The 72,089-nt window shown below is 41.1% G+C and overlaps 1 protein-coding gene and 1 long non-coding RNA gene across 2 annotated transcripts; both read right to left on the bottom strand.

Annotated features, from left to right (window-relative positions):
• Nucleotides 1-26,097: 26,097 nt before the first annotated feature.
• On the bottom strand, nucleotides 26,098-61,670 carry LOC118454516 (uncharacterized). The gene is made up of 3 exons (XR_004843771.2): nucleotides 61,558-61,670; nucleotides 33,427-33,723; nucleotides 26,098-26,565 (listed from the first exon to the last, which is right to left on the bottom strand). It is a non-coding gene; the product is annotated as an uncharacterized LOC118454516 (long non-coding RNA).
• Nucleotides 61,671-62,447: 777 nt separating this feature from the next.
• Nucleotides 62,448-65,309, bottom strand: myca (MYC proto-oncogene, bHLH transcription factor a). Its single transcript, XM_087846222.1, has 3 exons — nucleotides 65,019-65,309; nucleotides 63,945-64,672; nucleotides 62,448-63,475 (listed from the first exon to the last, which is right to left on the bottom strand). Exons 2-3 carry the CDS (start codon nucleotides 64,636-64,638, stop codon nucleotides 62,853-62,855), a joined length of 1,317 nt encoding a protein of 438 aa, XP_087702348.1. The 5' UTR covers nucleotides 64,639-64,672; nucleotides 65,019-65,309; the 3' UTR covers nucleotides 62,448-62,852.
• Nucleotides 65,310-72,089: the final 6,780 nt, after the last annotated feature.

The following is a 72,089-nucleotide window of genomic DNA, read 5'->3' as shown; positions in this document are numbered from 1 at the left end:
TAACCCCAAATGGGTGCCTCACATATCTAGGAACTGTGTCAGCAGCCTGCAAATGAGTGTGCCTAAAGATAAATGAACCAGATTAGCAACCATAAATACGTGATCTTTGCACTGAGATGCCTCTGGTCCCTGCAGTGCACCATCTCTGCTGATCTCACTTGGATCCACAACACAAAAGCCCTGAGAAAGAATAACCTGGACCAGAAGCTGCTGCTGGCCTTCTATTGCTCCTCAGTGGAGAGCGTGCTCTCCTACTGCCTGGGTGTTTGCGCAGAGTGTAACTAACACTGTCCAAAAAATCATTGGCTGACCTCTGCCACCCCTGGAGGCCATCACCAGATCCTCCTGTCTTCAAAAAACCAGGACCATCACAGATGACCCCTTGCACCCACCCCACCGCCTGTTTGACGCCTCAGGTCAGTTAGGTCCCACACCTCCAGGCTCACAAACAGCTTCTTCCCCTGGGTCATTCAGACTGTTAAAAAACACTGCCCACCCCACACCCCACTCACTGCACCAATCTGAGCCATGGTCTGAGTAAACCCTCACCACTCAGGCCACTCACTCCATACTCAAACCAAGTCCTGCACGCTCCTTCCAACCACTTTGTTCTCCATTGTGTGCCTTCCTCTTTCCTAGCAGACTTTCAGACCTTTTTACTTTATGAGCCAATTGAAAATCTAATTCAGGCCTGTTAAATTCACATTTTATTTCAAGCCACATAAGGAGGGAAAAAAAGCCACACACACTTACAGTACGCATGCACTCATAATACAGCTGAGAAGGGATTAGTGTCATATGCTACAACTGTCATACATAGAGTATCTTTTTGCGGATCCTTGGCAGTCCTCCCGAGTAGTAAGCAGCTACTACTGAACAGGACTTTGGGTGGGTGCCATGTTTTGACAGTGAAGGATTGCAACGTTCGTGCAACAGCTGTGGGTCTCTGTCACAGGGCAGGAATCAGAGGTAACAGAGTTCATTGGGTGATGCTCCGGTGGAAGCAACTCAACCAGCTCCCCGCTGGGCGCCTGGACAGATTTATGACCCAGCAAATGAACCTTAGATGCTCTGAAGAGCCGGAAGCTTGGGTGTGGACGAATCTCAATGTCAGCTATGGTTGAACTTATTAAAACCGTTGGCCTAAAAATACTCTGCTTTAAAGATCTGCGTACATGTAATTTAAATGTTATAAACTTTATTTTCCAGCATGTTTGCCTTTGATAGGGCAAAGATGATTGGTGAATGTATGCATGCATGTCTAATGAGTTTCTTTACAAGACTACCCAGACTTGTGGTTCTTGGAGTATTTAAAAGTAGAATGGGAGGAAGAGCCTTCAGCTTTCAGGCCTCTCTTCAGTGGAACCAGCTCCCAGTTTGGATTCAGGAGACAGACACCCTCTTTACTTTTAAGAGTAGCCTTTAAACTTTCCTCTTTGATAAAGAATATATTTATTTCTGGATCAGGTGACCCAGAATTCTCCCTTTGTTACGCTGCAATAGATCAAGGCTGCTGGGGACTTCCCATGATGCACTGAGTGTTTCTTCTTCACTCATCTTTTTTCCCCCTACGCACCATGTATTTATTCACCACTCTGCATTTAATCATTACTTATTATTAATCTCTGACTCTCTTCTGCAGCGTATCTTTTGTCATATTTCCCTCCCCTACCCGAGCCTGGTTCTTCCTGTTAAAAGGGAGTTTTTCTTTCCCACTGTCACCAAGTGCTTGCTCGTATGGGCTTGTCTGATTGTTGTGGTTTCTATTATTGTAGGGTTTTTACACTATAAAGCACCTTGAAGTGACTGCTGTTGCGATTTCGTGCTATATAGATAGAACTGAATTAGAATTAGAACTGAAGATTGTGTTTCTATCGTCATTTTCACAAATGCACTGAAGGTCTTTCTCTTCAAGACGTTACCAGAAAAACATCTGATGCAAATGACTAGCTAAGGCAAGATAAATGATCTTTAACCGCTTAGGTCTGTGTGATGTTGAATTCAGCAATGTGTGAAAAGAGCTCAATAATACACCATATTGAGGGGGCGTCCATAGCAGTGCTCCTTCCTGCACGCTCTAAATCACGTGGAGTATTTCCAGTGGTCTGAACCTCTGTGAAGTGGACTGCTGTGAGGTACATGTGAGAAAGGATAACTGTAAAAAAAAAAAAAAACAACGAACATCTGATTTTCCCCCAAATACCATGGGACATCAAAGGCCTGGCAATTTTCTGGACTCACGTTAATTATTAAGTTTTGATTTCTCTTGATGATACCAGAATTATCATCATCATTATCACGACTGTCTGTCTATGTGCATGTTTTGTTTTTATAGCCATTCCATGTAGTTAATACTTCCTCTAAATTTCAGACACAGCTAACTGGGCACAGCCAACATCTTTTGCCATTTTTTTCTGAATGAGCTGCATACCCACTTCTGCTGTTATTACAACAAGAGCTGGATTTCCCTTTTTCTCAGTTTTTATTTGTATTTCATTTTGACTTTTTATTTCAGTTTAGTTTCAGTTAATTTCCAGAGCGGTTTTATTGTTTCAGTTTAGTTTTTTTTTATTAGTTTCAGTGGCAGTTTTAGTCTTTTTACTTATTATTGTATGGACGGCATGTGCAAGAGGGAGGATTTGGGAAAATCCTTAAACTCATTTTAATGACGACTAAATCACTGTGATTTTTCAGCTTTTCGTGTATTTTGAAACTGGGTTTGTTGGAGATCTGTCTTGAAAGCACTTTGAATCATTTTTTCATTTCTCAAAAAAAAGTTCAGTGGGCTAGATCATGAGTGGACAAAAACCAAGTATCAACCCTGTGGAGCGAGTATCGATCTGACACCAATATCAGCGTTGGTATCGATACTATCGATATTTGGATCTGCCCACCTCTAAATTTATTTCATTTACCAAGTTCATAAAATTGTTTCATTTAGTTGATATTTTTTTCCAAAAGTCTCATTTTTAATTTAGTTAACTAAAGTGCTTTTAGCTAGTTTTAGTTAACTATAATCTTACTTTCAACTGACTCTTGTTGGGGCTTCCTTTCGATCAGCCAGGTACAAGAGTTTGTAAAGGTCTGCAAACATGTATTTACAACACAGTCATGTGCAACTGCTTTCAGTTCTAAGGATTTATTTATGGGGACATTATAAAATATTATCTTGCCCTTGCATGCTAAAATTATCCAAACACAACCGCAGAAGAACAACAACACGTAACATATGTGTTGTTTATTTATTAAGAAAAAAAAACAAAAGCCAAAATGCAGAAGCAGGGTGACAAAAAAAAAGATTTAATATCTTGAAGAACTACATTTAGCAGTAATAACTTGAAGCAATCGTTTTTTGTGAGACTTTTATCTACATTTGTTTAATGATGCACGATTCTGCCACAGCATTTCAGTGGGGTTGAGGTCTGGACCTTGACAGCACCATTGCAGCACCTTGAGACGTTTCTTATTCAGCCGTTCTGTTGTAGCTTTGCTGTTGTGCTTCAGATAATTGTCCAATTGCATGACCCAGTTTCAGCCAAGCTTCAGCTATCAGATAGGTGCCTCACATTTGACTCGCAAGTACTTTTATATACAGAGGAGCTCGTGGTCGGCTCTCTGACTGCAAGGTGGCCAGGTCCTGTGGCTGCAAAACAAGATCATATCATCACCCCTCCACCACTGTGCTTACCATTTGGTATGAGTGTTTTGTGCTGATATGCTGTTTTCTCCAAAGGTGCTGCAGTGCATTATGGCGAAACATTTCCACTTTGGTTTCGTCTGTTATCATTGTTCCATTAGTCCTGTAGTTTGTTCAGATGCAAACATAAGCGATGCTGCCACATTCTTCTGCAAACCCTTCCACGCAAACCGTACTTGTTCAGTCGTTTTCTAGTTGTACTGTCATGAACTTTAACATGCTAACTGAGAGTCTGAGATGTGGCTTGTGGGGTTTCTTTTTCAGTTTCTCTGAGCATCTTTCTTTCAGCGAATTTGAAGTCTACACATGGGAAGATCATGTTAACACTCACCTGAACCTTCCAGACCAGCAAACTCCCAAAACGTCTGCTTTTATAAAGGTGCTCATGCTTGCTGACGATCAGTTAATCAGGTGCATTTGATTAGAAGCACCTGGCTGCTACTTACCCTCTTAATTCATATAGAAGTAGTAAGTTTTTCCCAAGACTGATTCTCCATTTTGTCTTAATTGTTGTTAAATAAATAAAGACACACTGTAAAAAAGTGTAAAAAATCACATTGTGCTGTTTACCTGAGGTTGTATTTCACTACAGTTTTTTATGTCCTCATATGTAAAACCTTAGAAGTCCGGGCCCACTGTGTTTTCCACTTGATCTGTGATTTATTTGCTACAAAGTGAATAAAAGGAAAAAAACTGAATGAACAAACTCAAAGTGTGGTGATCCACTTTTTTTTTTAATCAATGAATATATTTTTTTGTCAGGTGTTGTTACAGCTTTAGCGATCGGAGTACCCAGAAATTTAGATCTTATAATTGTTGACTTTACACACACAATATTAACAATCTATTCTCATCTTTTCACCCGAAAGACAAAACTCCAAAACACAGACTTAACAATGTGGTGTACGCTGTACAGTGCAGCGAGGAATGCCCAGACCTCTACATTGGAGAGACCAAACAGCCACTTCACAAGCACATGGCACAATATAGAAGAGCCACCTCCACAGGACAAGACTCAGCTGTCCATCTGCATCTTAAAGACAAAGGTCACTCTTTCGAGGATGCCAATGTTCACATTTTGGACAGAGAGGACAGATGGTTTGAAAGAGGAGTGAAAGAAGCCATGTATGTCCACTGTGAGCGACCATCTTTGAACAGAGGCGGTGGTTTACGACACCAACTGTCTGCCATCTATAATCCAGTTTTGAGTTCCCTCCCCAGACGCCTTAACTCCCACTCACATCCTGGGCCATCTGACCTCAGGAATTCGCATGACAAGGTGGGGCCAGGTTTTACAATGAGCTCACCCGAAACCCTGGCTGATTGGGACCCACACCCAGTTTCACACCTTGGCTCAGGCGATTAGAGGATCATCAGGGGGTCCTTTTGTCCCTCTGTGGGGGGATACTCCCACTAGGTTTAAATCTGGGACTCTCCACCATTTGACCTTAGAATTGAAGAAGCTTCTTGGATGAGAGGTGAAACGTCTTCAAGCAACTTAAAGAAGTCCAGACGCTTTTCTTTGCAAGCTCCTTTGACTACGATGACCTGGATGACTGAGAACCTTCACAGACAATCTATTCTTACCAAATCTAGCTTTATTGGTAAAATTGCTATTTTCTTTAGAATTTTGTGTGAATGTTGTGCAATATGTCAGCATATGTCGCCACATGTGGCGGTTTGATGTCTCTGTCGTGGTTTTGCAACTTATTGCACTTGTTTTCTTTATGTCTGTGTAGTTATTTCTCTTTATTTTGTATATTTCTTTAATAGCTGTGCATCTTTTGGTAGATAATTGTTATGTTCTTTTGTTTGTTCATCTTATACTGCAGATCATTTTGGGTCTCCAGTCACCTAACAAATATTTACGGTCACTTCATAAAAGGCTCTAGAGGAGAGGCTTGTACTCACTGGAAAAGCTCCACGAATGACGTGGTGGGTCACGTTTGTTGCGAGCACGGGTCAGGGCTCAGCTGAGGTGGCCTTAAGCCCAAAACCCTGCACGATGGAGCTATTTCGGTCTAAAGTTAGTAATGACATGCATACTTGTGTGCACGGCAGAGATACAGAGGGCCCTTCATGTACACACCATCCACGAGTCTCCTCCTCTGTGAGCTAACACAGCAACCCATTCACTGTCCGTCACACTGCAGCACATGATCCTCACGCCCATGGCTGTCCTAATCAGACCATTTATGAACGTGGTGGCGTATAAAAGGGACATTTCGTCTTGCGGCCGTGACTGTGCACAAAGACAATAATTGATTTATTCAGTTTCAATAATAAAAGCTTCTTCATGAGGTCAATGGCGTTATTCCCCCAGAGTCATCACTGTCTGTTGAATCATCAAATGTTCTCCCTCGGTGACCTTTTCTTTTTCCCTTTGCGTCTGATCACTTGATAGTAAACAGAGAAACGGTGGATTAATTCCAGCCGCCGTGGAGATGCACTCAGTGATCTCAGCTTTTTCTGGAGCTGGACTGTCATTTGTGGACACACGTGATTCTATGCTGCCTCTCCAGAGCTATACTCACGCACAAAAACAGCAGGCGCTATATTAGAAGGGAGATGCCAAAAATTACAAGCTTTGATCCACTTGTGGTTTCTGCGTGTGTCAGAGAGAGCAGGAACTGTTTTCTCGCTCTAACATCACAAGGTCTCAAAGGCTCTTCAGATCTCTGTGCGGAGATATCTGCTGCTATCTCTTTGTCTCCATGAGTCAAGTGAACGTGCCCAATTTAATGAAAGTGCACGGGTTGGTGTGGGTGCGCATGTTATTGAATCAGGAAGCCCTGTGATGTCATTGTCGAATATGCTAAAATCTGTGAATCTCTCGTTTCTTATCAGCGGCATCTGTCAATACTACTTCCTGTCTGATTTAAAGCACTCTGCTCTGCTCACTGTTAAAGTGAAATAAACCTTTAATTAGATTTAATGTGCTGCTGATAAACGCTCCATTGGGAATTGGTGACACAAATAAAAAGCCCATTAGAGTAGTAACTCTAGCACGTGCTGTTTATAGTACTACACTGACTCACCTGTCCAGTAGCTGTTTGCACTTATACCTTGTTCATACTTCCCATGGTTGCCCTCACAAAAAGAGGGGAGTACAAAAAGTGCAAACATGCACCACGCTTTGCTGCTTCTCGACCTCCCAATTTTTGTAACTCTGCACAAGAGGTGTAGCAAGGCTGAAGCAAAAAGTGTACAATCGATGCCAGGTAAGCGTAGGAGCTCAGATATCCCCAGGTCATACAGACAGGAAGACGCTGTCACAGCCTGAAAAGTTACACTTTGGAAGGAATTTGGAAAAATCTGCTACGCTGCTTCTTGTCTCGACAGTAATGAGGCTGTGGTTACGTCACAACTGATGCGTGCAACATCCAGTGAGGTGGATCCATCAGCGGGTACATTCAAAGAGAAGAAAGAGGCAAAAACATATTGTTGTATGTGTCATTAATAGCAGTATACTGGGGTTTAAAGTGGGCCGGAATAATCTGGAACAGTGTTTTTGGTGCAGATGTTCCGGTCACGGTACTTCAGTATCTAGCTAGCGCTACAGAAGAGGAGTGAGTGGAAAGAGAGTAACAATTTTGAGTGTCAGGTAATTTCAAGTGCAATGTTTCTATCAGCTCAACAACTATCAGCGAACACGTAAACCTTTCGGCTGCAGTTTGCTGCACAGTGTGTTGCTAGCTAAAGGTACAGCTCCTGGATTTCCCAGGGAGAGAAAAGATGTAAGAAAGACAGGACAGGAGATGATGAAGAAGAGAGGTTATATTTAAAGGTAAGGACTGCTCATGGGCATTTAATGAACTAGAAAATTAAAGCTCACATCTTATATTTGGACAAGATATTGAATATGTAATATATAGTATGATATTAAGTTTTATGTTCTTTTCATATTCTGAAACATCCTGCAAGACAAACTGAGATTTACTAAGTTTGTCTTATTAAAAGTTTCTATGAAAGTACTTAAAGGGTTTAGTGCGACACAAAGCTGATCACACTGTAGTGAATTTACAGTCAACAACTGTGTTACACTGGTGCAGAGCAGCACGGTCAGAGTTTGGTTATATCAACTGTAGCAGAGATCAATTTGAACAAAGTTAATGATAAATTTATTCATTGAATTCCACATTTCTACTAACTTTATACTGACTGGTAGAAAGACGGTAAAAGAAAAAAAGTATACTGTCAGTTTAGGGTGATGGAAATCAGCCAGTATAACTCATGAAATATTGCGTAACATCTTGTTGAATTTTGTTGCGTAACTCCACAAAGAGCAGTAAACCTCGGAGCAGCAGAGGCACAGGTCAGCTGATTACAGATGATTCTTTTCCCCGCCTGAGCGACTAAAACCAATCTTAGGGTTCCTCCACCTGCCAATTCCACTTTAATGCCTGAGATTTCATTTTTCTGTTTAGGTGTGGAGGCAATGTTTAAAAGAAAAAAATTGTTTTCTTATGTACTAACATAATTTTATTGTTATACTAATATAGCATGAGTTTCGGTTAACTTCGCACAAAAATTGCTGGTACAAATATCCTCCAAAGACCAAGTATGTGTACTTTAAACACATCTGCCTATTTCATTAGCATAATGAGAAATACTGTTAACAGCTGCTATGTTGCTGCGGAGCCTGACTCCATCTGTTCCACAGAGATCAAACACAGAGCCATGCTAGCCAGAACCAGCCCGCTGGAGGATCTAATCCATTCGAACTGAATAGTTTTGCAAAGAAGTCAAAATTGCAGTGAACGTGGGTGTCGTTTTTCTTCCCACTGTATTTTGCACCAATAGATCACATCATGAGAGCAATTTGAGCCAGACATCTGAATCGCTGTCACTTTTACAGCCTTGTTACTGACTAAGGTTATAACTGTAACACTGAACTGTGACAGTGAAACCTGCCTACACATTTCTTTAATTTATGATGGTAGAGTTTCTTTTTAATGAGGCAGACTGAATCTGAAAAAACTGAGACATATTGTTTAAATGGCACTTAGCTTTTTTAAGACGCGTCAAGTTGATCAGCAACTGTTTTTCTTTCAAGATTTCAGCACCAACTCTATGCTAAAAGGATGGGAAACCTCCTGGAGAGACTGAAATCCATGTGACAGATCCCTAAACATATATTTACCAATGGAAACAAGAAGGGATTTCTGAAAATACTACCTAGAATAAATTGCACAGGCAAAAGTCAGACGTATAAAGTCATAGTCATGTTTTACTGAAAGTCACACATAAGTCTAGGGAGGCCGTACTTATGGGGAATGGTGTTTGTGAGTCACCGCTTATTAGAGCAATATCATCTGCGAACGGAAGTAATTGCAGTCGGCAAGCAGTGACATGATGGATGGAATCGCAACACGTATGATGATTTATGCTTTTCTATTTTTTAATTTTATGCATTTATTTATTAGATTAAAAAGACTGAGGTAGGCAGAATATTTGGGTGTCAGCATCACTTCCAAAAGTAACTGTATTTTAGGGCCTTAAAGGGCTGCAGTGGTGTGGACGTCAGGTGAAAGCGAGGTTAGAAAAACTTCACCTACATCTGAGAGCTTTCATCGGCAGACTGACTACGAGGTATATGAATATAAAATGTATATATATATATACATATTTATATAATGAATTATGAACAAAACAACATAAGCAAACACTTGTGAAGCAACTTAAAAATGTTGCTTGGTTTGTGCATGCGTGCAGACACAAACGCACTCAAGGTATATTACTAATAAAGACTGAGCCAATAACAGCAACAAAGAAGAAGTTTCAGCACTTAACCATATTTAATCTGACTCGCAAATGGGAAATGTGCATCTTAGATTATCAGTAACTTTAGGGCGCAGTCACTGCACCCCTTATCGGTGACATAAAACGCAAAAGATTAAATCTGCTATAAAGAAAGGTAGTGAATGAATGAATGAATGACTCTGGTTATCACACACTGAATACACAAACATTACTCATGTATTTACACTCTCGATGTTCCTGCAATTACAGATGTGGATGGCGCATAACTGGCATCGACTCCTCAGTGTTTTATTGGTGCATAATTTGCTTTTAAATTACAGTTGTACCAAGTCAGAAACATGCGGTCTTAACCTGCCCACAAAGCTAAATACTGTGGTGCTCGTCTGTGAAGTGAAGCCTCCCTGGGTAAACTTCAAACAGCTTGGTCATTAATAATTCTGATTAAGGATGTAGTCTGCCCAATATTTGCAATTCTGATAACTGATACTTGGCGAAGACGGGAGATGGGCGCATTAAGGCGCCCTGGGGTAATTTAACTTGGAAAGGTGAGTGGTGTCTAGTACTGCAAGCTTTCCTCAATTATACCTCAGAAAAAGCTGACAACACCCACAGAGCGCTTTGGTCTTGAGGGAGCTTAAAAAATATCTCCACAACTGCCTCTTAAATTATTCTTGTCCAAATTAGTCTGTGTGTTTTGCTGATGAATATTTCATGCACCTTTTTTCCATTTATTACGGTTAATGCTGCATGTTAACTTCTCACCCCGTCATATCGAGGCTGGACCGAAGTATGCTGATTTAAACGCACAAAGGGGAAACTGCAGTTTTATTTTAGGTCCGCGCTACGAAGAATATGGTCTGCATTCTGTGAATGCGCGACACCATCATTCCTAGAAGTGTCAGAGCTGATGAACGTGCGAGGGCTTCATTCAAGTTGTGATATTTAAAGCGACAAGTTTTTTTTTTTTAAAAGACACGCTGACTTCCTTCTGAAAATGCAGTGATGCAATTTCCTTATAGTCTTGTGCAATTTAAATGTTAAACCTCAAGCCTTTAAGATTAACAGCAGCTTGTCTGCTAAATGCGTCCCCCTCCCAAAACAAGGCTTAAAGTGAAAGGGGGGTGTTTGTTTTTATTCTGCTTTCACATTCTGTCACCTGTAAAGCAGTTCTGAGAAAGCAGCTCTGACTTATGTTAGTTTGCCTAACCAGTGTTCACACACCCGTGCCAACTGACCCTTTCTCAGGAGGGTGGGCGAAGAGCGGCAGGGAAACCCACTAACGTAAACCCAGCAGGTAAACACGCACGTGAGAAGTCCTGTCCTCGCCTGAGCCGACAAACCAGCCCTCAACAACACGGCTCTCTTGGATTTCACAGAGATTGCTCGCTGCCTGCAACCTGATCGCCGCTTTTCTCCTTTCTCATGCCCTGTCTAAATGTCAGCATCTGTGTAAACGCTAAGGTAATTCGCATGTGGCCTCCCTGCTGCGAGCGTGGAAAGAGCAGAGGATGATTTAAAGAGGATGAGTCAGTGCGCACATCCTCTTAAAGATCAGCTGCCTTCTGTGTTAATTATTATTACCAGATAACAGGGCTTCTCATAGTTGTCGTTTTTAAGGAGAGACCAGGTGATATATGAATGTACATTACTGGTATGCGTAATTCAAAAGAAGAGTCTTGAGTCAGGTGTGATTGGGTGGAACACATAATGTGTTTCAGGTTAGGGGTGCAAAATATTCAGTGGATGCTTGAAGAATTGAAAGGTTACCAGGGGAAGCCCCAGGCAAACACCAATGTCATTTACAAATCATTTAGAGTGAGAGCAGCACTAGTTTTCATAGCCGGTACATATGCATAAAGAGAGCAGCAACTTCCCCTAACCATGACTCAGAGTGAAGATGCTGAACAAAACAGATTAAGCTAAGTTGAATTTTTCAATACCTATATGGCTGTGCACTTTCCACAGCCATCAACGGCATCTTTCTGAGGAATAAAAAAAAAAAAACCTTGTCGTGTTTTATTGTGTGACAATGTTTGAGGTTTTTTTCTTTTAAGCTGAGGTGTGAGATGAGTGTAATGCAGACAGTTGTAGACTTGTCAAAAGTCTGCGTGACAGTTTCATTTAGCCCGTTCGAGACAGAAAAAAAAAAGAAGCATAAATGCAAATGCATGTCAAGAGTCACTGCAAGCGTTTGTCATCATAAACTGTTTTCGCGCATGGACTCCAGACGATGTCGAATCAGGTCAGGGCATCATCTGAAGTTGTCGTGTCGTGCACAGATTCTCCCGAGCAGGAGGCAGGTTCACTGCGAGAAACACTGATTGGTTCGGGCGAGGGCGCTTCCTGGATTGAGAGACACGTGACGTCCACTCGTTCCGCCAGGAGTTCTGTTACTTGTGCTTTTCTCATACGGATGCAATCAGACCGCACACACACTGTTTAATTTTTGTGATCCCAAATGCACCACCGTCAGGTCATCTCTAAAATATTTTAAATTAAAACAAAACTCAGGGCTGAAGTTGTTTTCTTCTGCATGAGTTGAAACAGCCATAAAATTAGTGATTTTATGTTGTTACAAGTAACAGGTATTCTTTACTTTGTTATATAGAAACAAAATTAATAGAACACATGTAAAAGATTATATACTCACTGTCCACTTTGTTAGTTTCAGCTCCTCATTAACTAATCAGCCAATCACATTATAGAAACTCAATGGACAAAGGCATGTAGACGTGATCAAGCTGATAAGATGATGGCTGAAGTTCAACCTGAACAATAGAGAAGAAAGGTGCCTTTGAATGTCTGTTTGCTGGTACCAGATAAGCCAGTCTGAGCATTTCAGAAATTGCTGATCTACTTGGATGATCAGAAAAAGAGAAAATATCCAGTGAGCAACAGTTCACTGTGTTAAAATGTCTAGTTGATGTCAGAGGATAATGGTTAGACTGCTTTGAGCAGATGGGAAGTCAACAGTTACTCAAATAACCACTCATTACCACCAAAGTATGCAGAAGAATGCACAATGCTTCACACCCAAAAGCAGATAGTCTACAACTACAGAAAACCACACTGGATGCCATAACTATCAGCGAAAAACAGGAAATTGAGGTGATTGGAACTTTTCCTGGTCTGATGACTCTCAGTTTTTGCTCCGACATCCAGATGCTAGGGTCAGAATTTAGCGCAAAAAACACGAACAAGGTGTAAGGGTGTGGGGGATATTTTCTGGACAAACTTTGGGCACCTCAGTACAAACTGAGCATCATTTAAACGCCACAGCCTACCTGAGTGTTGTTGCTGACCATGTCCATCCCTTTACGACCACAGTGTACTGCTTTCAACTGTTAGACAAATCAGACTGTTCACTGTTTCCAGCACCTTTTTGAATCTGTACCACAAAGAATTAAAGCAGCTCTGCAGGAAAAACAGATCCCAAGGTTTACCTAATGATGCCTAAAAACGAAATTAGCAACATATCTAACGTATTGCTTCCCGTACGCTGTGTCTGCTCTGAGCTTTACATACACTGGTACATCTTTGTACTCGGGGTAGAGCCGCTCTGACTGTTTCCTTCTGTTTTCAGTGTTTATGCTAGCTAAGCGAATTACTTCTTGGATCCAACTCCATACTTTGCATACACCGTACACACTAAGTCAGACTGATCTTATCACCTTACTCTGGCAAGAAATCAAACTGTGTTTCCCAAAGTCAGCTGTTTACCTTTAACCCACTTACAGTGTTATGTGAACCTAGCAATAAGGCTACCTATCAGTGTTTACATATATGATTGCTCCCAATGCTTTCCACCCTGGAAGAAGTAAATCAGAAGAAAAGATAAAAACGACTGAAAAAGCACTAACCTTAACTTTCATAAACATTATTACACTTTTTATTTGAACTCTTTTTGCGTGTACTTTTTTAACTTAAAGGTCAGGAAATCCCTGATGGAGTACAATGTTTTTCATAAAAGCTAGACAGTATGACTTTCAGCTTGGTTCCATTGTTACCAAGCTGCTAGATCCCACAAAATGGACAGAAAAGTCCAGGCGACCTGTCCGGGGTGTGCCCCACTTCACCCCTAATGACAGCTCAGATAATCCCCAACCCTGTTGTGACCCAGACTTTGATAAGTTGTTAAGAAAATAAATTCAATCACACAGGCCTAGATCAGATCTGTGACCTCCTCTGGTTGTTTGTGAATATGTGTATTTTTCTACACAAGGTTGCTGGCTCTTGCTGGGTGAAATCAAGCACAAAGAAGGTACTTGAAATCAGAATTACTGATTAACCCTATCCAAGTGCAAGTGATCGGACCGTGGGAGGAAGCTGGAGTACCTGGAGAGAACCCACGCAGAGAACATGCAAACTCCACACATACAGGCCCCGAGCTGGATTCTGTTACTCTCTTCATATCTGGTGACTTCTTCAATGAGCATGACGCAAGCTTAAGATTAGATTTTCAAGTAACCCCAGAGCTCATAAAGCACATCAATCGCATAATTTCATTCTCTAGAGAACCTTGGTCTGTTTCTCTGCTGCTTAAATGATGAAAGAACACAGAGGCCTGCATTACCTATGATGTATCGCTTTTGGGGATAAATTTCCATCACTACTCTAAACTTCCACATTGGAATACAAACCTAAGTGAAAGGCCCAGCAGTCATGGCAGTGACAGAATCTATATTTCAATTCGCAGGACCGAGCGGGGCTCACTAACTGGGTCGTTTGATATCTTGTTCTTTAAGTCTATACAAAAAGACAGCTCTGTATACCGTGACTTGTTCAGCAGTGTAAGTGTGCGCTCCCAGCATTACAACCACTTTCAGTTGTATCATCATTATTTGTGACTCTGAGCCAGACCTTTGATTAAAGGCGGCTGTTTAAATTGAAGTTGGAACTTTTTAGCCTTTTACTGCGCCTTACAGGGCGCAGTGTTATTTTAAGAAATCTTTTTAACCCAAACAAAGTGATGGCTTTAAATGAAATAAAAGTGCCTGACTGGGCACGGAGACCGATGGAGCGTGATTCCTGGATAGTGCTTTCCCATGTGTGGGCGGGCAGATCAGTTGGACAGGAGCAAGTATCAGCCTGTGCTGGTGTTTGACTCTTGAGTGGGCAGACTTTTTTAAACACTCCTGCCAAGTTGCAGACCTCCCACAGCTGCCTTACTATATTTTATTTACACCCAGCCTGGGAACGCAGGGTTAACCACTCACCTGCAGCAAGTCTGGACACTTCTTAATCTACAGATACGCAACTTTGGGGCTTTGCAGGAAGTATCGCACCTCTATGACCTGTGCAAACTGAGGGGGGAAAAATAGACGATATAATCTGTACTGTAGTGGCTGTATAATATTACTTGATGATGGGGAGATACCCGATGCAGTCGCATACAAACGTAAAGGCTCACGTGGACATGTGCACACACACACACACACACACACACATGCACGGGTGTAGAGGACCAGATCCTATAGATAAAGGGATTAAATGACTGCCAGTCTGCGCAGTTACTTTAATTGAAGATTTGCTGATGAGGGCATACTAATGCTTAAATGCCCTCTCTATTTTTATCTTTCCACACCCTGGCTGACCTTTAATAGTAAAAAATACAGAGCAGTAAAGTCACAGTATGCTATGTTACTGATATTAAAACCATTAAGTAAGTCTTTCTATCCTCTGAAATCTGATCCACAGAACAAGATGAAACAGAACATAGTGGTGCATGCTGGTTTATTACACTATATGCAACTAACAGACTGCACTGGAGCAGCTTTTTATGCATGAAATATGTTTAAAAAAATGTTTTAAGTCTAAAAAACACATTTGTTAATGCAATACCCATATTTGCACTTTTTGCAACAATCCTGCAAAGAGAAGGGTATATTGCGTGTAGCCTTTTTTTTTTTTTTTGCTGTGGTTTGTTGGTGTATTTTGCTGTCTGGGTGCTGCCTCGGGTTCATCGAGTGCAAATCTGTGAATGAAACTCCTTCCATTTTTAATGGTGGTGGAGCTGTTGGTGCTAGATAGTTTCCGCTTTAGTTTCAGCCACTGTTTTCTTGTCAATGAACTGTAAAGCTGCTGAGTTCCCTACAGCCCACTCTGCTGCTGTTTCTCATATTCAGTAAATACTGTAATAAGCAGTGCACTGTAGGCCCTTCCGTTAAGTTGCTGCCCTGCAGTCTGAAAGGCATATTGACGAGTAACCAAACTGTTACATGTAAGCTGGCCATATCATTTCTGTCTGTGATGAGTCAAAAGATTTTAAAAGCACCTCTGGAAAGTTACTGTTAACAACAACATACTTTTACTTTTAGTTCAACAAATACTGGGAAGATGGTGGTAAAAATAAGCCACCATCAGAACTGTGGTCACGACCGTTTGTCAGCCATTTCCTGAGCAATTTGAAAACTGGTAGGATGTGAGTGAATCATGGTTTCTGTTACTTACTGCTTCCCTTACAGTTGCAGTTTCACAAAGTACCGGTCCTCCTTACTTCTAACCAAATTTATTTGATTTGATCTTTGGAGAAATTTCCAGATCTTCCAAAACGTGTCGGTTAAAAAGTGCATGCTCACTGCAGCAAAATAGATTTTCACCCACTTCTCCAGCTCATTTAACCGTACCATACAAAAATGGCAGGGATGCAGCTGTCTTATCTTGTCTTTTATTACTTGGAGTTAAATGTACTGCAAGTGTAATGCACTGCTCAGCAGCTTTTGACAAATTGTGCAGTCATATGCAGGAAAACTCTGCAGCCCCGTGAAAAAAATAAGTATCCCGTGATTTTATCGTTATAGAATCACATTTAACAGTAATAACATGAAGCAAACATTTTCTATATACACTGTGGAGAACTTTGGCCCACTCCTTTGTGCAGCGTTGCTTCAGTTCATTGAATTTGCAGGCATTTGTTCATGCACAGCTCTCTTAAGGCCCCACCATAGCATTTCAGTTGAGTTGAGGTTTGCAAACCTTGATTCTTTTCTTTTTGAGCCATTCTGTTGTAGATTTGCTGCTGTGCTCATGATCAGTCAAACAGATGGCCTTAAATTTGATTCTTGAATACTCCGGTATGCATACAAGTTCATGGACGACTCGACGACTGCAAAATGCCCAAGTCCTTGGCCCAAATCATCACCCCTCCACCACCGTGCTTGAAAGCTGGACTAAAAAAATTTAGCCTGGATGGCTGTAGCTCAGGTGGCAGAGCAGGTCAGCCACTAATCAGAAGGTCGGTGGTTCAATCCCAGGCTGCCTCCTGGCTGCATGCCAAATATCCTTGGGCAAGATACTAACCCCATATTTGCCTACTGGTGGTGGTCAGAGGGCCCGGTGGCGCCTGTGTCCGGCAGCCTCGCCTCTGTCAGTGCGCCCCAGCTGTGGCAACAATGTAGCTTGCCAGTGTGTGAATGGGTGAAATACTGAATGTAGTGTAAAGTGCTTTGGGGTCCTTAAGGACTAGAAAAGCGCTATACAAATGCAGGCCATTTACCATTTAAAAAAATTTGTGCTGATATGCTGTGGTTAGTTTTCTCCAAACATGGCACTGTGGATCATGACGAAACATCTCCACTTGGATTTTTTTGCAGTTTGTCTGCACGCTCTAACCTCAGGTGGGTTTTCTGGGACGTCCAGTCCTGGGAAGATTATACACACACCTGAATACTCCAGACCAGCAAACTGCCATGTCTACAGAGATGCTCACACTTTCTGATAACCAGTAAGTCATTATCAGCACCTGGCAGCTACTTATCCTGTTAATTCCAATGGAAGCAGTAAAAGTGCGCTTAGTTTTACACATGGATGGATGAACTCCTCTTTTTCACATGACTGTGTATAGTTTGAATGTTTAAATCTACGAGGTTCAAATGTTATAAACCATTAAATTATTTTTTTGGTCACAGTGCTCGTTTCTTAACTTTTATGATGTCAAGTGGACTGACTTTATGGCAGCTTAGCTTCACATGGTTATGATGACCTTTTGGGGAAAAGCCTATTACAATGACATTACTATTACCAGAATGGGCAAGCTGGTCATCACATCAACTAAAGGTCAAAGTAAAACTTGCAAGTGCAACTTTTTTTTTTGACATGCTGTATATGTGTATAGCGGTCACACACTTAGGATCGTTTTAATAGTTTGACTAAATATAGTTTCAAACTAAACATTTGATGAGTATTAAAATATGACAACATGCCACAGAGGGACTCCTGGCAAGAAGATGAGCCTGGCAGATGACCCAGTCGATCATGACAATGAATGGATTTCCTTCAGGATTAATAGAGTTTTATTAAATGAAAATGAAATCAAAATATAAACAGGAGACCTTTCTTTTGCTGTAACTTGTTCTGATCAGACGCTTTAACCTTTACTTAAAATGCACTTGTGAAATTAGATAAAAAACACCCATGGCACCAGTGCTTTTTTCTGTTAAATACATCACAGAGATATGCCATGGTACTGGTGGTCAGGTATGCACTAACCTCCGGCTCACAATCTGTCACACCTCACAGGTTAGTGCACATGAAAAACAGCACACTTTGGCTGTAGACCAACTTGGTGATCAGTGTGTTTAAGTTTGATTAAAGTCTGACGACGCTTCAGGAGGAGGAGTGATTCTCACCGTGGCATAAGCTCGTCGGTCCTTCAGGTGGATGAGCTAAAAGAACAAAAGATTTCGTCTTTCAGAGGTGACACTTGAAAAAAGTCTAAAACTGATTTGTTTACAGTTTTAAATTGAGCTTTAATGTGTTTTTTAGCCTTAAAATTATATTTTAAATATCAGTATTTATGAACTTATGATGGCTTAAAAATGCAAATGAAAAAGCGCCAAATTTCACCCCACCCCTGTGGACTTCCCTGTAAGTCAAACAATTTTCATATGAAGGTAAATAAAGTATCAGCTGATTGTCAGAAGATCAAGCTGGAGTGCCTTGTTGTTTGGATAAAATTTAGAAGAATAGATGAAAAAATGCCATCCGATAATCGCTCTCGCTGTTTATTAAATGCTGGCCAGATTTTCTCAACACACTTGAATAAAAAGCTCAAGCTTTCAGGTTTTAGCTCCCAGTAGCATTAATGACAAACCTGCCACTTTCTTCAAAGTATGTGTTGAACTTGTGAGAAGTCACACAGCGGTGCAGCTGATCGCTCTGCAGCTGGTGACTGCAGCTCACGAGGTGTGAATGAGACGCAGCTCCTGGTGTGGAACTGAAACAATGGCCGCTGCCCGGTCAGAGTGAGGGAATTAGCAGGAGGCAGTTTGCTGAATGGGAGAGAGCAGACTGCTGGCGCTGGTGAACAAACAGAGCAGCCACATCAAAAGACGCAGGGCGTGAACATACAGATAAGGTCAGACTGTCAGATATTTCCTGACCTGAAACACTCTGGATGTGGACAATAAGAAAACTTGTTATCGTGTAGAATAATATTTGTGCAGATTTAAACAAAAATATCTCTGAGAAGATAAGAAGGTCCTGATAAAGACAAAGGTGATTCTGTATCTTTCATTCATTCACTGGTTTGCTTGTTCTAGATCTAAAGCAGTGGTTAATGTGTGGTTCCTGATGGGTTACAGCATGAAAGTGAGTGGCTGCAAGATGTTAACTAGGAATACTTGGGAATTCGCTCTATTTTATAATCAATTTTAAATAAATGTAATTTCCTCAAGACTCTCAAAAATGTTCAGTTCAAAGAAGAAAAACATACTCTACAACATTGTAGACATATTTGTCCTTTAGCCAAGAGCCACAAGGACTATCTTTAGAGCCCTTGAAAAATGGAAAGAATGCATGCTTTTGTTGAAGGTATAGAAAGCAAGAAGTCATTGATTTAACTATGTACGTCTCTTTTCTGTATGATTTAAGTCATGCCTTGGGAAGATAAATCATGGATTTACAAAGATTTTGTGTTGTATGAAGTAGATGGCACGATACCACTTTTTTATGTCCGATACCGATATCATAAATTTGGATATCTGCCGATACCGATATGAATCCCATATAGTGTGTTTTTTAATCAATAAAAATGTTTTTTTTAATATCTTGCTGCTTTTTGTATAAGTTCATACTCAAGTTACAAAAAAAAGCAAACACTAAAGCTATTCTGTTACACCTGTATGCAAAAAATATACTGCACCCAAAATATTTCATAGTTCAGCAATACTGATCAATCTAATAAACTTAAACCTGCTCCATCCTCCCTATTCTGGTATTTTAAAGAGTAAGCAACCTAACCAATAGGGTTTTAAAACTCCCAGCAAAAAAAAGAAAAAAGAAAAAAAAGAAATAGGGAACCACCCTCTACCTCATGATGCTTAATCGACGTAATCAACTTTATTTTGATGCAGTGTGGGGAAAAATGCACAGAAATAAATTATTTTTCAAGAATAATTAAATAGATTCAGCATCTTTCTTCAAAAGTACTATAGCTTACTAGGGTATATCAGACTTAATAGTTACTATATACAGTAATGGACTTCTATACATTTTACATCAGATTAAAACTTTGGGTGTAAGATTCAGATAATTAATTATAAAAAAGCTAGACATTTTAAATGAGAATAAGAAAGAAAAGTATTTCATTGTGCCCCCTTTTCCCTGTTAATGCCCTATCTGCCCCCCTGGCTAAACTTTGCTAGTTCCGCCCCTGCACAGTTACCATCCGTCAGCTACGTAGAAAAAGATCCTGGTGTAGAAAGTAATATTAAATAAATTCTAACAACAGCTTATCAAGCTTAAACGTGCTGCTGTTGTTTAACCGCTGGTTTCCTCTTTCTGGTGCAAAGTGGGCTAAAAACAAACAAGAGAGACGGACTCGCGACAGAAAAGCCGATCAGCTGATCATTGATCAGTTTTATGATTGAAGTAGCAGCAGGAGAGGGAGAGAGAGAGAGGCAGTCGCTCCATATATCGGTTGTTAAGCTTAATGCGGGAATGCTTTACAAACATTCAGAGATGGACTTACACACTTGCTTTACTTCTCTTTGGGATAACTTTGTCGGAGATGAAATGTGGGGTTGGTAGCGAGGCTCCAAATGCTCAACCAGAAGTGCTTTTTTGATATTTAACGGATCGGATTACATTTTTACTTCTCTCCGATATCCGATCCAGTAATTTAGGTCAGTATCGGACCGATACCGATACGTAATATCGGATCGGTCCATCTCTAGTATGAAGGTATCGTCTTGTCAGTTCGGCGATAAAATGGACAAATTCCTGAAAGCTTAATTGTGGTTGAATGAACTGCCAACAGGCTAAAGAACAAGGACTGGGTTTTTTATAAGGTTTTAAAAAAGAGGAAACTTGCAGTGTATTGTCAGAGAGCAGAAAAGCTGCGAGGTCCAGATACTCAGAATGAAAAATACTTAAATAGCAAAGATCAAAGATACTGGTGCACACCAGCTGATTTCTTAGGCAAACCTGTTCAACCGCTTGTTAAGACGAATATATAATCAACCAATCGCACTGCACCAACTCAGTGCATTTAGGCGTGTGGACATGTTCAAGACAGCCTGCTGAAGTTCAAACTGAGCATCAGAGTGGAGAAGAGAATTGATTTTACCAACTTTGATCGCAACATGGTTGTTCGTGACAGACGTGCTGGTCTGAGTATTTCAGAAACTGCTGATCTGCTGGGATTTTCCCATACAACCATCTCTAGATTAATTCAAATAACCACATGCAGACGAGCTACAACAGTAGGAGACAACACCTCGTGTCAGCTATGAACAAGATACTGAGGCAACACTTAAAACAAGCTCACCGAAACAACAGAAGACTGATAAACGTTATCTGGTCTGATGACTCTTGATTTCTGTCTGGCTGCTGGTTTAATGCTGTAGGGGATATTAGTGTGCATCACTATGACAAAAGGAGGATAACGCACTATGTGACAAAACTCAAATAATCTAAAAATGGATGCCTGAGCATGACAGTGAGGTTTGCTTTACTCAAATGACCTCCACAGTCACCAGATCTCAGTCCAATAGAGCACCGTTGAGATGCGGTGGAACAGGAGAGAGTTCATCCCAAATAAAGTGTCCAGCAAGTGTACAAAGGAGTTTTTACACAGGATGCTGGGATTGCTGTGGGAGTTGAGAAAAGTGGGCACACAGGATTTGTTTTCTGTACCTTCATCATTACCTCAAGAACTGTAATAAATCTGATGAGCTTTTCGTAGGTACTTATAACAAATCTGAGATGATTACACATGTTGCTGACCTTTAGTGTTCAAACACACGCCTTACATATATACTTACACAGAAACGTGTTTCCAAGGAACAGCTTTGCTCCACCCGTCTCAATATACACTCATGTTGAATAAATCATTCAGTTCAGGCGTGTGATGTTGACTTTTCTCTCATTTTGCCACCCGTCTCTACAGGGTGTCTGTTCCTACTGGCTGCCGGGTGGCAAGACTTCCTCCAAGAAGGACTTTTGGTTTTAAAGAGACACGTTAAAACATGTAGATGAGCTTTTAGAGGGAACGGTAGGGCTGTCAAATTATGTCCAACTATTCACATTTCTATGACACCGTCGCTCTGTCCTTCACCTTGCTCCCTTATTGCGACCTAGTTAAAAAATAATAATCACATGTTAAGCAGGTTTCCATTAAAGTTTAGTGGACTGTAAAACAAGTGCATAAAATGCCACTGCAGCTACTACCCATCATTTAGATTTCATATTAAATGATCCCGAATACTTCACATCACACCATAACCATTTTTAACCAATCGTTATTAGACAATCTGTACTCACAAATTTATTTTAGATACTTTTTCAGTTAGAAAAAATGTTTATTTTAAAATTTAAGGGATAAATTTCACTATTTAATGATTAAATCAATCAGTATAGATCTCCACACTGAAGATGAATAACGGGCAGTAAACATGCTGACAAATGACACGGTGAGGTTACACGGTGGTGGGAAACTCAGTCATCCTTTACCAGTCTGGGAGTGAGTGTGCCCACTTTTCTTTGTTTGGTGGTTGCTGGGTGGGCATCCCCTGTTCATTCATTACCTGAAGGCCTGCAGCAATTCTGCGTGGGATGTGAAGCGCAACAACAGCGCATTCCTATACTCAGAAACAGGGAGTGGGAGTTGACAGAGGTTTATTTCAATGAGCTTTGAGTTTGTTTAACCTCCTCGCTTTTCTTCTAGATCCAACACCTTGACAAGAAGAAAAAAAAAAAATCAGACAACTTGACCCAGCACAGTTTATGGCGGCAATCGCGCATAACAGTCGTCTTAGAACGACCAAAGCTGCTTCGGAGCGGTTCAAGTGAAAGCTGAAGTAGGGAGGTCTACATGCAAAACAGGGGTTCGGTTACAAGATAAAAGTAAAAAGTGATGGTGACAGAAGGATATACAGTCTACTGAGCATGACTCATTACTCATTACTTAGCTGACCACATCCAAAGATTTCTGAGGGGCAGAGAGAAGAGAAAAGGATGTTTTGCTAAGATGATCTGAGCCAGACATACCTGCTCTCCAGTCAAACCTGGAGAAGAAACTGGAAGTGCTGGCCATTCAAACGAACATGGCACTTCACCTCCAGCTGTGCGGTTTAAAGGAATAGCTCAACACGGAAATAAAAGCCAGTGTGTACTTTGATTCTGACGGTAAAATGAGAAGATCAAAGCCAGCGCTCAAGTCTGTACAGTAATAATGACGCGACAGCCATTAAACTGTTAGCTTAGCTTAGCGCTGAGAACAAAAGCAAAAGGAAATTAGTGGTAATCATTTCCTTTTCAAAATGAAAGGTTTAAATAAACATAACACATAGTGATTAATTTTATGTTAAGCTTCAGTTGTTCAGTTTGTTATGAACTACTAAAAGGGGAATTCCCCCTCGGTTTTTCCCATTTTAATCCTACTAAAAGATTTATTTTTGTTTTTTGGGGAGGAAGTTCCTTTATTCAAGCGAGTTAATATACTACAGACATTGTAATGTGCTAATTTTGGGCAATAAATATAAAACTGTGCAACAGTCTGAATTCTTTATTTTGTAAAATATTTTTACTCCAAGGATTTAAATCACAAAAAAGTACTCTTTCTTAAGGTCTTTTAAAGGTTTTTTTTTTTGTTTGTTTTTTTAACATTTGCTGCCTTTTCACCCATTTTCAGTCCAGTCCTTGTACCTGACCATTTTCAGAGAAATGCTTTTTTTGTTGTTGTTGTGAAGCCACTTATATCTGACCTATGACTCATTGAAGCATTAAAAAGCCATAAAACTCAAGTAATGAATCATTGTTCTTTCTGTGCATAACTTAGCAAAGAGACAGTTTTTTTCCCCCCTATCTTTAGGAACTTTGTTACTAGCCGCCTGTCAGAAAACACACTGCTTCTTTACTTGAATCTAATACCAAAAAAAGTTGAGGAAATTAGACAAGTGGAGAACAAAGGAATAGGTAGCACAACTAAAAAACATATCTACAGCAGATTAACAGCATCATCAATCCCACCTGATGGTGGGATTGAACTCGGGACCTTCTTGCTGTGAGGCTAACCACCATGCCACTGTACTGATCCATCTACTGTTTGCTAAAAACTCATCATAAATGGTCTCAGTGGTAGGGTGGCTGTCAAGATGCCATTCCTAAGTGTAAGAAATGTGGTAGAAGACTGAGGTATGCCAAATTCTAAGGTCTTACTGAGTAACTAACTCAAATCTGAAAATGTATCTATAACCATCTGTAAAGCATGGTGGAGGGGAAGTCATGGATTGGGGCTGTGGTGTTGGAGATCTCGTAATCGATTGGCTTATGAACACAGAAGCATCATCAGATTTTGATCCACCATTTCACCATCCACCACCAGTTGGCAGTGGTTTCACTGTTCAGCATGACAGTGATCCCAAACACACTGGCAGTTACAAGCATAAAACACACACAGGAGCTCTATCAATCATCTGGGCCTCCCCAGATCCCAGACCTCAACATTATTGAAGCAATGTGGGATCAACTTGAGAACAAAAGGCAGAAAAATCCAAAGAAGAGCTTTGAATGTCCTTCAAGAATGAGAAGAAAAGCCTAAGAGAGTTCAGGCTGTGCTGAAGAATAAAGGTGAAAAAACAATGTGCATGTTTGCACGTTTCAATAAGCTGCTGTACCAATTTGTCATTTTCCTAGTAGCATATTTTAAAGATTGAGGTATCTCGAGACTTTTGCACAGTACAGGACTCTTTTCTTACCAACATCTAGGTGCTTCCCATTCAGATGTTTAAAGTCTGTCCTACTTCTCTTAAGCATGTTATTGATGACAGTACTTTTCCCTTGAGGTTTTTTTGTAGCGTTCAAAATGATTGTCTTGTAGCGCAAGACAATCACACAGACTGAAAACACATTTAGCCAGATAATTATCGCTCCACTTAAGAGCCTGAAACTGAAAGTGAGAGTGGTTGTAATGTTTAATAATCGCTTGCAGAGTGAAATCTAAACATGGCTTCGACAATTGGTGCTCAGTAAACTCTACGTTCTTTAAACTGGAAAAAAATGTTCAAATAGAGACTTTGAGTCACAGTTTTACCATCGCTATCAAACTGGTTTAAAAGAAACCTTCAGAATTTCATAAGTGTGGTGTCGTGTGGATTCAACAGGCAAAGCTATCATGGATCATCTGTGGTGTACCGAGTCAGACACATTCTTTGCTGCTACCCTGTAAGCACAAACCAAGCATGTAGCTTGCAAAATATTTTTTTTAAAAAGGAAAAGAAATAGGCATTTGTATGGTACAGTGGCAACAATCTGCAACATTTATCGCGTTTTCCTAAAGCACCGTTCATGCTTCTTACTTTTAATAGGAATGACGTCTCCCGACTTAAAAGCAGCCATAGAGGAGAAGCAGCACCATTTGGTGTCATTTTTGGGGTTTACTCCATCAGAGATGATGAGCATTTGCTCTTTTTATACTACTATTAGGAGATGTGTTATCTATTAGGTGTCAAGTCTTTAACACAGGAACTGTTTCTGGCCAGGACCTCAATCAACTGCGATGCTATCATTTTTCTGTAAAGCAAATTTACCTTACCTATTGGTATGAATAAAGTTACCTTACCTTACCTCTTCTGGGAATTCTGCAGGACAACGTGTAATTCCTGAAGTTCTCCGTCTGTATCGTTTAGGATTTCGTAGTAAGTGCTGTTACAGTGCCCGGTGTCCATTGTGTGTAAATGACCCTCATGGTGAAGTTCAGAGAGTTCATGTACAGATTAAGTACTTTCACTCTCTGCAGCTGTAAACAGAGGGCAGTGATGCAGAACACCCAGGACGGGCATCAATGTAATGAGCGCACTCAACTCGCCTTTTTGGACTCTGCCTTCATAAACGCTGAGAAATTTATTCAGACAAAGTGTGCAGCTTTTTCCTACCATTCAACAGTGTGAAGTGCCAGAAAACACTTGGAAAACACACATTTGTGATTTTAGAGATGATTGCATGGCAGATTCCCTTTCACCTCAGAATGGTTGGATTTCATTAACAGTTCAGAACAAATCCACTATGCATTCAGACTAAAAAGAACCTGTAGAGCTGTGAGTCTTCTCTCTTTCGTTTTTCAAAAGCAGTAAACTCTCACACCCCATTCAATTCAACTTTTTATTAAAGACATTCTTTTAACAAATATCAATCAGTATTTTTATGCAGTGCTTGATGCAGAAAACAGCTCTTCTGACTGCACATTCCTCACATATCAGGTGACGACTCAAACATCCATGTGACCCCCTTGTTAGGGTGACTAAAAGACCCCTCAATATGTGCTTCGAATTGATCAGCACTGTCCCTTTAAGCAGGCCAGCATGACAGTTGTAAAACTAGGTACTTCCCAGCCACAATGTAGAGCACTACAGGGGCCCAGTCAGGGTGTATCCGTGTCCTCTCAAACAAAAAAAAAGAAAAAAAAAGGGGGAAGTAGATACTACTGAAAACCTTGCAGTATGTTGTGTGTGTTTGCTCCAGTAAGATGCTGTGAAACTGAATCCAGCACGGTCTGCTTCCACCTTTGCATCCTTCCTAGTCAGATCATGTGTCGGTGCAGAAGCTGCAGAAAGATCTGGCCTGCATGGGGGGGTCTGCAACACCACCATCACAGCAGCAGCAGAAGCCTGCAAAACACAGGGCAGACAGGAGCGAGTCAGAGTCCCGATGTGACTGTTTGTGGACAAACCTTAGTTTCATAATGCAAGTTATCAAAAAAAACTTTCAACTTTGTAAATGAGCTGTCCTTTCATTATGACTCGGGAGTCAGTGCTAAATTTGCTGTGAAATTCAGATGAGAGCGGGGAAAGTTTAACACTCACACATTTACCCAAAGCTCAGTTTATCTATCCAACAGTACACAAGATTAAGATCGAAGCTTTAAGGTTTCCAGTTAGCACAAGTAAATGATCTAAATAAAGTTAAGCTCTACTCTTCTTTTTGGGAACTATTAAAGCTGCATTGAGCTCAAAGGTGGGGTCACAAAACTGCCAGAATTTGAAAATAAACAGCCTCCTTTTGCAGGTGTCACCTCTTTGTTTTGAGCGGGTTCTTCACACAGGTTAAAAATACATCAGTTCTGACTTCTGGTGAACCCAAATCACCCTGACATGCTTCCTGCAATTAACCTGTCGCACCGCCACATCTTACATTTTATGTCCACAGTGTCCCCTCATGAGTTTGACCCTCCAAAGCCTGGATCTAGCTCATTACACTGTAATGCATTACATACAGGATTGCAGTGTGCTGACAGATTGCTGATGTTTCTGTCCAGACGAGCCAAAACCCACATTAATCAAATCCTACCTGCAATAAAAATGCATAGAAGCAAGTAAGCAGAGATAATCGGCCAATCAAATGAGTCAATTATGTCAGCTGACATCAATTAAACAGCGCCAAACTCGAGTTTAGCTTCAATGCCAGACATGAGGAAGTTTCAGTGGCTGAATGTAATCAGTTGTTGTTAAATCTAAGCCCTTTAAAATTAAAAACAAGTTAAAAGTAATATAGATCTATGACATGCAGGACTTGGGTCTCTAGCGTGACCTGCTACACCACCGTGGATATGAATCAGTATAGACGAGAGATAAAAACTAATTTGTGTTCAAGGACATTAAAATAGGGTGGGAAATTCACGTCTTGACACTCAAATCAGTAGATCAGAGGCTGTAACTACTTCACATACTACCGTGAGACTGTGTTGAAATGATTGTATAATGCTCTTGAATCATGATTTAACCAATACACTGAGATCTGCTTTTTATTGGCCGGTTATTATGAACATCAAACTCAAACTAATCCAGTCTAAACAATTTCAAGCCCCTAAACACAGCATTTTCTATACGTTTTGGCCTTTACTTCACATGTAAACGGCATTTTAGGGCATGGAAGATGGAGCTTTTTAAAAAATTCCTGCATTCACAGTGGGTCTCGCAACGTCAACGGTGCACTACTTTATCGCCTTTTTGACGTCAGACTGTCCTCTGTGTAATTGTTTGATTTCTTCTGATTGGCCAGCGTCTTAAAATGGTTAAGGTTGTACGTTGCTTTGGCATCAGATACATTAGTACAGTACAGTCAACGGCGGTTATGGACCACAACCACTCGCGAATACTTGACATCCTCTCTAAAAACGCGTAGAACCCGATGGCGCCAGTGTCCAGCAGCCTCGCCTCTGTCAGTGCGGCCCAGGGCGGCTGGCTACACTGTAGCTTGCCATCACCAGTGTGTGAATGTGTGTGTGAATGGGTGGATGATTGTGTATAGTGTAAAGTGCTTTGGGGTCCTTAGGACCAAGTAAAGCGCTATACAAATACAGACCATTTACCATAGAACTAATTACATTTTCCTGGAAGCTCTGTGTTTGGAATTTGCAAATTGGCGAAGCTTTTAAAGAAAAACAAAATACATTTTATTTATATTTTGCTGTGTTTACATTAATATTAATATTTGAACATCAGTAAATATTTTTTATGATAAGATTTTTTTACTTACATATTTATGATTTTTATTTACACAAGAACACACAAAAAAACCACACCTTTCATCTTTTCATGTATTTTAAAACTGGATTTTTTGGAGACCTGGAATGTAAATGTGCCCGCCTCTGAAGCACTTTGGGTCGGCATCTGTTGTTTAAATTTGCTATTGGCTTTAAATAAAATAGTGACAGTAAACACAAAAAGGTTCAGACATTTTTTTCCACAGTGCATGTTTGAGGTATAGTTTTAATTTCCCCCCAAATTATTAATTTATTACAGTTCATCTGGCTACCTACAGAACTTAAGCCCCTTTTTCTATTAGTACCTACTCGGATCGACTCTGCACGGTTCGCCGCGGTTTTAAGGATTTTCCGTTAGGTCACAGTACCTGGTATCAGGTACTTTTTAGTACCTTCACAATCCGGGGTTCCAAGCGATTCAAGCAGGTACTACAATGTGAGATTGCCAGACTGCATGCCACTGATTGGCTGGTCAATGACGTCACTTGATGAGTCATGAGAGCGTCTCGTTCATGAAAATAAAAACTGTGGTCCTCCGAGTCTGACGAAAAGCCACAGAGCGAGCAGCAGGTATATCTCTACGTCCAACTTTGTTGTAGCGTTTGTGTTGCATACATCACAGGATGCTCAGCAGGACTGCCATGATGACAACCACGCACATGAGGTAGTACTAGATTATAACGGAAAACCAGTCGTGGCGAGTCGATCCAAGTAGAAGTAGATGCTAATGGAAATCGTCTCTAGAGGATAGAAACAAAGTATTGTGCTAGTATTGATCCAATACCTTTACCAGCGCTGGTATCGATCTTATAAATATTTGGATCAATCCGCCCATTTGTTTTTTCTTATCATGAAAGTGTAAAATCCCTGCTTAAAAAAACACCTGTAGACAAAGGTTTACTGATTAGACTGTGCACTCCTTTGGAGGCTTTCATCTTTGGTATTACTAGACAAAACTACATTAGGTTTAACTATAAGTCCCTAAAAAAATATCTGCTTTCAAGATTTCTCATTATAAGATCATTTAATGCACGATTTAAAAATGTGAATGGTTTAAATGGCATTTGCATCATTTTAAATGCATTTCTTTAAAGTTCAAAACACGTTTGTGACTTTTACGAGTTCAAGGATCAAGTGAAACCGAAGCTCTTTGTGTTTGGACAAAGCTTCTAATAAAGTTTCTCCAGCTGTAACTAAATAAACTAATGAATTTGGCGAACAAGCACTCAGGCAGCATTATAGCAACATTATAAAAGAAGCAGCACAGTGTTGCTGGGACTGCCACAGTCTTCCTCCACTTCCTGTCACTGCCCCTGATGGGGCATTTACTCAGGAATCTAAATCTGCCAATCACATGATGAAGGCGTTGAGTCACCTTAAGCTTGAGTAGGTTGCTTAAAAGAAAAACAAACCTCCAACAACAACAGTCTGGGACATCACCTTTTGTCTTTCGAATGGAAAAACTAACAATAAACGGTCTTGCTTGTCCATTGAGGGTGTTTCACGAAAACAACTGGTGTAAATATGTCTCACACATCAGAAAACCTTAAAATAATAAAACCGACACCACCACATGATTGGTTGGTGTTAGACGTCAACGCGGCACAACACTGGTGTAATCATCAAAGGTCTGGCTCTAACCTGCCTAACCACTTTCATCACTACAGCCCACAGACACCCGCCAAATTAGCTTTTTTTTTTTTTTAATAAGCAGAAAGGAAATCAAAAAAGATGCACACAAACTCTAGGTTGCATTTTCCCCTTATCTTTTTAGTTTTATCTGAAATGATAAGCCAGTGAATGTGTGGTAACATCAGATTAAACTTATAGCTATGCCTTAAAAGCACTTAAATAACAGAGGATCTTGTCACGCTGACATATTTGGTGCTTCCATCATTGCCCTGTTATAGAAGCGTTACACGGTTCACACAGTGGTTGGCTCCCCAGGCAGCTGAGCGGTTGCTAAAGCAGGAAAGCCACGTGTCAGTGAAAATGTATTTCCAGCGGGTGACTGAGTGTTAAAAGGAATGTGGGCGAGGTTGTAACCAACACGACCCGGCTGGCACCGTGCCCCACTGCCTCTTCACGTGATCTCACCCCTATTTGCAGTTTGGTATCTGAGTGCAGCTGAGTGATCCCACCAGCAGAGTGTCATATGTACCTTTATAGTAAGCATTATGGAGAGGCTGGCGCTGCGAGCTCATATCTGGCTCTGATGGTGTACGGCACTTTCATTTATGCTCTGAGGCTATTTATACTTTATAAGCAGCAAACTAACCGCAGGTATAACACTGAGACATGCAGCCTGAATGACATTTCCCACAGTGACTTTGTTGCACTGCGGGAAATCCCATTCATCTGATGTTGAATAAACCAGGTCAGTTATTTGATAACAGTGGTGCTGGAAGGGAGTCACGTCTACAATAGGTCACATAGAGAACTAGTTGGCTGAGATCCACCAAAAGTCAAATTCTGTGCTATGAATTCTCAGCAGGGGCAGCAACGGTGGCGCAGTGGTTAGCACTGCTGCCTCACAGCAACAAGGTCCTGAGTTTGACTCCACCATATGTGTGGAGTTTGCATGTTCTCCCTGTGTTTGTGTGGGTTCCCTCCGGGAACTCCAGCTTCCTCCCACAGTACAAAGACGTTTACCTCAGTCTTATACGTGGCTTATAAAGTATAAATTGCCTCAGAGCATAAATGAAAGTGCCGTACAATTTGCAATTCTAAATTGTGTTGTCTGTCTCTCTGTGTTAGCCCGATGGATGGATGGACTAGTTAGCGCTACAAGCTGCACATTAGCTGTCAAATCAAACTGATCTTTTAAAAAGGCGAACATTCATTCATTCACAAGCTTCCAGCCTCACCGTGCAATGGAATTCCAATATGTTCTTCCAATATGCGCACTGCTTCTCTAATTAAATAAATAAACTAATTAGCAGAAAGCTATTAGAAGGTTTTACTTGTGTGTGTTATTTTCATCTTTCATGTATAAATGAAGGTCGTTTAGAAGATAGATTAATTCTCTATAATCAAATTTTAAGCCATTAAGGAGGCTTACGTTTGGTTGCGTGATGCCATAAGCTAGGTAACTTACTCTTCAGACTAGGACTCGCTACAATTGATTTCTTTGTCGCCATGTCAGAGATCATTTCTTTACCTTGTGACTCTGCTTTTAAAGGATTTACAAAAGCTAGAAAAGATCTCAGTCTAACAATTAAGAATCATTGCGTGCAGAAGAGTCGTGTCACTCAGCAGACATCTGTCAGCGCAGCAACATTATGTGTTCCTCTGCTGATTGTCTCTTTTGGGCGAGGACACCTCAAAGAGACATTATGCAACTCTCCCATAGTTTTCTGTTAAGGACTGTTTTAGTGCCGTGTCTCTTCATTATAATCTTTCTGATGCTACGAGTCCTTATGGTGCTCAGAGAAATAGCAGACATTCTTTTTTCCAGCCTGTTTCTAAAATAAAGACTATGAGATCCGATCTCTATTAAAAACAAAAAAGCATCAATTCTACTGTACTGTGCAAAATCCTTAAGCCAGTTCTCATTTTATATTTTCCTTCCAAGAAGCCAGACTTTCTTTCTTCTTCTCTGTGTTATTCTTTCTGTTGTTATTATAGTTCTACAGACTTTCTGAGGTTCCCTCAGAGTTTTTCTTTCATCCACCCTAACCATCAAAACATTATCAGAAACGGTCTTAGTGGAAGGGTGGCTGTCAAGAACCTATTCTTAAGAACAGGGAGCTCAAAATCAGTGGCAACAGGTATTATGGACTGATGAATCCAACTTTGAAAAATTGAAATTGTCGCCAGTATGGTGGAGGCTCTCTTATGGTTTGGAGCTGCATTTAAGGCAGTGGTGTCGGAGAACTTGTGATGGTAGTTTTCTCTAATTCCACTAATTCTGACATTTTGAGATCCCATGCAACAACACTGATCGCAAACACAGTGCCAATTCGGTAAAAGCATACATAGGTAGAAGAAGTGTGTTTCTTCTACCGCAGTGTGGGATCACCGTGACAGAGAACAGAGCAAAAAGAGCTTTGAATGTCCTTCAAGAAACCTGGAGAACTATTTCTAAACACTATTTAAAGAAGTTACAAGAAAGTTCTCCTAAGAGAACAAAGGTGGTCTTACAAAAAGACTTTTGAGTTCATCAGAACTGTACAAACTCTGCCTGATATCCTGTATTTGCAGATGCTTCAATAAATTGCGGCTCCAATTTCCCATTTTCCAAACAACACATCAAGAAATAAGAGGTGTCTCAAAACATTTGCACAGTACTGCATACCTACATAAAAGAAAATACATAAAAAATCATGTAAATTGCTTCTTCTTTGCTACATTTAAAGATAGTAAACAACAAAACTGTATCACAGCCAACATTTGGTGACAAACAGCTTTAATTCTGAGGTGATTCTGGCCCAGTCAGAGTCTGAAGTTGTGTTTTAATCCTTAATCTTTCCATAATTACGGATTATGAATTTGCCTCTGTTTTGACTCATGTCTTCATTTGTCTCAATAGGAACAGCTACTCATGTTTATCCACCTACACAGCTGCTTGGATCTCGCCCATCTCACTGGAGGATATTCAGATTCTAACACACTTCACAAATTGGTTGTCAGTAACTCGGATTTATGTTGATTTATGTTGATTTTCTTATTTTGCATATATACTTGGCTACACAGTTAATTAAAACGAAAAATCACAGACAAATCGAAGGCAATTGAATTTTCTTCCCTCGCATTCACCTAAGTTCATCTGCTTCATACTACCCGAACAAAACGTCTGCCCCTTAAAACTCATCCCACTCCAGCTGCTTAATGTCTCTGTTGTAACTTGAACCGACAGGAATGTAAAGGAGTGCCGATGCCAGCGCGATCTGCGACCTATCCATCACCGACAACAAGCTCATTACCCAAAAACCTCTTGAGCGGAGCTGCGAAACAGGAGGGCACCGGGGGAGGTGAAAGGTCTGACCTGGACTTTCCTGGGTTTGCAGGACCACCCCGAGCACAGCGAGATCTCAAAGCCAGACGAGAGCACTCGTCTCCTGATTCGACGTGACGTATATAATATTCACGTTTCAGATGCATAAGCCTCCCCGAGTGCAACAGGGGATCCTCAGCATCACACAGTGCTAAGTGACGCTGAGTTCAGGGCCAGGCAGTCCTCGAGAGCTCCAGCCTCATTAGCGATCTGTGTTTCCGAGATTCACCAACTGACGCTGACCGACAGCTGCTCCAGAGGAAAGCCAGCGGGCTGAGAGAGCGCTTCCTAAAAAGAAAAAAGAAAAAAAAATATCACCCTTTCACAAAGCAGAGGCTTCATCTCACACTGTGACGCTGTAATTTCAGTGGAAGTGTGCTACACTATCCTTTCTCTGCCAAACCAGAAATAAATTCGCTCGGACTTTTCAGCTGCTCTTTGTAATGAGTCAGCGTTGCTAATGTTTCCCTTCTCACAGAAAAAAAGAAAAGAAAAGGGGGACCACACATATGAAAAACTGTGGGCATTTCACTTAGCTCTTCCTGCCTCTCTTTGACTCTTATGAATGGGTACAAATGAGACCACAGGGAGGAATGAATGTGCCTTTTTCATATCTTTGAAATCAGCTCAATCAGATAGATACTAACAGCTGATGGAGGCAGTGTGTGTCATATCGAGCTGCTATGAAGTTCAAGGTGTAAGAAGAGAACCCCCAGCACCCGCCTTGAGCATCTTTTTTTCTTTACACGAGGAGCCAGTGAAGTCACCACAGCTGCTGCCTCTCTGCCACAGAGGCCGAGTGAAAGGTCGTCCCTCCAGCTGAAGGTTGTAAATTCAAGACGTAAAACGGGAAAGACGCGCCACTAAACAGGTGCAGGAGCAGAATGAATGGTCACCCGGGTTTTTTCCCCCCCCAATCTCAGAACGAGCAAGGACAAAGAGGGGGTGAAGCGGGCGTGTTCAGACTCAAGCAGCGATAGTCCTTCATGAAACCTTGGATTGTCTCATTTTGGAGCAGTACTTTAAAAAAGAAAAAAATCATCATAATAAAACAAAACCAAACATCCCTATCTGACACATACAGGAAACATGAGGTGTTCAGTGAAACCTTAGCTGAGTGATTTAAACCAAAAGGAAAAACCGTGGTGAGATATGACACCAGAGCTACATCTAATGAAAGTGATCATCAGTGTATATGGTAGTGATCGCGGTTGTATATTCCAGTGTGGACTGGAGCACATGAATAATGCATGAATGCGTATTTTGTTGTCGGGTGGGATTTTCTATCATTAATCTGCCTGCTGATCCACATTTATTTCCACGTTACTCGACAGCTCAGCGTCGTTACTCAAAGTCGGCCGGCGCAGGCTGAGATATTAGTTTGAGCTGTCCTTTGAAAATAATTTTGCACTGATAGAGATTTGTGTGGATAAACTGTAGCGTCTCTCCTTAAGGTGACATCTCAAACCGCATCTATCTTGTGTGAATATTAAGCACAAGGGTCTGCTGCGATCAGCCTGGATTCACTTTGATTAAAGTTTATTTTCTCTTCTTTTGCAGTTCATACGTGCAACCTTATTCAGCTAAAAGCCCCCAATTAGACGTTTGTGTCTCATGTACGATCACCAGTTTACAGCGTTTACTGCGATGCCCACCAACAGATCTGTCGTAACACCTCTACCTTAACTGCCTTCCATCTCCTCCCTTGACTGATTACCAGGTTGTGTTCAGGTGGAGGATTAGCTGAAGCAACACTAAAACATGGCGTGCAACTGCGGTTGTGACGTCACCGTTGGCGCGAAAACTAGCTGCTGCCAAGCGTCTCCCCACAGATGACACAGTCCAGTTGAGGTCGCTTGCACAATAATCTCTACTCACTATTTTCCGCTTTTCTTTAGGTGATGGGCCATCTTTCATGTGCCAAGCTGCAACTGCGAATACAGAAAAAAAAATGCATTCTCATCCAGGAGTGTCACACAGTGCCGCTGTAACGTGTCTCATCGTTACGAAAAAGACGTCTTATGTGTTGACAGCTGAGACAGAACTACTGTTTTTTAGAGAATGGCAGAGTTTGTGAGGTGGGTGGAGAAGCCAGGAGACGTCTCACTTCTCCTTTTTATCCACATGCCCATCTGTTCCTTCATGTGACTATTTTCTAAAACTCTTGCCATCTTTCAGTAATAATGTATAGTTGTCACAAAGCCCACAACACACTGGCGTAGGGGTTAATAAGCCGTACGCACTCCATACTTCAGGGATAAATCAGTCCAATCAAGGTGTCTGAATTTTCCTTTAAAAGTTCAGGACTAGAACTCATAAACAGAAGGTTTATTCTTTATCACCTGATTCGGGTCTCCATCTCTTCTCTAACTGCCAAAAATACTTTAAGTCTGCATTTCTTTTGAAAGGATTAATGCTCGAGTCAAGGTGCCCCTTCTCCAGACCAGCAGAATACCTGCAAAAGCTGCTTTAACATGCATAAACTGAGATAGCAGCCAACTAAAAATCTAATCTATTACTTCCAGTGAGTGCTTCACATGATGTTGGGATCAAATGAGGACCTTTTTATGCTTCAGGAAATGTTTTATTAACCTATTTTTATTGTGAATGTTAACTGAACATACGTGGATAATGCAGCAAACATCCGAGAATCTTTAAAGCCAAACTACCGATTTGGGGTCACCTAGAGGACGCCAGGTCATAATCTAACTTGACAAACCACTGGCTTTGTCCACATTGTGCTTTGTTTTACTGACTTCCTCTGCTAATGAGTACATTTGCGTGAAATTGTTCTATGACACAGTAGAAATAGTTGTAAGAGGGATATAATTCATATGGTCACGCTGATACTGTTCCCGGCGACATTCGTGGAATTTCTTCCTGTTTATTCTCCTTTCATCTCCACATCCAGTCATTAAGAAGCATCCTACACAAATCCAATAAAGGAACAACCAGCCCTCACATTAGCATGCTGATGCAACAGTGCTTATTTCCTGCCTTAAGAATGACACCATTATCATCCTCAGATAACCAGCAATAAAATTAAGTTTGGGTCTTTCCACTGCTTTTAGGCCCCTAATTTCCCCTAATGTCCTAACGTAGGAGAAACATGAACTTAAAGAGTTCAAACTTTAGAAAACGTTTTCATGAAAACTCTCCTTCTCACCGTCAGCTCTGACATTTTCCATGATGTCAGTTCTTCTGATTGACCTAACCGTGAACCATGTGATGCTTTAGATAATGAAGCTGCACCGTGTCTGATTTTCCCCAACGTCACGAGGAATTTCATGTATTTTTGTGCCCAGAGGGCAAAAGCAGCAGCAGCTGCTTCAGCCGGGCATGTTCAGGAAGACACGGGAATAAAGCCGAAGCAGTCAAGGCATGAATTTCATACCAATGTGACACATGACAAATTAACTTCACAAGAGATGAAAGATGTGATTACTCAGATTTTAATGACGAAGGATTGCTGCGGTAGCCAAAGGGGAGAAAAAAAGCATCTAAAGAAGCCACATGTGTCCTGATGTGAAATTTATGAATTGATAAAGCAGTAAAAATGTTAAGTTTAGCTGCACAACTTCCTCTAATGTAGCTCCAGTGTTTTTTAAGGGTCATGACCTTCTGACCGCACCGTCCGATAAGTCAATCAGTGGACTGCGTGACAGACTTTAGATAAAATGTGGAACATGCAAACCAAAAGCACACAAGCAAACAAATGATTGTTCATTCATTGATTTTATCAGCCACACATATGTGCAATGTATGTCTGCATACAGATTTACTATTAAAAATTTCCCGATGGCAACGGTATCAAAGGTTCTTCTTTTTTAAAAGATGACAGTTTTGGTTTTTCTCTAAGTGTGTAAAAGATCGAATGATTTTTAAAACATTTGTACATGTGAATTTCCCCAGAGTGCGAATAATAAAGTTTGCATCTATTGGGAGAAATTCACCTTTTCTTGGTTTCATTGTGTTAACCAGTAGGTTCAAACCTCCACCCAGGATTGGAGCCTCTGTTTGCCCCTCCTGACGTCTCCTCCTCACTGCCGTTTCTGCCAAATGAAAAGAAGCAGCTCGGCAGTCAGAGTGAATGTGATTCAGTGTGAGCAGCCTGCTGCCATCACTTTTGGTGCTGTGAGCGCCGTCAGCGTTCACTAGTTTCACTGTACCTTGTGTGTCTTGTGATGCTACTTTGACTGCGTGCAGTTAACCGTGCACACATCTAATTGGTCTTGAGGCAATCGATTTACTAATTTGTCTACTAGTTTCAGGAGACTGGGGCCAGGGATATATTTTCCCACCGTTTGTGTTACCACCTGGCTCATAAGACCCAACATAATATGGATAGCTCAAATAAAACATGGGTTTTATTTGAAATGACTTCATAATCTCAGCTCACAAATGTTTTTGGTTAGGTAAGGCAGGTGAGTTGAAGACCGAAGATTATAGCTATTTCTGGTTTATTCCTTTGTTTCGAGCACCATTTATTGGCCTTTAGTTCTCCTGTTTGCTGTGGGCTGTAACAGTGGTGGTGTTGGAGAGAAATCTACTCAAACCATGCTTCTGCTTTTTTAAATTCTTGTTCATTTTAAGATGCTGCTTGACGTGCTCTGAAAATAATGTGAAATTTCAGGCATGATTTTTTCTTTTGGGTCCGTTGGAGGCGTGGCCACATGCAGATGACTTTTCTCATTAATATACGAATGCATGTTTGTCTTACGTTTGCAGTGATGCGTCACAAATGCACAGATAACTACCCCAGCTGTCTTTTATCTTTCAGTTACGTCACACCATCTATACTTGAGAGGTGTGGTCATATTATCTCCACCTAAAAATGCTTCTACGTCACTTTTTGAATGCCGACCTTTGTTTGATTGTGAAAAACAGAAAATGTATTCAGGTTCACCTCATAAACTCAGAAATCTATGTCGAACTTTCACTAAAACATTTTTTTAATGATCACATTGCAAAACGTCCAGTCTTCAAAACTCCTTAAGACTCAAAAACAACAGATGAGGCGGATTGATGCTAAATGTATCCCATTTGATACTTCTACATCATTAATTTTTCCTATTTTGTCAGGTGAAAAATTGCAAATAACCTAAAAAATTATATAGATTTTAAACAGCTGGATGAAGAAAATATCACAAATTAAAACTCAGGCAAATTAATATTTTATTTCTTTTTTTAAAATTTGTTAGGTTTAATAGACAAAAGAATTTATGACTCGATCTTTTAACAAAAAAATATGTTAGATTGTGAAAAATAGTGGCAAATGCACACTTTGATGCAACTGGAAAAATGTTCACAATATGGAGATAAAATGTTAACTTTTAACTGAAATTTGCTCAATTTTATATAGATTTTTTTTTAATTTAGATGGGTTTTGTCTTTGTTGACAGATTTGAAGTAAAGACAAGACAGGAAACGAGGGGAGGATACGCAGCAAAGGGCCACAGGTTGGACACGAACTCGGGCCTCTGCATTTAAGCCATGGGGCGAATGTCACCCTGCTTGACCAGTTAGCTAAACTGGCACCAAAAAAATAAATAAATCATAATTTATTCAAATCATCTCACTGTCACCAACAAGCTGATCCAAACATTAAAGCAGTTATATCAAGCATCTGCTGGCGGTCACTCAAAAACCCTCATTCTGCTGCAAGCCTGCTGCTTTAAACAACAACCAATAACTAACCTGGCTTCACATGACGCTGGAGGCACTGCATTAATCAACAACTCAAGAGAAATGTGAAACAGGAAGCTCTGTGTCCTCTGTTCAACAATAAGGACACAGCTGTGATTAATTGCTGCCTCTTGACCACCGCGCTGCAGGTTTAACGGACACGTTACTTCAGCTTCTTTTATCCGACTTGCAGAAGCAGGAGCGTGTCCTCTCATTCACTTCTTCGGCCTCTTTTGAACTCTCTCGAACATGCAAGGCTAAATATTTACAAGTCGGCCTTTGCTTGTTTAATGTTAAAGGCACACTCACGCTGCAGAGTAAATGAATGAAAAAGCTGTAGACAAAACACCTCCAGCAGCTGATGAGTACCAGGCCACTTTACAGTTACCCACCGCCTCCCCACAGGTTCAACCTCCTTTTCAGGACATGAGAGACGGCGACCCCCGGGGAGGGGGAGTTTGTTCGGGAGGGGGCGCTCAGCGGAGAGGCGGGGCCCTGCTGACACTGCTGTCTCTGTGAAAGGAGGCAATCTGTGCATTTAGAGTTGGCTCAGGGCCAAAGAGATTAAACCGAGGTGGGCTAAACTGCCATCCGAGGGCATTACACACAAAGACGACGAGCTATATGATGAGCTGCGAGCACGGCGTTCATCAGGACACAAGAATGAAGGCATGCAGCACTGAGGTTTCTGGATTTTCTTTCTAAATTGGCTCTTTCCTAAACCCCTCCCCCAAACTATCCAATCATAGCTTTTATCAATGTATACAGTAAGTGGACACAGCAACTCTGCCAAGCATTTTATTAGCAGACTCACACTCAACATTTAGAGGTTCAAGGACGTCGTCTATTTCTACATTTTTGAAAACTCAAAAGAAAAAGTGTAAGAAAGTGATTAAAAGTTTTTTTTTCTCTGCTCTGTTACCATAATCTGCTCAGCTAAGTAGCTTACTGTCCACAAAGCACACACTTTTAAGTCCTCAGGAACAGAGCTGGTATACGCTGAGTTTGGAAAAGTGGCTAAACTAGCAGTTTTACTACAACATCCAAATTTCTCACGCGATGCAAACTGAACCCCCTCATTTAAAAAAGGCTGAAAAACTGTGAAATCTTTTTGAGGGTTGGTAACTCCAAGCAGTGAGTCCTTTGCTGATCAGAAGTTGCTCCATTTGGTTCTAAAATTTGGAAAGTCTAGATGACTCATATTATTTGTCCTTATTTGAGTTTGTGGCAGTAGCAGCACAGCAATAAACTAAAAAAGCTATTTCCCCTGAACTCCACTGAGCTGAACAGCAGGAAATGACAGCAGTCCTTGTTCTGCTATGCAGCCTCAGAGAGCTTGGCACAGCAGCAAGTGAACCACTTCTCACCTCCTGCAGGTTCTGGTTAGAGATTTCCAAAGCAGAACAAGGACTTCTGTAGATAAGAGGGGAGAGACTCTCTGCAGTGACATGCAGGACTACCGTAACAGTCACCAGGTCAGCCGAACAGTAGTGAAACACGATGCAAGAATATACCTGGGAAGCCCATCCAGGTAAAGTGAGAAGCACCACAATCATGTTGGTCAGAACCCAACAGAAACGATACTGAACATGCTCTACGTAACCAAAGTGCAGAGAAACGTGAAGCATGAGGGTACTCCAGGGTGGGTTTTGTTTTCTGGCCATCACAAAATTTTATTCCAATGAATCAGGAAGGAAGTATAAACCAGCTTTAAGTCAGTAAATCCAGCTTTCATTCAATGTTGTTCACATTTCATTCTGCAACACCAAGAGAGTAAAAGATGGTCCTGGAGTTTAAGCAAGCGCCTTGAATTTCCTTTATTTTTTTGTTTGATTTTATTCAACTTTAAGTTCCTATAACACAAATAATTAAAGTTTTTATAACCACAGGTATAGTTTACAGCAGGCATATGTCTCTACCACTAATCTGATACCTGTGCATGCATTTATGTATGTAATACAACTTCCACCTCTTAAAAAACAAAGGAATGGTGAATATGTTAAGCTGCAGGAGATCAAGTGCCCTCTCTACTCTTAGGATCCTTTTAGATATCCTCCTGAGACCCGAGCTCTTGTTTGGGTTTTTGATTAGTTGGACTTGATAAGTTTAAAAACTAAACATCACGTTTGAATAAAAAGTTGTTGTTGTTGTTTTTAATATTATGCCCTAATATGGGCACAAAGGCTAAAAGAACACAATGAAGTTTGAGGTACGGAAAAGCCCAAATATAATGTCCCCAAATGAGAATGCAGGCTCTATAAAACTTATAGCTAGGGCTGGATCAGGTGACCCTGAACAATCCCTCAGTTATGTTGCGTCTCAGGTTCCTGGGGGGACTTCCCATGATGCACTGAGCACTCCATGCATCTCTTCTCACCCTGTACTGCTCGTCGTTAACTTTTTTTATACTCATTCCTGTAGCGTGTATGTCTTGCTCTCCTTTTTTCCCTCATCTCTAGAGCCTGGTAATGAAGTTTCTTCCTGTTAAAAGGGAATTCTTCCTTCCCACCTTCACTAAGTTCCTGATCAGTGGATTGTATATTGCTACAGAGTATTTATCTTCTAATATTAAGTGCCCTAAGGCTGCTGTGGTTTGGCAATAAACAAATAAAACTGAATCAAACTGAATATGACAAGCTTGGCCATTTTTTGTTTTTGGCTAATGTGTGAAACTTTAATATTACAAAATTGACTGATACCAACATCTGAGGACAAGATGAAGAAATTATTAGCAAAAGGTCTTTTTAAAGAGAATTTTTAAACAAAAGGGTATTTTTGTTAAAATATGTTTAAAAACATAAAAATTCCACATTTCATGAGTGTGAAAGAAGAAAAGTAGTGTTTGTTTTCAACATAGTATAAGAAATAAAAGCAGGGAGATGGATTTCCCTGGATGTTTTTTGTCTATCCTTGACTCACAGTTTTTTTTTATATAAATATGAAGACTTTGGTGTTCCTGCAACTGAAATAACAACTGAAAAGCAACACAGCTAAATAGCACTTCTGTGAAAATCTGACTGCATTTGAAGCGTTTAAGCTGCTTCCTTCTGCAATAAAGCAACAAAACTGCCTCTGTGACAGTTTTTTTTTTTATCTCAATCATTTGGCAGCTTAAAGAGTTGCTAAAATGGGTGAGAATTTGAGAGTTTTGGTGATATTTAGAATGCATGCTGCAGGAAAGAAGAAAAGGGGGAGGGGGGTAAGACAGAGGACAAAGGCATTTGAGCAGTGAAGGGACTCTACTCGCTTGTTTTTTTAATCCTTAATCAGTTTACATTGGGAGATGCTGCTAATTCTCCATAAATGAAGCATCTGTTTCTCTTGCCAGTAACTCGAAAAAGTGCCAAGATCAGTCAGAGAGTAGCAAGAGTTTAACCTCGGGGGTAAATGATCGATGGAAGTAAGCTACTAAACACGATCAGCTGTTGGGGTTTCACCAAATCTGTCACGAATGCTTTGGACACGGCTTATCAAAGTAAACCAACACATCAAAGAGTCTTTTTCTTTATGTGCTGCTGTTAAAACAGCTATAAAAAAAAAGAGAACTTCCTTTACAACCCGGGGCTTCGTGTAATGTTACAGTGCAACTGAGCAATCTCACACATAAGAACAGCAATCTAATCTGTGGTGAATCAGCAGCAACTGAAAAAAGTCCCAGCCTGCTTCTCTACGATAGTGAAAAGAACAACAGCCATCAGCAGGAAGAGGAAACAATGTCCAATGTCACCACGGGAGGATGAGGCACGCTCAATTCTCCAAATCCGAGTGTGAAACAAAAGATCCCATTTGTACGTTTACAACAATTAATGGGGAGTTTTAAACCGTCGCCTTGATCCGAGATGTGCACAATTTCTCGTGAATCTTAGACAAGCGCGGACAATCTGCTGTGTGAATGAAAGGCTCACGAGACGTGGCAGAGCACAGACGAGGCATTTTTCCAGCCTGGTGCTGAATTTGTCTCATTTGGCAGAACCTGATGATTAGATTCACAAGTCCATAAATGTAATCAGACAAAAAAAATCTGGCACGCATTAAAAATACTAAATGCATTGAAAACTGTGAGAGTTGGATGGCTGATGGAGCAACTTACTACTTTCAGTGCACCTGCAACATAGCCAAATTCTATTCATTAATTAATCCTCGGGGACAGAAAGTGTCAGTCTTTACAAAGAAAACTGCAAGCATGTTTGGATTACATACATTAAAAGCTGTTTACTTGTCACCATGTAGGAAATAAATGTATATCTTTACATGATGTCTGTAAACACACAGTTGTGAGTTTATTACACTCCATCATGGTGATGAATGTGTTTGTTTGAATTTATTTTGTATTTTCTGTTATCCACACATGGTCAAACGTATGCATACAGGCTCCAATATATAAAAACACCCCTACCAATACTGTCCCTTAGCAACCAGACGCTTTGACAGTCTACTATAATGCTGGCTGGATATTTGACCACTCTTCTTGGCAGAATTGGAAAAGTTCCTTTTTAACTGGTTTGGTTTCCTGGCACAGACTCGGCATTTAAGAGTAGTCTTAGCTTGCTTTACTCATTCCTAAACCTGTTCTGATATATGTTTGGGAACATCCAGCTGTGTCCAAGTGTCAACGATCTAGCTGTATATTTGAGGTGACGAAGAATTTGGAGGTGGTTTCACCAAATTTGTCCTTCGTTATTCCATCCACTTTGTGAAATTTATCAGTACCACTGGCAGCAAAGCAGCCCAAGAGCATCATGCTACCACCACCATGCCTGAAGCTGGTACAGTGCTCTACGGTTTGAAAGCTTCAACATTATTTCTCCACATATGCCTCATTGTGGTCAATTATCTTCATTTTCATCTTGTGATGTAAAACTCTTCTCCAGAAAGCATTTGGCTTGTCGGTGTGAGCAGCTGCAAATTTCAGTCAACCATGAGGGTGTCGACTTTGGAGCAGGGGCGTCTTTCTTGGTTCTTGGTCGGCTCCTGGCTTCACTGTGTGGACAGTGATGCTGGTGTGGACTGTGTTTCAAAGCTGTGTCGGTCCCAGGAAATCAACACATCTAAATGAACTCTACCAATTCTGTCATGAAGAGTGGTCAAAAATCCAGCCAGAATTAGGCTGGACGCTTGTTGGTGGCTACCAAAAGGGTCTGGCTGAGGTGTAACTTGCTAAGGGACGTTGAATGAAACATTTATGGGAATGCTTGTATACATCTATACTTTTGACACTGTGTGGATTAGAGAAAATATTTAATAAATTAATAAATTCAAACATGCACCCTCTTGTTTTTTAAAAGATGTAGAATCTGTACAATGACTCTACCCTGGAAAAGCAGTTCAAAGAAATCAGAAAAAGCCCCAGTTTACCACACGATGAGTGTATAAACGTCTAAACAGCTATATTTGCATATGACTATGTAGAAACTGCACCAGAAAAAAAATTTGGTAACAGAAATTTTCTGGTTTCTGTTTAAAGTCTCAGTTCATTTCGCAAATGGTGCTAATCAGGGCCTGGTTGAATGCAGCAAAATGGTAACTATGGAGTGTGGCAGGCTACGGTGCCATCGTAATTTAATTTTCAAATCAGGACTTTTCTTCTTGCTGAATTTACAAGTAATGATCAAAGAAAACACACAGAAATCGTGTCCTGGATATTTGATGCTTGCATGAGAAAATCCTCAAAACGGTCCATGAGCAGACGAGGGGACGGCTTCCCTGAATTAAACGAACCCCTTCTAAGTTTCAATCAGTAATTTGAGAACAAACAAAAACTGTTTGTTTCAGATTCCCACATGTGAATATTCGCTCTTCCTTTGAGCTTTGAGTCTCATTTTAAATATTTTATTTATTACCTGAAATCAAATATTAAAAAATTTGTAATTTGTGGCCTTCATTTTCATAACCCATTATTAACCCCACTCAGGCTATGTGATATCATTAGGTAGCTTATTGTGATCCAAACATAATCAGTTTACCAGCATATGTGATGGAAGCGGCAGTAAATCCTTCTTTTTAATGAGCAGGAGTCAATGATTTTTATATTCATATTCAGGGTGAGCGCTTGACTATTCTGTGCCCAAGGCACAACTAGGATTTATCCATTTTTTTCTGCCACTTGCCCAATTCAGCGTAGCAGGGGGGTTGAAGCCTGTCTCAGCTGTCATAGGGTGAGAGCAGAGTACACACTGGACATGCTGCCAGCCAATCGCAGCACTACACTAGGATTTAATGTCTTAATTAATGTGTTAAAGTGTTCCCCATTATGAGGGATTTTATTGTTTGTCTATTTTGTGCTCTACAAGTGTAAGATATGCAGTGCCTGCTATTTCAGAGTTAACTGATACTAAAATAAGATAAATACTTTACTGATGCTTTAAATATCTTATTGTTTATCATTTCGTGTAGAACATGATAAGGCAGTGATGATGATGTTGGTTAAAGCGGAGCTGGCAGATCATCACTGAACCTCTGAATGCTAATATGACATTCATCGATCACGTCCAGTAACTAAAAGGCATCAGTGGTAACTGAATGGCATTTCAGATCAGTGCACCCCGACAATCAGTCAAGCCAGTATTAGCAGCTAGCAGTTCAATTCATTTTAATTATGTAGCGCCAAATCACAACCGAAGGTGCTTTATATTGTAAGGTAAAGAAACCCAGACAATCAGACAACCACATTTAAGGAAAAAAATGGTGACAGTGGGAAGGGAAAACTCCACTTTAACAAGAAGAAACCTCCAGCAGGATAATGACAAAGTATCATCTTTTCAAACTACTGGAACATCTGAGCTTCTTCGGTTATAGAAAAGCGGTAAAAACAGACACAATCGAACACTCGTGTCTTCATCACAGCTGCGGCACCAACAGCAAAACATGCCATTTTACAAAAAATGAGATTTGCACAACCTCCAGAAACAGCAGCAAGCAACAAAGGACATGAACACCTTGGTCAAATCACACTACTTGCGGGAAGAGACGGTCACTTGAAGAACTCCATTATAAATAAATGTGATATGGGAAAACGCTTTAACATCAAATGTGGCAGGTACATGACATATTTCCTGCATCCATCTCCAGTAACAAAACTGCCTTTATAAAAGTTTCCTCTCATGTTTTTCAGAGTAGAGGTATAACCTGTGGGGGAAGATAAGCTTTCCAAACCTTATGCTGAGGACAAAGTCAAAAAGCTTAAATTTTTTTTTTAGTTTTGTTTAATTATTAATTCTACAAATGCAGTTTTTACATTTCAGTGACCTTTAAAACGGCAGATTTGACTCTCTTCCCATTCATTCAGACAGGCAGCTGTACATAACACTGTATTATAAGAACTAAAAACATATGGACTCATATATTCCCTCTATGTTACTCATTATAAATGAGCGCTGCACCCGAAGTCTAACCTTGGCATAAAAAACCCTGCATTCGAGGGTCTGTTTAACAACAACACACCAGCAGATATGTCATTCTGTCTGTGCGTCATGCTCCAGCAGAGTGAAGGCTGAAAAGGGAAAGAGGAAAACCTGCTGCAGTCAGACCCGAGGATATCGGACTAATGAGCCGTTGTTTTTAAGAGTATCTAGTATCTTCGTGAAGGTGGACAGGTTACAGAGGTCACCTGTAGGTTAGGTGGCTCTGCGCAGGAACCTGTTCACTGATTAAGATGAAGGATGCTGAGGACATAATACAGGAGAGGTGTAAACGAGCCAGGGGCCCTGGGGGGCCCATCTGTTGTGGGCAAATAAACGGGGAATGGGAAAACAGCGCTGTTCTTCCCCCCTTCGAGGCTCAGCAGACAGCTCCATTAATCAGGAGCAGGATGAGCCTGCTGTGAGCTCCAGTGACAAGTCAGCAGCAGCACAAAATCCCCTCCTGCTCCTCACGCTGTATCTCCATTAGAGACGGGAGGTGTCAGCTGGCTGCCACTCCTGTTCCTCTCTAGTCACTATCAGTGTTTTCACAACTGTCCTCCAAGAATAACAGAAAAAAAAAGCAAACCATGAGGAGCGTAACAATTTACAGGCTGCCATTAATCCCAACTAAAAATAAACATTTGTTTAAGGAGCTTCTTCCAATCCAGCCAAACAAATGACTGCAAACCCCACATTTATATAAGGTTTGGCAGTGCTACAGTAACAAGTATGCATACACAAGAAATCAATTGACTGTAGTGTGATGTCCAGAAATTTTTCTATTAGTTTTTCTATTAATTACAGGAGCAAGATGAGTGTTGGTTCAGCTAGTTTCTACGAGTCATGCAGATGCACTTTAGGCCTGCTAGTAACAATTACTCACTTTTCCTATGAGATTTCATATTATTGTGAGAAATTTCACACTATTGTTTCTCAGATACCTACAGCCTCAATTTAAATGGAGAACCAATGGTCAACAGTCCAAACCCCAACTATAATAAACATGTGACTAGAAACAGAAGATACTGTGATGTGGCAGAATTTGGCATTTTTAGTTCACTGTAATAACATGAAAACATTGCAACAAGCTAGTTTGTGGAATATCTACAAGGAAAGAAATTTCACAATCAACTTTGTGGGGATAGGTTGATTGATTAATCTAAATTGCCCATAGGTGTGAATGCGGGAGTGAATGTGAGTGTGAATGGTTGTCTGTCTTTGGCGACGTCCACACTAATGCGCATCGTCTTCTCTTCGTTTTGGCCTCCCGTCTACACTGAGACGGCGTTTTCCTCAAGGAAAAAAGCTGCGGTTTGGAAACACTCTTGAAAACGAATACATTTCTGTCCCGTCGCAATGTGGGCGCTCAAAACGCAGACTTTCTAAAACGATGACGCATTTGATGCAGTCATGTGACCAATTAAACAAAGATAGCGGAGGGCATTAACATCAGTTGTTTGTTTGCTCTCAATTTTGACAGCCCTAAAAATGATTAATATCAGTTTGTACATGCTCCAGATAGCTTTTCTTCAAATTCTTTAATTCTCACTCGCGTTTGCGCATGAACAGGACTGGAACATAAGCGTTTTGGGCCGTTTCAATGTGGACGCACAACTCTGTGAAAACGACTGAAAACGCTAGTGTGGACGCGCCGTTTTCAAATCTATCCAGGCACCATGTCAGGTTATTTTCAGTGAGACCACTAAAAGGTAGTTTAGAAATACACCAATCAAATTCATAAGAATGTGTTACAAGTAAAGCATTTCTTTTTTTTCCTCTCTGGTTGGCTTTGCAGTCATTAAAGCCGAGACAGCAAGGATTTCCCCGTCTCCGCTACAATCCTGTCACATTAGGGAATGCTGTGCAGCGTACTTGCATCTGAGAGGCCTTTAAATGATTATTCAAATCTGACTCGTTAGTATTTCATCTTCTCACCGCCACCACTAACTCTCAGACTTCTGTAACGCTGTGCTATTTCCAGCTCGAACACGGCCTTGGCCCCAGTTGGCAAACACGTCTCCTGCATCTCTAGAAGTAAGATAAGACGTGTCCCCTCAACACAGCTTCAGTAGGGAGAGGGGGAGGGGTGAGAGGGTGCAGGCGGAGATAGTGGAAAGATGGAGGTGCACTTTAATAGTATGATTCAGCAGAGGTATCAATTCCCACAGATGGCAGGCCGGCTCCTATTGACTTACATAGGAGGGGAGTAAAGAGGCAATCAAAACCACCCCAGGGACGGACAGTCAGCACATCAAAAGGGAGCCGGATCACAGTGCCTGAGGCTCCCCATCAGACCTGAGTGGGAAATAAGGTGAATGTGCTCGAAAATACCACAAAATTCAGTCTACAGGTTTCATTTAAAGGCCATGCTTATTGATAAAACCTTTAAATGTCACTGAAAACACTAACTTCGACGGAAGTTAGCTACTACCTTGCCTCAAGCCTTCACCACCTCCGAGTGATCATCCAGACTGACAGCTGGAGATCCTGAGCGACAACCTGTCTCGAAAGGTAGTGAAGACGAGGTGTCAGAGTCCTGTCACACCTAAGCGCAGTGTGCGAGCCACAGACATGCTCGTGCTTGTTACTGGAGACTGGCAGCTTTCACCCTGGCTTTAAAAAAAACACCAGCGTGTGAGAAAGGTGTTTCCACGTAAAGCTAAAAAGCCTGCCGCTCCTCTCACCTCTTTACTAAAACAACTTTTCATTTGGCGAAGCACGCGTTGACAGTACGCAGGTTAGCGACACTGTGGGAGTGAAACTACATTAACCTTCTGCGAGGACTTTTAATCAGTCTAATGAGTGTTGCCAGGCAGACAGCAGCTGACCTCCAACCCCTGATGAGCAAGTGATGGAGAGAGTTGGCACTGGCAAGACACCATGAATATTTCATTAGCAGTGCTTTAATGATCATTAAACTGCACCGTGAACTCAACACGTGTTACACCGCCCGCTCCTCTGTGTCATAAATGGATGTCAAAGCTGGATGCTGTAATCTGATTGGCTTTTCATTGCTGTGGGAAATAAAACATCTGTACAGCATGAGGATGTTTAAGTTGCAAAGGGCATGGATCAGCATATAAAACTGTATTTTGGTATTTTTTCGCCTTTCAGTAAGACAACAGAGAGAAATAAAGCACAGTGATGTTTTACACCAACTGCTTACCACATGATTATCCAGAAAATACTTCATATAGAATTTAAATAAGTTACCACCAATAACCACAACAAGCGTAGCTATTACGTTGTTTTATGTTAATTTGCAGGAAAAAAACTCTACAGTCATTCATCTGGTCTTAGTTCTTTCCACATGCAAATGTATATTGACCGCAATCATTACCCAGCCTAGTTGCATTTAATGTTTTTCCGTGTGCCAGACGGCATAAGCTGCTGTTCCAAGTTGCTTATAACACCTGCAAAGCAAAGCCATGCATTCTGGCCATCTCATGGAAATGTCTCAGGAAGATTTGCTCTGACAGTAAGCACCAAGGCCACCTACTTTAATATCAAAGATGAAAGAAAGAAAATTTAATGTGTGGGCTGCTATTAACAAGTTTACAATAATATGAGTAAATGATAATGCTGTTGAGATGTACAGTGCAACCATCAGTGAGCTTTATGATGGTCAATAATGAGGCTACAGACAGTCATTTTACTGAAAAATAAGGTTATAAGTCCCTGACTATTCCAACCTGAGAGACAACACACCATTGTTCAGCTGCAATGCTGTCACATAATATGCAACTGCACATTTCTGGCTTTCTATAATGTGGTATTTTTGCACTTGTTACCTTTTAACACCATCTGCTTCTGCTTGTGATCCATTGAAGTGTATTATTTTAAGCTCATTTCAGACACTGGGCACATACCAGTGCGTGTTTAAATTTCTGTCATAAATATGCCACTTTTCCTTTAATGTTCTTCATGTCTTCAATTGCAAACCCACTAAAGTAATTGAGAAAGCCAATTCATCTGCAGGTATTTGCCAAAAATAAAAAGACTGTTAACAATGGCTCAAGCGGTGCTTGATGTTTGGTTCTCTTTGGCACTTTCACTATGAGCACGCAGTTAAAGACAGTGTTTGGTCATAATGGCTTGCACCACTATATTGGCACAAACACCTCATACCAACTGTCAGGCACGGTGGTGGAGGGGTGATGATTTGGGCTTGTTCTAGCCACAGGACACCTTGCAGTCTTTGAGTTGAACATGAACTCCTCTGTATCCCAAAGTATTTTAGAGTCATATTTGAAGGCACCCGTCTGACAGCTGAAGCTTAGCAGTAACAGATCCAAAGCACAGTGAAAAATCTCCAACAGAATTGCTGAAAAGGAAACGACTCGAGGCGCTGCAATGGGCAGACCGCAACCTGACGGACGTCCATGTTAAAAGAGCTGTCCATAAATGAATGCCTGCAAACCTCAATGAACTGAAGCAACGCTGTGAAGAAGTGGGCCAAAATTCCCCCAAAGTGATGTGAGAAAGTCATGAAGTCATATAGAAAGCCATTACTTCAACTCACTGCTGCTAAATGTGCTTCTAACAAGTTACTGAAAACTGGGGTGTACAGGGAGTCCTGTGAAAGCCTTCTTTATCACAGGTCTCTGTGTGGGCTGGAGTCAGTGATAACTACCCCCTCTCCTTCCACGCAGACTCAAAGAAAGACCTATCTTCTGCACTGCAAAAACAAATGTGTTAGTCTTACTACACAATAGCAGCAAAATTGTTAAAGTAAAGTGGTTTTGTGCCTTTTATTGTTGTTTAGGGCACTCTTACAAACCTTCCAGGTGAACCAAGGAATTTGCCTACATGTTAATGGAACTATTTGATATGTAAATATTACTGGATCCCCCAGAAACTACAGCTGGATTCATGAGGTGGCGTGTTCGCTGTCCGCTCCAATCTGGGGATGGCCCGTTTGCCTGCAGTGAGCTCTGGTGCCAGATGGAGGGGGTCTACAAAGTATGTAGTACGGTGGGTCTGTGGGCCACTCTTTGGGTCTCAGTGCTTTTGTTGGCCTGAAGGCAAAGTTACACCATACAAAGAGCTGAGGTGAAACCAAATGGCCCACTTACCAACCACCCTCCAAACGCTCACGTCATCTGCTTCTAGCAAAACACAGTCAGGATTTTCTACGACTGCACGGGAGCGTTTCTGTCCAACCAGAATTGTGTATGTGAACAGACACATTTGAGAGACAATAAAACCGTTTTACTTAAAAGCAACCCGGAAGCCGAGGTGTTCAGGTACTGTGCTGAGTGGCTCAGCTTGTTTCTTTTCTGAAGTGATAAAATACTTTAAAACAAAATAAATAAGCTTTAAATAATCTGGGACTGAAGCTTTTAAGAACTTGGGTTAAGGCCACCAACAGCGGCTCCTTGTGCTTATGACAATACTGTTAAGACATGCCCAATTACTCATTTTATTTGACACGAGCGTCACCAGAACGCATGTGGGCTTCAGCTTTAAATACTACAAGCAAACAAAAGGTGTCTATTCGTCTCCCGCTCCACCTCGCCTCTGTCAGCTCAACAAAGGAATTCTGAAAGCGGCTCATTAAATGTGTAGGCATGTTTCCTTTCAAACGCAAGACCTTCCACAGCACAGTGGCAGGACACATAAACACAGAATGTAGGTCAGTCAAACAGTTTGCGTCTGTTCTCTCCCTCCACGCCTGAGGTAAGCTGACAGCAAAACCAAACACATTGTTTGCCGAATGTGACTCATCTCTCCAGGAGAACCTGGGAAAGTGGAACAAGGTTCACCTCCTGCTCCCTGAAGTTGCTGAATCTACCAACGTCTACCTGTTGATGTGACTGACAGCAGCCAAGGTTCCCAGGACCTCCTGGGTGTGTTTACATCCGTGTATCATTTAGGGGCATAAACGATGTCGGGCTGCTAGCGTTGAGCGGAAAAATCAGAAAGAGAGGTGTGTCATGGGGGAAAAAAACATTCAGTGACTCACACACATTAAAAAAAGCAGTATGTTGAGTTTTCTGTTTGATATAAAAGCTGCAGCTGTAAGAGTCTGGCGTCTGTGCCAAAGCTTCAATGAAACTCTGAAATGTGTAAAAAAGAAAAAAACTTTTCAGTCTTTTAAGGGACTTTTTAAATAAACTCCTCGAATTCATGGTGGATTTCAAGAGTTGACAGATGAAGTAGGTCCTAACTGGATATGCTGCTTTAATACTAGAAACTATTTTAAAAATTTGAAGCCTTTTATTTAAACATTTAAATATCAATGGGCAGAAGCTGCTTTAAAGTAAGAAGTGTTTCCGGAGGCAAGAGCATTAAGCAGTTTTCTCAAATATTTTCACATGACATGGACTAATTATGCTGAGGAATAGTATTGTTCTGGTGGGAAGAAATGTTGATAATAAAAGATACATATGTGTACATAAGTGAATACTGTAAACAGAGTTGACACAAAGAATAAAGCCTAGATTAAAGTATAAAAAAAACGGGCGTAGCCACTAGTGTGAGAACTTAGTTAACAAGCTACGTGCATAGACTTTATGAGGCATGCACAGACACACATATAAATAAAAGAAATACCCAAATAAATGTAAAAAACAAACAAACAAACACTTTCACTCACCAAAACTGGACCACACACTATATGAATAAACATTTAGCATAACTGACTGCATAAAAACCCATGTTAGCAGTCAAAAAAGGCAGAAGGCACCAAAAGCTGTATCAGCTCAGGAGCAGAGCCGGAAGGTAGGTGGTTCCATCCACACCTCACTCAATCTGCACATCAGAGTGCTTTTGGAAGCATCGGAACCTCGTGCTATCCATCAGAGTTTAACAGTGTGTGTGCTATCGTTAGAAAGCATGTATTTATGTGTATGGATAATGAGGTGTGTAGTAAAAAAATGCTTTGACTGTTTAGTTGGAGTAGAAAAGCTCTATATAAGTACCAGTGGCTCAGTGCTGCAGAAAACAGATGTTCTGATGGTGGAGATCTTAATCATTAATAATAATTCAGTGTCCAGACTAAAACTCCCATATTTTTTTTTAATATTACTACAATTTAAATAATGTATTTATATTTATATTAATCTAAATAAGACTACTAAAGCCTTTAAATAAATATGGTGTGGTGCACCCCATGCCCCCCCCTTTAGACTCGGCCCTGCTTTTTGCAGGCATCACTACAGTAGAAAAAGTGGGACGGCTTTCAGAAAACTGCCAAACTACATTGACAGTTCTGCATATATACATGTTTATTTTAACTTCTATAGCTTTACTGAAAGTGTAAAACAAACGGTGGTGGATGGGAGCACGTGAAAAGTAATCTTTCCTTCACGTTGTACAGGTGGTGGATTGTTGAAGGCCTGCTGTCAGCCTTTTCCCAATGCAAGTTTTGATGGTAATTACAGTAACGAACGCATCCCTGGATGCTAGAAAAAACATTTTCCTTTACTCCACCTGAGCTCACCTTCCCAGTAACAGCTCCACCTTTTTGCTCTTTACTACATATGTGCAGACGCCACTGTTGCTCTTCTGTTATCAGTCTTTTTGTGGAGACATGTGGTGGCTCCTAAATACGCTTATTGCAGGTCTGTTTTTTAGTCAAAAAATTTGGGTGAAGCGGTCATGTTTACATGGTGACAACTGAATGCTACAGAGTCGTGGATTAAACGCAGCATCAGAGCAAAGAATTTGCATCGAGGATTTTGTGTAATCGAGTTATTCGGTGAATCGTTGCAACCGTAGAGGACTGACTCAATTTTAGAACCAGCCTTAAACCCTTTTCTTGCCCAAAATGGAATAAATTTCTACTTTTGCAGCCAATTATTTAAAAAGTAAAAAGTGTATGGGACAGTTTTAAAACCAGAGGTCAGATGTGAGTTTCTTTAACTGTGGATGAAACGGCTCATCAGTGTGACTGATTGCAACACAGGGTCTGAATGCAGGGAGATTTTAACGCATCTGAACACTGATTGGTGAGTCCTTGGACTTTCTATTGAGGATAATTCCTCTTAAACATAAGAAACACGGATACAACTTTAAATCAGTCCTACATAAGTCAGCGTCTCCTCTGTCATGTCACTGGTATTTTTGGTATCTAGGTTACAACTCTGCAGCCAGGGTCATTAATCAAAACTCCGGCACCAAGAAATCCAAGTTGATGCCCCCGTTAACAAAAGATTATCAACACCAGTATTCAGGAGCACAAGACGGCATCTTCAAATTGCTTATTTTGGTATTCCAAAAGCCAAAACCCCCACAGATTTAACGTTAAAGACAAAATAAAACAGAGCACATACGCAACATTTTTAAATCAGACTAGCTGAAATCACTGAATATTTGCTTGGTTTATTAAAATATCCTCATAAGGAACATCCATAAGCTTCCATGCTTAATATTATATTCAGATCTCATGTAATCATCCATCCAGGTCACAGGAGGGCTGCAGTCCATCCCAACTACCTACTAGTCCATCACAGAGCTATCAGATCTATGGTGTGACATGAGTTAGAAATGGGAGCTCAGCTAACAACCAGAGATAATAAGATCAGCAAGTAAAGTATATAGTTGTATGTTCTGTGTCTATAAAGCCAGCAGACTTAACTTTAAATCCTGCCCTCTTCTTGGCCCCCTGTGTGGAACATCAAACTCTTGTGGGAGAACGAGCTCTAATCCAGCCGGTCCGTCCTGCTTTGATGAGGACTGCTGTAAACAAAGCAGCGCATGACAATACTCGCTGCACTCTGCTACAGCATGCATTCATGTCCTCTGCGTGTAGAAATACAAAGGCTGACCGGCTACGGTATTCAGCAGCTTGTTTTCCATCTGAATGTGGGTTGAAGAGCAGCTCGAAAAGCTACATTGTGACAAAGGAAGACACTTTTGGTGAACTGAGAGGAGGTTGGAATCTGTTTGACTTGGATCATGTTGCATTCGAAAACCTTTCATTTTAGAAATGTATATTTTACAAGCATAGTCAATGACATCACTTACTAGAGTGACCAATACTGTTACATAACAGCCAGACACAGCAGAGAGCACCCCACAACACTCCTTTCTAAGGACACTGACCTCAAATCTGCCAACAACAGTAAAATTATTAAGAAGATGACCAATAAACTACTATCGATGTGGTAAAACTTTGTACTTATTTGGATAAAACTGTAGTGACCCTGGTGGATCTATGTTTTGTATATATTATGTTGTGTCATGGCTCAAATCACAGGAGAATGCGCAGAGCACGGATGTAAGAGTACGTTTTCTGTATGTTTGCTATAAGTTTTCAGTCTGGTCAGTTCAGCATGACTAAAATCGGACCTCCTTTTTACTATAACGTCTCAGTCACAGAGTATGTGTCAGTGTAAAGACAGGACAGCTGTGTCCTTGTCATTTGCAAGAATTAACGGTGTAATTGTTAAAACCAGCTCCAAGTTTTGATTTCGGACACAGACACTCTCTCTGCTTTTAAAATTAGGCTTAAAACGTTCCTTTTTGAGAAGGCTTATAGTTAGGGCTGGATCAGGTGACCCTCAATCCTTCCGGAGTTATGCTGCAATAGATTTAGGCTCCTGAGGGACTTCCCATGAACCTTTATATCTTTAAGACATTTCTGCAGCTTAACTAATTGGTGTGTGTTATCTGACTTCATGGACAGATAACTGGGTATAATCTGCATAGTAATGAAAATGTATGCTATAACTTCGAATGATTACTGCCTAAGGGAAGCATCTATAATATAAACAGAAAAGGTCCTAGCATGGAACCCTGTGGAACTCCATAATTAACCTTAGTGTGTGAAGAAGACTCCATTTACCACTGCAACACTGTACTTTTAATTCGGTGAGCTAATGACCATAACCTGAAGAATCCAGCTGTCTTTAATTTGATAATTTGCAAAATGGACTTTATGTTGTATTTAGAAAGACCTAAAACTAGTAACTGAATCCATAAAGTAATCATAAAAGTATTCACTGAGGTCACAGAGAAAGGGAGCCACAATGGCCATTTCCCATAAACGTCTATACAAGAGCAACTCTCCTTCTTGCAATCTGAGGAGTGGCCCTTCTGTTTGACATTAAAATAACTCGGTTTAAAGAACTTCAATGTTGGCTTCATTTTTCCCGGATGCCACTTCCATCTTTTATATACAGAGAAGGATAAGCTGCAGCGCAGTAAAAAACACAGAAAAGGAATGATATTATAATGATAGCTTAGCCATCTCAACTATGCTGACAAACATTAAGAATAGGTGCAACAAATACCAATGAGGCATCATTGTTCATTAAGAAGTCCATGTGAACACACAATTAATATCACCAAGCAATAACTAACAACTAATGGAAGGAAACTCATGCTATCTCATTACATTTGGATGAGTAATGGCTCCACAGATTTGAAAAAAATGTGGTCTGAAAACACTGTTCTTGGCACCACTGATAACATCAGTAAGATGGGCTAAATTGCTCACTATTTTACAGTTAGATGGATGCTGCATCTAGTGCCTGATATTTCTCATCAACATATTTCTAAACAGTCTCGGTGCCTATCAAAACACACTGACAGCACAGAAAGAGAAAATGCAAACAAGGCTGCACACTCCCAAAGAGGAAGGTGATGTCATCTGATAATAACCATGCCGTTAAGTGAGAGAAAAGCCGAATCTGGCAGCAAAGTAAAGTTTTCAGGAGAATCAGCTGCTTTACTTTAATCTGTTCCAGTTTCCAAGACTGAAAAACACAGATTACATAACAGCAGACCTCTGTGCATCCCTGGGCCTCTAAGTATGTGTGCAGTTGCTGCGGTGGAGTTTGGCTCACTTTGAATTTGGCTGGAAATCACACAGGTCTCCAAGTTACAGTCCAACACACACACACCGTTTACTGCAAAACAGCTCCAGTGAGAGGTACAAGGTCTCAGTGTGTCAGACAAGCCAAGAGCTGATGTAATTATAGCAATGCAAATGAAATTCCATTCCTTACTCGAGGAATAGGAAATATTTTTGAATCTGACTTCCTCGGGGTGATACTCATATTTAACAGAAATCACATCTTTTAAAACAAATGTCAGCAGCTACGTTTCATGTTTCTGAGGCTGGATTTTTATATATATATTACAGCAGATACATTTCCTAGACAGTTCATTAGGTACGACTTGCTAGTACCAGGTTGGACCTAGGGGTGGGCGATATAAACGATATACGATAGAAACGATATAAATTTGACCAATGATAGAGATTTTGACTATACCGCTCTATCGCGATAGCGCATGTTGATGATGTCATCAAGCTGCGCCTGTTTTGGTGGTAAGCATCGCAGCGGCTAAAACCATTATCATCTGCAAATTATGCCGGGCGCCAGTCATAGCAAAGAGATTAAGCACTTTTGAAATAAGGGGAAAGCCAAAACCTGCGCTTCCTCCACTTCCAGAACATTGATTCATTAATGTTGCATTCCCTCGCAGCTTTTCTATTCCCATGTTGCTGCAGTATATTAATAACTAACCTCGTATTGTTGATGAATAATCTCAGTTGTTCTCCTGACTGAAGTTTGGCCCATGTATAGCATCCTGCTATGCGATTGCATTTGTCCCTGACCACCAGAATCCCTCACGTTAACTTTTATGGAGGGGGAAAAAAGTTGGCGTTCATCCTCCAGCTTCACTGTGCTATTGTTATGCTAACATAACTGTGTCGCTAGCAATCACGTAGCACAACATGTTTAGGTGGAATCGAGCGAGCTAACGAGCTAACTTCCTGTTAACTTCTAACTCCGTTAAATTTAATAAATTCTGTTTTCATGGATGCATGGATGTTAAACTTAATTGTTACACCCGATAAAGCAACAACGCTGATGATTTAATTAAAGATGAAAGAATCTAGACCGTTTTTAACTCTCAGTACTCGTTTGACTTTGGGACCTGAAACAGATGGAGTTTTGGACTATATTACTCCGCGAAGCTCCTCACTGCGGCAGCCTGCTCTGACAATCCATCAAGCAGTGCAGCTTACCAAAGTTGTACTAAAACATTTTTTAACAGATTTCTGCTTGAAATTATATCGCGATATGAATTTTAGGCCATATCGCCCAGCCCTAGTTGGACCCATTCTGATTCTGGTCCATGTTGACATGACGGCATCACAAAGTTGCAACAGATTTGTCGGCTGCACATTCATGATGCAAATCTCCTGCTGCACCACATCCCAAAGGTGGTGTAATGGATCTGGTCTTTGGTCTTTGGCTCATTATTAATCATGTGCCTCATTGCATGAGTTTTGGGTGAAACCAGTGTGAGACCTTGCCTCACCCCATCATATGACTGATCATGTGGATGCAAGATGTGAGTGGATCTAAAAACTGGGCTGTAGATGGCAGACAGCTGGTGTCATAAGCAACCTGTTCAAGGCTGGTCGTTCACAGTGGACACAGATGACTTCTTTCAACCTTCTTTTAGGCCATCTTACTTCTCTTGGTCTTATAACTAAAGAAGTTTCTCAATTAAAGGTCAAACTTCTTCAGGAAACTTAAGCCCCTTTTCCATTAGTACCTACTCAGATCGACTCGTTTTCCATTACAATCTAGTACCACCTAATGTGCGTGGTCATCATTATAGGAACGCAGCCGAGCGTCCCGTGACTTAATTAGTATGCAACATGAATGCTAGAACAAAGGTGGACATCGAGGGGACGATATACCTGCTGTTCAGTCTGCGGCATTTCGTCAAACCTCGCTGCTGTTTTTTGTAGACATTTCCTCGCTGCCCGGTTTAAAAAAATGGCAGTTTTTATTTTTGTGAACTCATTGAGGGCTGCTACTGACCAGCCAATCTGTGGCTTGCAATTGGCATTGGTGGCAGTCTGATGACGTCATATTTTAGTACCTGCTCACAACGCTTTGGAACCCGGCTGTGCAGGTATTCATTTAGTACCTGGTACCCAGTAATATGACCTAATGGGAAAACCCTAAAAACTGTGGCAAGTCAGTCTGAGTAGGTTCTAATAGAAACGGGGCTTTAAACAAGTCCCACCACTTTTCTTTCCATGTTGCTTGGATTACCATGACTTGGATGGCTGAGAACCCAGACAGACACAAGCAGCTGAACAGGTGTGGCTTATTATATACAGCCCACTCCCACCCAGGTATGAATGATTGGTTGTCTATTCGAAACATAAATTTTAACGTTTGTTTTGTTTTTTACTCCCACTACTTTATTACTGATAACCAGGTTGCTCCTCTCCTGTGTTATAGCAATGATTGAAAAACACCAAACCTTGTTGAGCCACTGCACCACTAAGATGAAAAAAAGATCATTAGTGATGCGCACAAAACATTTTTAACCAGCGTCCAAAGTTGCAACTGCGTCTTAATGAGCTGCAGCCTGGGAACAAAGTTAATTTCCCCCCTCGCTCTGTTTCTTAATTATGGAGCAGATTATATTTTAAGTGTGATTAAAGTCTTCAGAACAAATATAAGAGCTCCTAAATGACTTTGTGAAGTCTACAGACGAAATAAGAAAGGCATTTTTTTCCTGTTAAACCTACTGTGTTGTATTTTAAAGGAAAATAAAATCTCAGTAGTGCTTTAAATAATGGATTTCTACAGATAGAGGACAATCAGAAAGTTCAGGCAGCAGCCCCTCGGTAGGCAGCCCCTAAGTTGGCCAATCAAAAAACTGTTGGATTTTAAGGAGTTTGTTTCAGATGGAGCGTTCAGTGATGAGCTTGTAAAGGGCTAATAGGAGATAGACAAGGGTTTTTCTGAACTGAAAATAAAAAGTGACTCTTTGTGACTCCAAAGAATACAAACAGAAATGAAAATGGGTGCAACAGGTGCCCTTTAAGACAAGTGTAGCCTTATTACAAACGTTTAAGAGTCATACTCTTTAACTCAAGGATAGACTGTTGCAGAGTTAATCCAGCAGTGATGTGAAATTTCTGAAACACCACATCTGTGTGATCCAGTTTAAATACTGTGAGACATTTGAATCCTCACACACCCACTAGGCATCATTTTTGTGATACGCAGGTGAAAAGGCATCAGGGTTTTAATAAAACTGGGCTAAACCTCAACGTCTGTGCGTGTGGCAGATTCGAACTGCACGCTGAAATACAGCCACAGGAACGTGGCTTAAAATGGCTGTTATTTTTAACCAAGGCAGGACAAATACTCATGAAATCTAGCCTACTTTTACCCCATTTCACACCAAAACCACACCACTGGGCGCCGATGCCCAAAGCATAACACACAGAAATTATACGAGGACCTTTATTCTAACAGGGATGTGGTGTTTTTCTGGACAGCAGCAGGGTGGGTGCATGAGGTCTTCAACACCCCAACACACAGTCCTGCCCACTCGGGAAAGCCCACACAATGAATCCACACTAATCCCATCTTTTGTGGTCCTCCCTATGTCTCAGCGTGGCTGCACCTCATGCCTCAGACATGCTGCTCCACCATCACAGCCTAAAACTACCTTTATGTGCAGTCACAAACAGGAACATAAACAATACGGCTCAGAAACTTCTCCACTTGATGCACAAAACAGCCCCTAAATCCAGGATCCCCACGCCTATATACATGAAGCAATCACAGACGCCTTTTGTTGTCCTTCATAACAACTGTACCATCAAACTGACAACAAACATAAAGCCACGCAGGAAGCAAGCACTCCATGGAGAATAAAGGCTCAAAAGTACAAAACGTGAGCTCAAGCAAACAAGATAAACAAAGCATGTGATCAGTGTGGTCACCTGAAACAACAATAGACTCACAGAACACGTGCTTCAAACATCCCACAGCCCCAAAACTGCAGGAGTTGGACAGATAATAGAAAAACCAGAGGAAAATAACACTTGTGCAGAGAACAATACTTTTTGTTTTTGTCCCATTAACAGCAAATTAAAACCTCCAGAAATCCCGTTCGCCTTTAAATTAAGTTTTCACAAGACAGGCTGAACCATGAATGACATTTACTTTCTTCTATTATCACACCTAAATTCAAAAAATAACAATTAACATTTAATATATAAAAGCAGAGATGGACGCAGGGCGCGGGGAGCTCTTACCGGGCTGCTCGGGCTGCTTCTTTAATTCACTTTATATTCCGTTTTCCCGACAGTCGCTCGCTCGTCTCTCAGACACAAATCTCAAACCTCACTTCCATGTGCTCGCGACCAGGACCACGCGCTCAGAGGTGGAGGGGGGGAGCGCTCGGGATACGGCGTGTGTGACGTCACGTCGAGTCTGGAAAGCCGCTCGAGACAACGGTGGAACAGGTGGGGTTTTACCACGGTCTAACTAGATAAACTTCACCTCGTTATTCATTTATTCCAACGTAGAGAGTTCATATTACATTTAAATATAAAGATATAACGTATATTTATATCTATATATTAAATATCTGTGGTTTTAGATTATAAACGAGCTTTTGAGTTCCCGTGCCACACTTTTATTAGTGTGCTACTTTAAGAAATGTGATCGCAGATGCGCCGTTTAATGCACCAGCCCTCATCTAAAAGACAGCTTCACTATACCTGCGTTTAAACATGACATGCAGTTTCCCACCTTTCTGTGCACTTCCACAAGCATCCAGGACTCATATTAAGGAGCTGAGGTGGCTTCTTCTAAGTCTGAAGAGGAATTCCCTCTTTTCTGTACAAAACACGTGATCAACTTTTTTTTGTAAAACCATTTATGCAAATTTCACTTAAAATTCACTGCAGCAGGACTTTTAGACTCTTGGTGTTGCTTTGTTTAAGAGCGTGTACTCTTATTTACGTTTTGACCCTTACCTTCCATCAGTCAGAGGAAGAGGAGTGACTCAAAGTTTTATAACGCTCAGATAAGTTTTCTACCTAACCACTCACTTTCTAATGTATTCATGTGGACGGCCCCTACTCAGGTGTGACTGAGTGGCTAATCATGGTGGTAAAGAATGAGAGACAAGCTCCAGAAACAGGTTTTTGTTTTATATTTGAAAAAGAATCTATGAACATAATGAAAAAAAACAAAAACAGTGGGTCTGAACATCCAGACAATCGAAATCCAAAAATACATTTTCTTAGGAAATATTAATTATGTACAAAAAAAACCAACATAAAAATCCATATTTTAAGTTCAGGCCTTCAACAGTGTGAGCCACATTTTTAAACATTTTATTAATAAAATAAAACTTTTAAATATCTTCATCAGATGAGGCAGTTTTTTTTTTCTTCTTCTTACATTGTAATTAAACCAGATTCCAAAACAACTTAATCCGTTTTGCATCTGCATGCAGCAACAACTGTACACACCCAACCCCCCCAACCCCCAAGTAATGAACTTTTATTTTGAGAAAAAAAAAAAGTTTATGATTCAAAGTTTAAGCACGGCAACCCTGCAGGTGTGCGAGTCTCTGCTTTAACTGTTCGCTTCTCCTCCTCAGCTGCTCTTTCAGAGAGAGGAGTCTCTGTTCGTCCGTCTGCATGCTGTAGATGCACTCCGTGGCCTTCTTCAGGATGACCACCTTGGCCGCCTTCTCGTTGTTGGCCACCTCGGGGATCTCGTCCCGCAGAGCGAAGAAGCTCAGCTTCAGCTCGTTCCTCCTTTGGCGCTCCAGCACGTTATGAGTCCTTCTCTTGTCGTAGTCCTCCGTGTCCGACGTTCGCGGGCTGGAACACTTGCGGTTGCTGCTGATCTGTTTGAGGACCCTGCTGTGGCTGCTGGCACCTCCACCGCTGCTCTCCAGCTTCAGCCTCTTGACAGCCGGCTGCTCGTGCCTCATGGATGGATGGGCGGCGTAATTATGCTGGTGGGTGGAGACGTGGCACCTCTTCAGCACGAGTGGGCTGGGGTGCCTGGTCTCCAGCGGGCTGGAGTCGCACCGTTTCACCACCTGCCTCTTTTCCACGGTGACCACGTCGATTTCCTCCTCTTCCTCCTGTTCGTCCTCTTCTTCTTCTTCTTCCTCCTCCTCCTCATCATCATCACCTTCATCCTCTTCCTCTGCAAAAGAGCAAAAACAACATAGTCACACACTCTGCTGCCACACTGGGGTTGTAATCCTCCTCTAAAAGCATCTCTGCAGTCCATTCAGGCTTTCCCTCTCTGCCACATCAGTTGATTGCTTAACATGCAGCCATTCCCTCCAGCTAATCTCACAGCAGTCTACTGCATGACATGGGGGTGGAAGTGGCAGCAGGATCCACCTTTCTGTCTGCAATTCGTATGAATGAAAAGCAAGAATGTGCCTCATTTCAATCATAATGTCATGCATGTCCCCGCCAACAGAAAGAAAATCCCTAATTGCACTGAGGGGTGTGCCTCCCCAGGCAAAATATATATATATATATATATATATATATATATATATATATATATATATATATATATATATATATATATATATATATATATATATATATATATATATATATATATATATATATATATAAATAAATGAATAAGAGCTCACCTGAATCGCTACAACTGCTGCTGCTCCCGCTGCTGTTAGGCGGCGTGTCCAGTCCCAAATCCTTGCTAGGCGGGGTCCCTACGCTCTGCTTGGGCGTCTCGGCTACGGGATACGGGAAAACCACCGAGGGGTCAATGCACTCCGACGCAGACGTGTTCAGGTCTTGCAGGTAGCTGCTGTTCAGCTTCCACGCGGGAAGAGCCGCAGTAGCGGCGGCGGCGGCAGCCGCGGCGGCAGCAGCCGCGGGGCCGGCGGGCTCTGCGCTGTCACCGGCCGCAGACTCCTTCCGGGCGGCGTGCAGGGAGGCGAGCCGCTCGGACACCACCTTCTTCAGCTTGGCGGCGGCGGAAAAGCCGCTCCACATGCAGTCCTGGATGATGATGGACTTGAGGAAGGTCTGGGAGTAGTCGGAGTCGCAGATGATGCTCTGGTTGACCACGTCATCCCCGAGGAACTCGGTCACCATCTCCAGCTGATCCGCGATGGAAAGGTCGAGGCTGGACAGGGACGGCCGGCGGCTCGGGGAGAGGGGAGGGGTCGGCAGCAGTTCAAATTTCTTCCAGATGTCTTCGCTGGGTGCCGGAGGCTGGAACTGCTGAGGGTAGAAATCCTCCTCCTCGTCGTCGTAGTAGAAATAGGGCTGCAGGTAGTCGTAGTCGTAGTTCTTACTCGCCAAACTTGGATTCCGCGGCATGGTTCGTTTGGTTTCGTCTCTCCTCACGGCGAGGCTGGCGAAAACAGAACGGGGCGATTAGTCGATTCACAGCAGAGAGCAGAGAGCGTGACCCTGCCCGCAACACCGAGTGTAAGCAACCGCTTCATGGTCAACTCCCTCCAAAAAAAAAAAAAAAAAAAGACAACATCGACACCCCCCCTCCTCTCTCTCTCTCTCTCTGTCTGTGCACGCCTTGCATGCATGCATGCACCACTGCTGCAGGTGCTTAACCGGGATTGTAATTTAAATAATGCAAGAGACGAAGTGAGGAAAAAAAATAAAATAAATCACACTTTCACTGAACTGTTCCAGTCATCACACTCATACCGAAGCTCCACAAACCCACTCCCCACCCTTACCTTTCAGATTTTCAACTGTAGGCGAAAGACTGGAGCAAAAAAAAGCGAGCCGAGTGGCGCAAAAAGAGGAGGAAAAATTAAAAAAAACGAGGGAGCAGCAAAGTTATTCCAGTGCGGCAGTGACAGTAAATCCTTCCACAGAGGCGGTACGGCGGCTGTCTGTCAGCCTGCGGGTGAAGCATGCATGTGAAGTTAAAAGGCTGCAGAGGCGAGCCGGCAAGAGCGACACGCACTCTGTCATCAGCACCGTCAGAATCGCAGCTGAGAGTTGAGCACCGCGCGATAAAGTAAACCGCATCTCGCACTCTCTCTCTCTGTGTATCCATCCGCGAGAGCGTTCCTACTACAACACAACACACAGCACCCCCCGATATCAGCCTCTGCCCATCAGCGCAATTATTCGGCCGTTTGCGCCAAGTAAGAATCGCGTGCGTCCAAAGTACACCGTGGATGCATCTTTGCATATTTTCTGCCCTCTTTCTCTGAGATGGGTCTATTTTTTTTTGCAAGTGGGAGGGGTCAGAGTGGAGTAGAGTAGTGCTTTCATTGACTGCATAGAGAAAATACTAATGCATGTAGTAGTGGCAGATAATTGGGCTGAGTTATTTTACTACTACTGCGCCAGAAATATACGCAAACACTGAGCGTCATAGCGCACACACGGCAATCCCTAAATAATCAGTCCACAGATCCGGATTACGGCCTTACACTATATTATATTGTTTAAAAAACAAAACAATACATAACAGCAGAAATGCTTTTTTAAACTGTAAATGTGCAAAAATGTGTAAAAATGAGGCAAGTGCCGCGTACTTTTGCGCAGTTTGTGCCTTTTGATTTCGCAATAAAAGCTCACAGGTGCAGCAGGAGCTGCAGACACTGACAGCTCTGAACCGGTTCAAACAGCTGATTACAACAAGGACTCGGTGAAGAATTAAAATCTTGGAGTTCGAGTTAATACACACCCACTCACACACACGCACACACACAGACTCACAGAGAAAATGTCCAATACAAATCCTGCAGACTGCATAATGCAGCGCTGAGTTTGGACAGATTGGCACCAATTAACAACAGGAAGGAAGCAATTAAAGGAATCAGATGGATGGATCTATCCTGCTGTAAGAGGAGCTGTCGATGGAGATTAACGGGCTTAGAGCGCCCTCTGCTGTTTAAAGCGTTGCAGGAGCAGACAGCAGCTAGGTGGGTGGAAGGTTACAGATTGAGACAGGTGACCACAAACCTCACAAATCCTGCAATCATGCGTGAACTAAGGTTCTTTTTTTTATGAATTGAAAGGGAAAAAAACAGGGTCGAGTGAGTTAAACTATAAAAGGGTCAGGGACAAAATAGCCCAATTCAGTGGGTTGGTGCAGATCTTTATTGGGGTTAGTGGGTCACTTCATTAAAAAATAGACTCGTGGAGAAGCAGTAAATGGCACATTTAATTAGCAATGCACTGTGTTTGACGAAGTCGGTTGCAATTTGATATTTAATGGCAACACCAGCTCCTGCCATTATGACAAAGTTAATTGGTTAAAAATGCTCAGTAGGTTTTTCCACCCTCTTTCTCTCTTACTGTTGTCAGACATCCTGCTAAACAAATCGCTAAAGCAATGAGTTGGACTCAAGCAGAGTGTGTATTTCATTACGCATGACAGACATTAAGAAGCATTTTAAAACACCAGGCTGTGGACACAAGCAGCAATCATAGGAAACAATAAAAGCATAAACAGTGAAGGAGTTTTGTGCTTGAAAATACAATAATTTTAAAACACTGTTGCATTTTGCTTTGATTTAAAGCGGGCTGAAACAGCTAAAGTCTTGCAGTAGATGTGATTACCTACACATTTACTGCACTTCAAAAAAAAAAAAATGAAGCGCAGTATGTCTCCGCTTTTCTACATGATGAAGAAATCTGTAAATGAAAGTAAATGAAAGAAATCTGTCAGTGTGAATAAATAAAAGAGCAAATTTACACAAAAAGTTATTTTAGTCATTGGAATTAAGTCATGCTTCTGTAAAAAAAAAAAAAATGGACATTTACAGTAAATAATGAAAAATCTGTAACTTTTCTGTGTTGTTTTTTGTTTATCTATTACTCTGCTGTAGTGAATGGAAGTGGAAAAGCTGTAAAAGTTGTGAAAATGCAGTAAAAAGTCTCAAATTAACATCTTTCATCACATTTTCCAAAACCGTCCAATGGGCCTGATTGGAGTCTTTGCTGAACTGATTCTGGCCCCCGGGCCTTATATTTGACACCCTGCCTTAAATGATAACTCTGAAAACTCCAAGGTCGCAGCTCTTGATGCTCACGTGACCCTGTTAATGGAGATCTAATTAAATTGAATTACATGGTGCAATTTGCACTTTTTAAAAACATACTTTTATCAATCCAGGACAGCAGCTCTGAGTGTGTTACTGCTGGAAACGGCCCTTTCACTCTTTTTTAAACACTTCTTATATAACTGAGTCCTGTTGGTTATAACATTAAAGACCTCTTTAATGAAAACGATCTGTGATTATGTGTTTAGTGACATCATCACTGCAGCTTTTTCCCCTTCATAACAAATTATTTTCAGTTTGTTTGAAATCAGTCGGGGCCGTGGAGCTGAAACGTCTGGACTGAATTCTGAGCGTTTCATTTTGATCTAAGTTACACTTAACTAATTAAACACATCGCCATGGACGCTGTGTCACTGTGAGGCCTTACATTTAAATGAATCGCACAGATAACCCCGCAGCATCACTTACACGAGTATTCTTTTTCCTTTTTCATTAAATTATGTATAAGAAACCACATAAGCAAAGACAAAGGAGACGAGAGGAGGGGGAAAGCAAAGAAAATCCCCAAGTTGAAACTACACCCTCCGCCCTTCCCTTCGTACTCATTCCTTCATCCGTTCTCTCACGCCTCTCCTTTCCCCGCTGTGGGATGCTTGTGGAGGATAGCGATCATAACCACCAGGTTCAGGCGTTATGGTCGTGGCGTTTATCGGCTCCGGATGTTTCTTGTGTTACCGTGTTTGAGAGCGCCTGCATGGAGACACAGAGGGAAGCTTTGAGAGCGGCTGGAATGGTTTCCTGTGATAACTGAAAGCTCAGGAGAGGTTTTGATTGTGTGTGTGTATGTGTGTGTGTGCGTGTGTGTGCTTTCTTTCTCGTTAAACTTCCTCCATGGACTCTGACTGACATGGAATAACCTGCAGAGGATCTAGACAGCGAGGGCAGAGAATCCAATCTAGTTTGGCTTTGGTAAACTGATAAACAGACTCAAACATCTGACACGAGTTTTCCTCCTAGGAGCACAGCAGTGCGTTCAGTATATGTGCTCATTTTTCTGGATCTTATGATATTTAGAGATATGCACAATTTGTCATTGTCTACTCTAAAAAATGAAATGTTGCATTCACTTAACCAAGTCATGGCAACCCACAAACTCAGCTGTTTAAATCTTAAAAGTAAAATACAATTAATTATAATTATATGTTTTTATTATTTATTTATTTATTTTTTTTAAATATCCTTTTCTAAACCTGAATATCAGGTTTAAATATTAAACGCTTAAATCAGACACATAACTAAAATGGTAAATATACCGATTCTTAAATACCGTTTTTCTGCTCTACTGTAATTCCGTCTATGCAACTTTTTTCTATGCCTGACTACTGCATATCTAACATTCACACAAACCCACCAACCACTATCCTTTCCATTAGTAGATGACCTGCTCTACCTTCTGAGCTACACCTGAATCCCTTCAAACTAGCACAACTGGCAAGAACCTGCAACACAAGCGTTACGTGTTTCAAATAACCGAAAAGGTTGTCTGCCTAAGGGGAATTACAGTGAGGCTCTTAGCTATAGCTTACTCCAACACTTCAAGTCATTTACAGTCATACTACCACTCTGCTACCTTAAATACAAAAACAATGCCTGACAGTTCTTGTTTATTATACCAATAAATACTACGCTTACAGCAATGCCGCTTAATGCTTTCTCATTGATATCACATCAAAATCCTACCAACAGTAACATGACCAAGGGGTTTTATTGACACCATGTGAGTTAAGCTAGCAGTAACTAATTTTTAAACTCAATCAAAGTATACAGAGAAACACATAAAAACTAATAAACTACTTCTTCATCATCTCCAGCTGCAAAAGGTTGATATAAAAAAATCGCTTTTCCCCAAAAAGAGTCTGAATTTGAGGATGGCAGGTCTGCCAGGTTGAGGCCTAGTTTTCTGAAAGTAAGGTGGTTATGTTAATTTGAATCTGGAGTATTTTTTAGCCTTAACATCTCATACTATTACTTTAATACTAAGAAATCTGCTTATTTTTAGTATAAAAAACGAATAAGTTATTGTAATGTCACCATAAAACAAAATAGATGTAATGTAAACAACATCAGCCCATTTTGAGCTTAAGTGGACTAAACTGGTCAAACTGGTGACTATAACCTTAAGTGGCTTAAGGACAATAATGCATCTCAGTTTTTCTACGTTACAAAGAAACTAAACTTAAGGAAATGGAGCCATAACACTGCAGATGAAGTGCTAACAGCTCATCATCATCCCTGTGCCTGCACCGTTTGTCTCCAGCTTGCTCACGCAGACCAAACACATGCACATTATGGTGACTGGTCATAGGTGCGGATGTGGGCCTGAATGCTTGCATGATTTATGCTGTAATAGTTTGTCACCTCACTTCACAGATATTACATAAATCCAAACCTAAATTCTCAGGTATGCACTTTAGATGTAGATTTTGTGCATCTGTCTTTGTATAAACATGGGTTTCTTGGGGTATCATCTCTGCAATATAATGGCTAATATCTCGGGAATCACTGCCTTTAGATCCTGAATTGTGTTTACTAGTATCTAGTATCTGTGAGCAAACATCAAGCAGAATTTATAGAGGTCACCTTAAGCCAGGAAATACACTGCAACAGCACAGAAGTAGTACTCCTTTAGAAAACAAATCACAAAGTTCTCCCCAATAAAACAACAAATAAAAGATATCACAACAGCGTAAAGCAAAATGCTACTTAAACAACAATTTAATTAAACGTTTGTCTATAAAAATGTCTTCAGCTGCTTTTTACAAGAGTCATGGTGTCTTTACAGTGTGGAGACCGTGGAAGAGATGTCTACAAGCCCAATCCCCACGCGTTTTAAAGGTACGACCTTAGACGGTGTTACCTGATCTTAAAAATCTTAATAGCTTAATAAATATAGCAAAAAATAGAATAGCAAACATTAGATGGCATTAAGTGGCTCTCTATAAAACAGTGTGAAGCGTAGTGGACAGTGCAGTAAGGAATCATAATGTGTGTTCACATGTTGTGAGAGTGCAGGGCTGACATACAAGATGATTCTGTGTCGCATTATAGAGTTACTGCATGAGGTATGAAAGCTTTCCTCTATCTGTCCTCGTATCTGTTAGACAAGGTGCTTTCTGGTGACCTGTCCAGTAAGTGGGACAGTGGGTGGTCAGGATTATCCATGATGGACGACAGTTTGTTCTGTGGCTCAGGTGCTAGCCACAGACGCCTCATTTACTCCAACTGTTGAATTAATCGTGAGAACTGGTCTCCTTCTTGTGACCCACATCCTGCTCTTCTGGGCTTACCTCATTTCTGATCTGCTCACTCTCACGTGCAGCGCGTTCAGCAGAGGTGGGGATGTTGACATCTGGCTGTGGAGTTTAAGCTTTGATGGAAACTTGGAGCATTTCCTTTAATATAAACCTTTACCTGGACTTCACTTCACTTGCCTACATTTTACAGTTTTGGTTACATGATTCATGATGAAAATCAATAATAAAAAAATTAATACAGCTAGCTCAGTTCAAAACGCTGGAACAGTAAATGGTTGTAAAGTTAATGAATGCAACTTGTTCATTATCCATCCATCCATCTTCTTCCACTTATCCAGTTTGGGATCACACAGACTGGAGCTTATTCCGGGCAGGTCATCAGTCTACTGCAGAGCTAACACAGAAAGCTACTCACACCACGTACAATTTAAGGTCGCTGAATACTTGGTGTGTTTAACATTGGCTGTGAAGACAGAGTCTAAAATGTCCACAATGTGGATCTAACAGCAGTTCTGTTCTCTCTTTTATATCGGATCTTGGGGTTGTGTGACATAGTATAATACAGAAAAGTTATCGTCACTTTGCAGGAAACCAAAACTCCTGTATTCTACACAAAGGAAAATCCACAGATGTGAAACACCGATGGAGTCTGATCGGCGCGACGCATAAAACTGCACTAAGAGATATAAAAAGAGACGTGCTGACACAAATAACTGGAGAAACCCAACAGCAGACGCGCTGATAAATCCAGCATGTGTTTCTCTTCTCATGCAGCCGGGATGCCATTCAGCAGGATGATTCGGAACGAGGCGGGAAATCGATATCCGTGCAGCTTAGCTGGCGAGAGCAGGTTGCCAGCCAAGCAGTCAACAATGAGTTGACAACAGATGTGTCAGACAGCTAGAGAGCTAATTGTGTCATCAATTATTAACAGTGACAGCGGATGGTTATTGACGTAGCCTGCGAGAGCTAAACCACAGTGTTTTTGTGGCTTAGTCGTTGTTTCTTTCTTTTGCACTGGAAAAAACGATGACCCAAACTCCTGTGCAGGTTCAGGTTACTTTACTTGTAACCTGAAGGTGGATTTGTTGTGCAGCCATCATTCCTCACATGGACATTTTCAAACAAACCCAGACAACAGATGAATACAAAGTAATCGAGAAGCAAATAAATAATAGAGAAATCATACCACCATGTAGGATGTCAGTGTGTTTATCTGAGGGATTTTTATACATCCTGGTTCTGCTGAAGGTTCCTTCCTGTTAAAAGGGAGTTTTTCCTTCCCGCTGTCGCCAAAGTGCTTGTTTGTAGGGGGACATGTGATTGCTGGGGTTTTCTCTGTGTTATTGTAGAGCCTTTACCTTACAATAAAGCACCTTGACGTGACTGTTGTTGGGATTTGGTGTTATATAATTAAAATAGTGCTGTCAGCGTTAATCTCGTTAAAATGACGTTAACGCCATAACCGCAT

Source organism: Neolamprologus brichardi, chromosome 9, assembly GCF_056152115.1.
Source record: "Neolamprologus brichardi isolate AB-2024 chromosome 9, ASM5615211v1, whole genome shotgun sequence".
Taxonomy (NCBI): Eukaryota; Metazoa; Chordata; class Actinopteri; order Cichliformes; family Cichlidae; genus Neolamprologus; species Neolamprologus brichardi.
Note: the sequence above shows the minus strand (reverse complement) of the source record. Positions and strands in the feature narration are given on the sequence as shown.

Excerpts from the sequence above, each read along its gene's own strand:
- myca (XM_087846222.1), bottom strand. The coding sequence starts at position 64,638 with ATGCCGCGGAATCCAAGTTTGGCGAGTAAGAACTACGACTACGACTAC. Across the intron at positions 63,476-63,944 it reads CAGCAGTTGTAGCGATTCAG|AGGAAGAGGATGAAGGTGAT; the intron begins GTGAGCTCTTAT and ends GCTCTTTTGCAG.